Consider the following 72,089-nt stretch of genomic DNA (forward strand, 5'->3'; position numbering starts at 1 on the left):
AGAAGAACAATTGATCCAAAATACAATACCTAGTCCCATATTTGAATCAATATGTATTGATTAAATAAGAGCGAGAAAGGGAAATAAACCAATTCAACTCAACAATATGAAATAAATTCAATTTATATATTTGATCCAAAATGCAAATAATCCACAGAATTTGATAGGATTGCTCTATAAGGTGCATGAAAAGGTGCTTGCAGACGTGCTCAAGTGTAAATGTTCTGAGACAGAAAAAAGAATAGTCAATACCATGATTACAGAAAACACACACAAACCACAGCAAACACAGCAGCAGAATCAAGCTGCTGCAGTAAGCCTGTTCGAAATACTTAAAAAAATTGTTCGAGGTATTTCCATACACGAACAAACGGCAGATGAATCCGAGCACATCTGTCATAAGAACCATGACATTCAACCCAGGGTTTTACACATCTGCCGACAATTCGACCCGACTACAAAATGGGGTAAATTTAGACCTTGCCTGCGGGTCTTCATCGGGACGAGAAAAACAGGGAAAATGGGGGCAACCTATAAAAAGACAGCATATGTACAATATAAAAGAAGGGGAAAACTAAGGAATAAACTCCCTCTCTCTCTCTTGCTGAAAAGGACAAAGAGTCTGCCATCCACTGACCTTAAGTGGTGCATATGCTGGACTCAATAACGGGTTCCACAATTGGTAGTCACGGTTCAGGCCTCACTGGCTCCTAGTCCAGCAAAGCTGTATTATTTACAATTCTTGGTGCGAAGACAAAAACAACTCAGTCAGTCAGTCAAATCACTTTATTCGATCCTTATTCATAAAGATCATAAAAGATCAAATATACAAACAGAAAACGTTCATCATTATACAAAATATGATATTAAAATATCCTAAAAAAACATTAATTAAAAACAGATAATTCATTCAAGTTAGTATGAAATCTCCTAGTCTTTAAAGAAAGACATAGAAAAGACGCAACACAATAACAAACAAAGTGGTCAGACAGCATTTGTAAAAAGAACATCCCTGGGCGGCATTGCTTAAAATTGCATTTGCGCATGATTGGCAGAATAAATCTTTTGCGATGCTCCGAGTAAAACTTACAAAAGAAAAAAGAAAAAAATATGCAGGTTAGAGTGTGTAGACACACCATCACATGGGCAAGGCAGGAGCTCCTGTAATGAAAAAATTCCCGTAGGATGGGCCAACATGCAGGGGATAAGATTCAAACGGAACCTAGGTAGTATAAATCTGAGACGTTGGTTTGTCACGGACCCTAAGTATGAGGCTACCCCTTCGTCAGTGATCTGTCCCTCTAAATAGGATCTTACCATGTATTTATATTTTGGGCTGTTAATTTTATATCTTTCTTTTGCTCATTTACAATTGCCGCTATAAAGAAAGAAAGAACACTAATTGACTCACTGGGAAACACGAGGAAATGTCTCTGTGGTGGATAATGTAGCATGCACTACTTACCCCACTATAATGCAACCTTACACAAACGTGGGAGTTGAAGGACCCATATTTGAAAAAGTATAGTGGGTCCCTAAGAAGAAATCGAAGAAACACAGTCAGAAGCTATTCAAAACGGGAAACATCCATTACAACGCAGTCATTACAGCGCACTACCATTACAACGCAACCGTTAAAACGCAACTGCCTTTAAATCGCATGTCACTACAACGCATGCCATTACAACGCATACCATTACAACGCATGCCATTACAACGCATAATGAGGTAAGTAATGGAGATTTTTTTAGTTTTAGGGTGGGTATGGGTTTTGGGGTACATGGGCAGAGTAATTTTTACCCCTACACTATCCAACACTTTCCCTACTATTGCACTCACTGGAGTGGGAATAGTAATTTTTACCCCTACACTATCCAACACTTACCCTACTGTTGCACTCACTGGAGTGGGAATAGTAATTTTTACCCCTACACTATCCAACACTTACCCTACTGTTGCACTCACTGGAGTGGGAATAGTAATTTTTGCCCCTGCACTATCCAACACTTACCCTACTGTTGCACTCACTGGAGTGGGAATAGTAATTTTTACCCCTGCACTATCCAACACTTACCCTATTGTTGCCCTAAAAGTATTATGCATTGTAATGGTATGCATTGTAATAGTTTGCAGGGGTGCATGCTTTTACAACACGGTTTTTACATCGCAACTGTTGTTGTTGGCGAGGTGGGGCCTAGAGGCCCAGAGAGTGAGCAGTAGGCCTGCTCGCCTTAATATGCTTGAGAGCAGAACCATCTCTCTACCCGAACAGGTGAGTCCGATCAAGGGGCATGTCCATCAAGGAGGAGTGGACATCGGCCGAAAACCTAGTCGATTACAGTCATGCATCCTAACCCCTCGCACCCCGCTCCACCACCCCCGTTGCATAGCAGCCACCACTGACCCTGGGCATACCTGATGGGGATCTATCGCAGATATTTGTTTGCAAGAGTCTGTACAGGGCTCAAAACCTGTTATTTTAGGGTGCGACATCCCTTGCACACTGAAGAACTTTAGTTCAAAAATCGAGATAAATGGGGGCGTGGAATAAATACAGGAGAAACATTTGTGAACCACCTGAGATTGAAGTAGTGGAGGACTCAGACAAGGAAAATGAAGGAGAGTTGGAAATGTAAAATGAGGACACTCACCAGTTTCAAGAAATGTTTGCGAACTTATAATATCAAGTGCCACAATGTTAGTCAATGCGAAGGTGGTGATTATGGATATTTGCTAAATGATGTCTGCAATGTTTATACCTTGTGCAAGAAAATAATAAAGATCTTTAAAAAAAAAAAAAAAATCGAGATAAATGACCTGCAATGGAGGTGCTGAAAAAATAGAACTGACATTAGCGCATGGGAGTGGCACCTGTATGGGGCCTGCATGTCATTTCCAGAGTGAAACAGCGTCAGTGCTCAATTGCACGGCGCCGCGGTCCGCCGTGCAGAGGTACTGCTCAAACGTTTCTGGATCCAGTCTGAAGCCTTGGGAATATTCTAAAGGTGAGGAATCTGCAGCTAGAAGTCTCTATCAGCTTCATAATTCATCCCCAAAAAAATGCCCTTTTGAGTTTAGGGCTGCTTTGCTGACAGTTCAACAAACGAGCAAAGCAACATTGGAACCCAGTTCTGTAGTGAGGGTGTCTTGAGCCTTAATGCAAGCTAGAAAAGTGCCCAGTAGCAACACTTCTGTACAGAAACAGAGCTGTAATTTGAGTTCAAAAAGCCGCTTACACCCCTGAGCCCGGTGCCACTGCACCCTCTGCGCTATTGATAGCTCTGCAGTTGGCTGTCCCATAGAAGTCTACTCTCTGAACCATTATTTAAGCAGATGGTCTGCAATTTTAGAAAATAATCAAGTGGTCTGTTACATTTCCCCCACTAATGTGCAAGTTTAGGGTTGGAAGTGGAGCATTTTTTCCCTTCAAACAACTTAGAAATGAAGAGGCAGCAGAGTTTGAAGAAAGTCTCTAATCACAGCGTGAGCTGATCCTCTGTTCTCGGTGCATTGTGGCGTGTTATGACACTGAGATATTCTTCAACTGAATGAAAACTAATGAATAACTAACGCCCTGACAGCCCTCCCATTACCCACTGCTTAGGACAGGGGAGATGTGACAGATCAAGATGAATAAGGCACTAATAGCAGGTTTCTCTCTGCTTGGTTGGGTTCCTTTCCCTTTTTTTCAATCCCATTTCATGCACTCAGGGGAATCCAGGTTTAATTGACACTGCAGATGGGTTAATTTAAAGGGAGAGTTTTATGATGGGCTTCCAGTTCATTAAAAGAGAGAGAGGAATAAATGTTTTGTACAGGGCTTTTATCTTCTTTGTCATTGATTTAACTTTATAATTAATTCTTCTGTTCAGTGTAAATCTCAGAATGAACCTTGAGGCCAAATGTACGAACGTTTTTAGCAATTGCAAACACAAAATCTGCTTATTTTGCAGCCACTAAAAAGGGTTGTAGAATGTACAAAACCTTATTTTGCAAGATGGTACCCTCTTATCAACTCACAAACTAGGTTTTCCAAGTTTCAGTTAGGGGGCGTGCCAATGGCGTCCCTTCCTAATAGCAAGTCGCAGGGGATGTAAGATTGGTTTGCGTTTGTAAGCCAGTCGCAAATGGGAAGGGGTCCTACCCCTTTGTGATCAGCAGCGAAAATGTTTTTTAAGAGCAGGCAGTGGTCCCAGGGGCTCTTAAAAAAATGAAACTGAAACGTTTAATTTTTATTTTTTAAATACATCCTGTTTTGCTTTAGGGAAAAAGCAGTCACAGACATGGTGGTCTGTGTGATGCTCTACACGAGCGGGGTGTGTGTCTGATCAGGCATGGGGCCTCACTATTACCAGGCCATGCGGCGGGGGACACAGAACACATAATCTGACACTACAACCTGTATACTGGTCTGGGCCGGAAGGTCTCGAGCGACCTCCGCCCTTTAATTTATAGTCTCTCTGGCCACGCCTGGCCAGAGAGTGATACATTGTGTGTGTATACTTCCTGGGGTCATCAGCTCTCCCGACAACTAGACCGTTACATCCCATCCCAAATCAGTTCTTTTCTTTTCCGGCCCATCTGCGCACTCCATGCGAATTCTGTGAGCTGGCTGTTCGGTCGTGGGTTGGGACGCAGGTTGTATCTGTGTCGCACTGTGCTCATTCCCCTGGTCGGACTAACAGTTCCCGATTCGCCTGGTGACTCTGGCGCGTCAGTCTCTTCTTCTCCCCTTGTGGATTGGGAACCTTGTTGTGGATCTCCAGGGCAAGGTATACTGGAGTCATTTATGGCCATGTCGATACTTGGTGCCCGTCTTGACCTCTGACGTTCCTGTTCTGTTTCCGGAACTTCCTTGAACCAGGAGATGTTTCTGGTTACCACTTCTCCGTTCCGTTCCACCGTCACTGCTGTGCCTCTGACCTCCTGCACCAGCCATGACCCTTCTTCATAGGGTGTGCGGAATTTTCCCCCCTGTCTTCGGTTCCTTATTAGAACCCTACACCCTGGCCTCAGAGTCCGGCTCTTCGCTCTCCTCCGTTGGCTGGCTTTGTCATTGGTCATGGTTCTTTGGCGCTGGGTCGCTGACGCATCATACGGCTCTGGCTCCAAGCCGTCGGACACCGGAAAACTGTCTCGCCGAGGTCCGGCCAGCATTAGCGACCATGGGGTCCTCTGAGTCGTGCAGTGTGGTGTGCTACGATATTCACGCAGGAACTTCTGAAGTTCGATGTCCGGATCTGCTTGTTCCGCTACAGCTATGCGCAGAATTTTGTTGATGGTCCGCATAAACCGCTCCGCCTCGCCGTTAGCTTGAGGCCATTGGGGGGTTATGCGGTGATGTCTTATTCCGAGCCGAGATAGGAATTCTTTAAAATCACTCCCTTGGAAGGGGGGTCCATTATCTGTCTTGATGGATTGTGGCAACCCAAACAGTGCAAAGATTTTTAGAAGAGCTGGGGCTAGATGGTTGAACGTCGTGGATGGTAGTATTTCTACACACGGGTATTTCGAATAGCTATCCACCATCACTGCGGTGACTCTCCCATCCGGGAAGCTCCCAAAGTCTAGACTCACTCTCGCCCAGGGGGCTGGTGCAGGGTCCTCGGTGATTATTGGGGCTGGTGCTTCTGCATTTGCAGTCAGTTGGCATGCTCGGCAGTTTCTGACTGTCTTGTCCGCGGCCTCCTCGAGCCCGGGGAACCACAGTTTCTCCCGCAACCGGGACTTCATTCTTCCTGAGCCCTGTGACCTTCATGTGCCAGGATGGTGATTCGGTCTTGCAGGCTCTGCGGGATGACGATCCTTGACCCTCGTAGTAGGATGCCATTCTCTGCCGTGCTTAGTTCGTCTCGCACTCTCCATATTTTCCCAAGACGTGTCCTTTCTGCTTCATTCCATCCCGCGACGTTGTGAAGAAACCCATCCCATGATCCTGTCATTATTGCGTCCACTGTTCTTTTAAGGACCATGTCTGATGCCATGTGTGCGGTAACTTCTTCACAGGAAACCGCCTGAGGACAAGCCCACTGTGACACCATATTTACAAACTCTTCGGTTTTCCGTTCCTGTGTTGCATCTGCACCCTCCTGTTGAGTCGGGTGGCGAGACAGGAAGTCAGCTGGGTTTTTAGCGCCAGGGCGATAATCTAGTTCCATCTGGTACTGTTGAAGTTGTATTGCCCACCTTTCAATCCTTGGTGGGGGATGTGGCGCCGTCCCTCGGAACAGTGGTAGGAGTGGTTGGTGATCTGTCACCACTCGGAAAGGGTGTCCACTGACATATAAGTGGAAGTGGTTACACGCGAGAGCCTCTTGCTCAATTTGTGAGTACTTGGCTTCTGTCGCGGTGAGTGCTTTGCTGGCGAACGCTAACGGGACCCAGGTTCCTGGTTCCATCTCTTGGGTCAGCACTGCACCTAGCCCCACAGGACTGGCATCCACAATTAATTCTGTCTGCCGATTGGTGTCGAAATACGCCATCGTCGTACTGGCCAGCAAGGCTGTCTTGATTTTCTGAAAAGCCTCCTCTTCTTTCCTGGCCCATTGCCATCCAGCGTCTTTCTTTGTTAGCTGACGCAGAGGTTCGGCTATCGTCGCTAGATTCGGGATGAATCTCACACAGTACGTAGCCATGCCCATAAAACTCCGTACTTCTGAGGCGGTGCTTGGTGCTGGCGCTAGCTGAATTGCTTCCGACTTTTTCGGGTCTACCTTTACTCCCTCTGGACCAAACACATACCCGAAGAACTCAATGGACCGCTGAAAAAACTGGCACTTTTCTCTATGCAGTATCACCCCATGTTCGGCCAACCGTTTCAGTGTTGCCTTCAGTCGGCGGTGGTGTTCCTCCAGTGTCGCCGAGTGTATTAGAATGTCGTCACTTACATTCATGACTCCTTGCAATCCTGTTAGTACTTCCTTCACGGCATTCTGGAATATTTCCGCGGCGGAGGATATTCCAAAGTTCAATCACCTGTACCTCCGTAGGCCCAAGTGTGTTGAGAAGGTGGTTATATACCTACTGTCCTTATCTAGTTTCAACTGATGGTATCCAGCATTCAAGTCTAGCTTAGAAAACCATTGTGCGCCATTCAGATCAGCTAGCATATCATCAACTGTGGCCGTCAGGTGCCGTTCCCTCTTGATGGCTTGGTTTGGCATCCTCATATCAATGCACATGCGGATCTTCCCCGGTTGGCGAGGTTTCTCTGCGATCACCATTGGGGACACCCACGGGGTCGGTCCTGACACCTTCTCTATTACACCGTGTTGTTCGAGCTTGGCCAGTTCTTGCTCAACTAATGGTCGCAAATGGAAAGGTATCCTCCTGTGTCGTAGGGCTATCGGCTTTACGGCTGTGTCAATGTGTAACTTGATGGGAGGCCTCTTGAGAGTGCCTAATCCTTGAAACAGTTGTGGGAACTGCGTTAAGATGTCTTCTGTTTGTGTCGTATTCACGGCATTGGCGAAAGTGACTAAGGAAAGGTCTTCTGCCATGTGGCTTCCGAGCAGGATGTCAGCCTCTTTGTCTACCACATGGAACGTGGTGGTGACTTCTCGGTCTTCTGACTGCACAGTCACTGTCATTTTCCCTTTTAGTGGGAGCGGCACCTGGCTCCCATATGTAAGGATCTTTACTTTGGACGGTGTTAGCTGGGGTTTTGACTTGAGCGCCCGGTAGTGCTGAGATCCCATGACATTTACGGATGCCCCTGTGTCTATTAGGGCAGTGACTTGTGTCCCTGCGATCGTGATTTCACAGGTTGGTTGCGGGCGACGTCGTCTCTTTAGGTCGTTTCCAAATGATACGTAGTGACATTCTTCTTCCTCCTCAGACGAGGAGTTCTCCATGTATCGTTGATGCCCAGATCCGGAGTTTTGTGATAGCGCTTGCGCCGGTTCATCTAGTGACAACTGCTTCACTTGCCTGTATGGCGTCTTCCTTCCTGACGACCCTCTCGGCCGTGTCCCTCCTCTGCATACGCTTGCAAAGTGGTTGGGAGTGCCACATTTGGTGCACGTTTTCCCCCTCGCCGGACAGCTCTCTTGGGGGTGTTCTTCTTTGCCACAGTATCCGCACTGTGATCTCCGCAAAGTTCTGGTGGGCCATCTCCCCCGAGTTCCGCGCGGCATCGTGCGGAGTGCATCTGCTCTCTCCATTTTGACTGTCACCGTCTGTTCTGTGGCGGTGTGGAGAGCCGCCTCCATCGCGGACGTGCGAACATCAGATAGTTCGTGTGACCTGGCCAGAATGAGTATATCTTCTAATGAGATGCGAGGTTGGCGGAGGATGAGAGTTCTTAAGGTTTTGTTGCGACACCCCTGGATTAACTGAGCTCGGGCTTCCTTCACTGGGTCGTCCTCCGTACATGTGCTAGCCAATTCTCAAAGGCGGGCGTGGAAAGCATCCATCGATTCCCCTTCCCGCTGCCGTGCCTGTCGCAATTTAAACCTTTCATAATCCGGATTAAGTTGAGGATCAAAGTGCGCATTTAGCGCCCTAACAGCAGCGTCATAGTCTGTTGCTGGCCCAGTGTTCGGCAAATGTGCAAACAGTTTGTAGATTTCATCCCCTGCGAAATGTAATAGCAGCGACCTCTTGACTTTATCATCGGTTTCCCTCGTAGCTATAAAATAATTTTTAAGGCGACTTAGCCATACTTTCCACCTTGGGGACGCTGTCGCAGGGTCAATTAGCTCGCTAAAAGGTGGTAGCGCGCTTACTTGGGAGTGTGTTAGCGTCACAAGAGGCGCAGGGGCCACTGGTTGCCTGTTCGTTCCCGCCGCCTGATCCACCATGGTAGCTGGTCCCTAGTACGTCGCGCTAGGTCCAGCGCCTTAAATTTCCCCTCCCCGCAGCAGCGCAGCTAGGCACCTCCCTTCCGCGAGAGGAGCGAGATCCGACTTGTTAGGCCGCTGCGTGGGCATACAGCTCAACGTTGGTGGAGCGAACTACCATCGAATGCCACGCTCATGTGCTCAGGACTACTCATCAGGGGACGCACTGGGTGTGAGGGAGAGACGTGCTCTTTGCTTGTGCCAATGCTTGATGACCCCCACGAGCCTTCAGAGATGAACGCTCCAACGCGCTGCAGTTGTTGAGGCCACACGTGGGATGCACGAGGCGGCGATCATTACTTCAAGGCTTGGAAGTGGTGCGCATGGGGAGATGCAGCGGACGTGGTGACGTCGCTCCTTACCGGCCTGCAGCCGCCGGGCCAATACGCGCGCGACTTGCGCCACCTGTCGCCGACGGAGCACGGGATCACTTCCTGCACGCGCAGCCGTGCTCGAGCTCCGCGTCGTCAGTCGCAGGCTCCCAGGACTGCAGAGTCAGACCGGCCGATGAGCGGCCCAGGCACCGCCAGTGCACACGTGCCTCGACTCGGACGGTCATCCCCCAGGTGAGTCTCCAGCATTCGGAAACGCGCTGATTTGGGTGGATCCCACCCTCGTCGCCAGTGTGATGCTCTACACGAGCGGGGTGTGTGTCTGATCAGGCATGGGGCCTCACTATTACCAGGCCATGCGGTGGGGGACACAGAACAAATAATCTAACACTACAACCGGTATACTGGTCTGGGCCGGAAGGTCTCGAGCGACCTCCGCCCTTTTATTTATAGTCTCTCTGGCCACGCCTGGCCAGAGAGTGATACATTGTGTGTGTGTACTTCCTGGGGTCATCAGCTCTCCCGACAACTAGACCGTTACAGTCTGCTCACGACAGCAGGCCGCCATCCCTGTGAGTGCCGGCCATGCCCGATGGGTCAAAAAATGTGACCTGCCTCAGGAATATTAATGACTATATTGCGACTGATTTGGAAATCGTAAACAGTGTCTCAGACACTGTTGTACATCAGTGTTTGCAGCTTACAATTTGAGTCGCAAAAAAATGCGGATTACGAGTCGCAAACACTGAGTGTCGTACATCTGGCCTGTAAAGCTGAGAGGTGTAGTCTCAATTTGCTGAGTGTCCTCCTTCCGGTCCTAAGTGATCCCTTTCACCCTCCTAGAACCTCTCCTCGGTTTGAAAACCAATCTGCTGTCTCCTCTCATTTCAACCTGCAACTTTGCCCTACCACAGCCCTCCTTCCATCCTGCCCTCTCTTAAGCTAGACATTTCTCTCCTTTCCGATCCTTATTCTTCTCAGTCCAACAAACATTGTTGTTGATATAGAAACATTTCAGGCTTACCGGAAGTGACATCACAGATCTTTTGACCACCAATGCATTTCCAAGGATAACTCCTCAAAATTCTTCTTTTTTGCAGTTGGGGGGCTGGAGGAAGGTCACTTTCTTCATGACCCACTGGGCTGCTGTTAGCAAGGAAAATGCCAACACCAGCAAAGGGCACAGTCCTGGTAATGGTCACCACCTGTAACTACCCAATCTGCCCCCTTCTGCTACCCCACCTCTATTCTTACCCTTGCAAGCCACAGCCATCTGTTCAAACAAACCCACACAAAATGGATGCTCCCACCACTACCGTACCTGCTACCATCCCTGCACGCTTCATCTCTATGATTTATGAGACGTGCAGTCGCCTACTGGTTGCCAGCAGCCTGCTCGGCCACTCCACCTAAATCCATCTCTGTCAATCAAGGAAACTATTTCCTTTGTCAAATGCTCTTAGGTCCAGTGAGCCCCCTGGTTTGGGGGAGGTGAAACACAGTGTTCGGGTCTGCCGTGTGTTTTGATCTTCCTTACCCAGTCCTCCATCAGAAGATATTCCATGCTTTTCCTGTTTGGATGCAATATTTGGTTAGAAACCCATGGGATATTTATGTGCTATTTTATTAAATGACTTTAGTCTTAATGCCTAGAGATTTTCCAATAGGTGTGATCATGTCCAACTGCCTTATTAATGTCTCAGGAGATCATATTGCTGTCCTGTAACAACTCTTACACACATTCTATGCGGCTGTCCTGTAGAAATAATGCCACAGTGTGTTTCTTACTATTAATGTGATGATTTTTTAGTTTTTTTTAAGACCCTATAGGACTCTTCTAGGGATAATATTAATACTGTCAGCACCCTACAAAAAGTGCACAGAGTCGCTGGACTTCCTCGTCTGTGGGTCGCGGAAGATAGAACTGAGATGGTATAGTCTGTAAAAACGACCTGGTGTTGTGAGAAGCTGAGTCTAGCTCCTGGAAACAGGTGTTCCATGCTTCAGGGACTGTCCTGGAAACTAAAACTTGCCCTTGCAAAAATATTCAAACAACTAGAAGGGTGCCTGGGGGCAAGGTTGGTCATAGTAGCTCATCCAGCTTTCAAAGCAGTTGCCAAGCCTGCAACCAACTGGGAAAATACCAGTGCGGCAGAATGGCCAGTCCAGCCCTGCATGCTGTCACTGCCCCATGACATGTCTACCACAGAGTTGGCTCACAGCTTCCAGGCTCTCAGAATTTGTGTACCAGGTTCACTTTCTGGTAGCCCGATTGAGCTCTGTCTCACTATATATTCACCTGGTCTGTCTCTTCAGCTCCCACCCTCACACAGCTTAGCCAACGGCATGAGCAGCGTTCGCCTGCATTTGCTGACACAAAAATGAGGTGATGGATGGAGAGCTTGAATTAATGTCAGTCACTGGCAGTCGCTCAGCCCGCCGTCCAGTACATCATTTTTTGCCCACCCTGCCACTCTAGACAAAAGCCCACCTTATGCAAATTAGTACTGAACCTGCTTAACCTGGAAACAGTCCAACCCAGAAATGCCATGTGAGACCCCACCTCCAGAAGTTACTCCCCCACACCTGTTTCGACCTCCTCTTTAGGTCTCAGTAGTGAGGTATAGCTTGAGTCCTATGGCACAGTGAGCTTGAACCCATGTCTGGGCATAGCTGCTGCACTTAGGGCATAAACTGCAACAACAAGGTGATGGATGGAATGCTTGAGTTAATCTCAGTCACTGGTAAACACTCTGGACGCATTACAGTTCATTGTTTTTCACCCACCCTGCCACTCTCGACAAATGCTTGCCGTATGCAAATCAGTACTGATACTGCTCCTTATGGGATACAGTCCGTCCCAAATTGGCAGACGAGGCTCTGTATGCTAGTAATAAGACCCAGAAGAGCTGGATTTGGCTGGTAGAATGTACTTGTTACTTATAAATCCAAGGCTGGACATAGTTCAATCCAGTGGTATCCCTTTCCTTTTGGAATAATACAGAAATGTTGACAATCCTTTTCTATCCATCACCCAAAACATTCTCTGATCATCTCTGGGAATAACCTACTGCACCTCTCCCCACCATTGTGTAATGAGTTCTCGCTTATTCTGCTTACTTACTTCTTCCTAGTTCTCCTGTAGGCGTTTATCCCATATAAGACATGTTGATTCCTCCCACTTGAAGTATCCCATAAGAATTTGAAAGAGTGTTTTTTGATTGGTGACACTGAGAATCAAAGAAAGGAGATGAAAAAGATCCTCAATGCTGTGTTTGTCCTGCTACCATATAGAGAATGAAGTATGAAGGTAAGCCAAACCTACATGAAGATAGGCCTGATAGAGTGCGAATGGCTGCTTTCTTCTGTGCATTCGCCTTTACAAAGCAACTAGAATAACCATAAGGGAAATCCCTGGTGGGCTGGATGGAGGGCAGTGGTTTTCTTTCAGTGCTGGAAGAACTGAGGGATTCTGAGATCCGCTACCCCCAAAAGTAACTGAGATGTAGGGAGCGACAGCTTCCTTACAAGCACACACAGGATTTGCAGTGGCTTGGAAATAATACTTCTTGATGCTGTGCCGGATCATAAAGTATTGGAATAGTTCATTTTTATTTTTATCTACCCATAATCAATAGTGTTTTACACTAGAAAACAGTATGTTTAGAGGGTGATAGTCTCTATTTCATATTTGTGGACCTAAAATCCGCATTTGATCTGGTGCCGAGGGACAAACTGTGGACTATTTTAATGGACCTGGGTGCTCCAGCTTATCTTTGCCACCTGCTGGAACGACTTCATGAAGGCAATTTCGCTCAAATTAGGTTTGGTAAGCATGGAGAACTTGCTCCCCCAATACCCGTAGACAGGCGTGTTCATCGAGGCTGTGTCCTTGCTCCAACCCACGTGAATCTGTGGTACGTGCGCCTATTCTGTCCCGTTTGGACTACGCTGATGCGCTGTATGTGGGCATTCCAGCTTACTTCCTCAATAAACTTCAAGTGGTCCACAATGCGGCGGCCCGCCTTCTGGGTGGGATTCCGCCTAGGGAGAGTGTACGTGGCTATCTCCGATCCCTGCACTGGCTTCCGGTAGGGGCGCGAGTGGTGTTTAAATTTCTTACTATAGCCCATCGGGCACTGCATGGTCTAGGGCCGTGCTATTTGCAGAAACTATTCTCCTTTTATGTCCCAGGGACGTCTCTGCGCTCCTCGACCCTTAGGCTGGCGAAGGTCCCTTGTTTCCAGCGGCATCGCTTAGGGGGCGCCTCCTTGGCCGTTCTTGCGGCCCGTGCGTGGAATGCGCTTCCCCTGGCACTTCGTTGTGTGGAGGATCCTGTGGTTTTCAAAAAATTGTTAAAAACTCATCTTTTTATCTAAAGTCAGGTTATGTTTTTGTTTTCCCTATGCTCGCGCCGGGACACTCCTTGGAGTAGCTGTGCGCGTTAGAAATTCAAATAACATAACATAACACAGTTGAGGCTTTGATTGCAGGGAAGGATATAGATGCCCCTAAGCTGGCAAGCCGCAAAATACTGGCAATGATGTTTGCTGATGGCACTCTTTTGCTTTCAAAAACTCCTATGGGCCTACAGAGGGCCCTTGAGAACTTTTACGTTTTTTGTCAGAATAGGGGGCTCGAGATTAATTTACAGAAAGCCAAATACATGGTGTTTAATGTAGGTCATAGCACTCGGCCAAATCCTTGCTTAGAAGGCAGACCCCTCGAGAGGGTCTCCATATTTGAGTACTTTGGAATTACGCTTACGGAAAAAATGGACTGGGGTGCTCACATCAAGAAAGTCAGCCTGAAGTTGGCCCAGACAACGGGGGGCCTGTCAAAGGTATTTAGGAATTCCATCCATAAATCCGTTGGCTCGGTGGTCGAAATATATAAAGTACAAGCTAGGGGTGCTGCCCTATATGGGGCTGTAATCTGGGGTCATCGTCCAACTGGCAATATAGTAAAAACTGAAAACACCTTTGCCAGGCAGCTATTTGGCCTTCCCCCTAGCACCCCCCTTACACCACTTCGTCTGGACCTTGGGGTTAGACCAATTGCAGATGGTCTCAGACCCCTCTTACCCTCAGACCCCTCTTATTTTGGCGGCATCTGTGGGTTACCCCACAACTGGCTGAATACATGGAAGAACTGAGAGAGGTGCTGAGTTTACAAGGTGTGGGCAAACTACAGTGGTTGGCTTTCATCAGGGAGACATTTGTGGCCATGGGAAGGGGCAATTTGTGGCAATGTGCAGAAGAAACCTGTCCTACAATATCTAGGAAGGACCTGATAGGGAGCTACAGGGAGTATAACGTTGCCCAGCTTCAGGGGAGCCAAACAATTGGCCCGCTGACTACAGTGTTTCTAGAAATTAAAGAACAGTAAGGACTAGAACCTGTCCTGGATGATATCCAACCGGCCCTTGCAAAGAAGTTATACCTGCAGTTTAGGCATGGGGCACTCCCGTTGCATGGTTTTACAAACAAATAGGCGGACTCACATAATCTGGGTTGTACAGCCTGAAGCAATGCAGCGGAGATGGAATATCACATAATATTTTTCTGTCCAGGATATGAGAAGGCAAGACACCGATGGCTAATTCAGCTATGTAGAAACCTGGGAGCTAAGCACTGCATAGAGACTTTTACGATACTGAAATATGACATCCAATGTCTCAGTATCTTGTTTTGTATTCTCTATGTGGATCGCATGTAGAGCTCTCCTGAAGATTAGCCCATAGGCTTTGGTCAAAGACCCTATAACCTCTTTTAATTCAATCTGGCATATTTTTAACCTGTATAAAAATTTTATGATTCTTAATAAGTATTTTTTAATCATAATATGATGTATACTTGGTTTTATGAACATTTTATATCTGTGCAAACTTTTTCATGTGACCAGGAAATGATGGCCTTGATGTTAGCAACGTGAACCCTGGGTTTTGGAAAAAGGTGCACTTTTATGCAATTTGCATACATGAGATAGTGCTATGAGGCACTTGCACTTTCTGCAGGCCATCATAATGGAGAGCTACGGGGCTCGATTCCGTGCCTATTTGGACTGCTTTGTGCTCTTTTCATCTTATTACCGCTATTGTATTGCACATGTATCGCACACGCACTTTAAAGAGCCTTGTATTTGTAGGCCAATTCCAGGTCATTGGATGTGGGCATGTGATATTATAGATTGTTCAATGGAATTTTAATGTGATGCACAAGCACTTTTATGAGCAATTCCGGCCCACAATCAGATCGATTAATTTCCTTTTTTTTCTTCTTTTTTTTATCTTCCTTTTTAAATGTAATGTATTGCATTTGCATATGTACTTTTATGGTCAAACTGACTGAAATAAAGTTTTCTTGAATAGTGTTTTTAGCCAAATATTTTAGAATCCGCACTTTAAAATAAATCCTTTAGCCCCATTTTAATGTGAACTGGCAGGAATGGTGAATGAGGTGATGAACACTACATTAGAAAAGCCTCTGGCTCCTTCCTTGTGCTTGCTCTGTGCAATATTTGGTTTATAATGACAAATTGTGCAGGGTTTCTTTTTCCTCATAGTCTGACCCTGCTTCCCAGAGCACAATGCTGTGTTATGTTATGTTATTATCATTTATATCGCGCATGGCTACTCAAGAGTGTCGCGGCGCGGAAGCCAAATGTTGAACTGAGAGGAGCTGGGAAACACCTGCAGATTAAGTGAACGGCCAGGTTTTTAACAATTTCCTGAAAAGCCTAGGGTCAGGGTGTTCCCCAACGCATAGGGGAGGGAATTCCAGGCTTCGGCCGCTTTGAAAAAAGGGAGCTGCCCCTCACTCTTGCAAGACGAAATCGGGAGATCACTGCCAGACGCAGAGAGGCTGAGCGCAGCTTTCTCCGTGGCACGTAGAAACAAAAAAGATTCCTAAGATAAAGTGGGCTTGAACCATGAAGGGCTGCATGGGCCAGAGTGAGGGCCTTAAATTTGACTCGTTGAGCCACAGGAAGCCAGTGCAAGTCATACAAATGCGGCTTCACACTAGTCCTTCCGGGGATGTTAAGCAGAACTCTGGCCGCCGCATTTTGTATAACTTGCAGTTTCCTTAACTGGAACCCTGCCAGGCCTATGTACAGTGCATTGGCATAGTCCAGGCGTGAGAGAATCAAGGCATGGGTGACCATTTCCTTAGCTGCCCTGGGAAGCAGGGGCAGGAACTTCCTGAGAGTTTTCAATGTGCCAAAGCACTGCCCAGACGATTTCTTTATTTGTGTAGAGAACTGGAGGTTCTCATCGAACCAGGTGCCCAGGTTTTTAACTGACTGACCCATAGAGTTGGGTAGAGGGTAATCCATTGGCCAGAGAGCCTCCCTAAACTGCGGAGGAAAGGATCGATATAGAAGAACCTCCGACTTCTCCTCATTGCACTTAAGCTGAGCTGATGCCAGCCATTTAAAGACCGCCGTAAGATAGTCTTTGGCCTGGACAGGGGATATGTCTGCATTCCTCCAAGTGAAGAGGAGCTGAGTATCATCCGCATAAGTGATGACCTTAGCTCCCAGCTACTCTGCAAGATAGATCAGAGGGGTGACATATATATTAAGAAGAAGAGGGCCCAGGGTAGATTCCTGCGGCACTCCCGTAGTCACCGTTTGAGGATCCGAGGAGGAAAGAGGTAGCCATACTTGCTGCGATCTATCCTTTAGGAATGACTTAAGCCAATTCCATGCTAGACCAGAAACACCAACATTGGCGAGGTGGGCTAAAAATTGGGAGTGTAGTACCGTGTCAAATGCGCCCGAGAGGTCTGATAAAATCAGGGCCGCTCTGCCACCAGCATCCAAACACTCTCTAATTGCTTCCGACATTTCCACCAGTGCCGTCTCGGTAATGTACGTGGCCCTGAACCCTGATTGGGCTGAATGAAGCCAGCCGGATGTTTCTACAAAATTGGCAAGCTGTTTATAAACCGCTTTCTCGCGCACTTTTGCTATGGCAGGAAGAAGTGAGATGAGGCAGAAGCTAGCTGGGATGGAAGTGTCCAAGGATGGCTTTTTAAGTCAAGGAAGAAATTTGGCCTATGGAACAATGGTGGTGTGAAGAGACATGTTAATCAGGGTATTGACCTCAGGATTAACCACCTCCGCAACAGCGGCTAACAACCAGGCTGAACAAGGGTCCACCGGGGAACCCAATTTCAGCGATTTGAGGATAGTCAGCGAATCTTGAGGGGTGATAGGAAAGAATTCCGTCAAAGAGGGAGATACGCTGGATGTAAGTGCGTTGGATCCGGAAATAGTCAGGGGGGAAAACCCTGCTTGACCTACGGTTCCATGCCTGAGGCTGGCCTGTATCATCTGAATCTTGTCAATGAAGATCCTCGAAAGTTTCTCACACAATGTATCTGAGGTAGGAAGAGTGCTATGCAATATTTGGTTTATAATTAAAAATTGTGCAGGATTTCTTTTTCCTCATAGTCTGACCCTGCTTCCCAGAGCACAATGCTGTGTGAACAGGTAACCCCTGTTTCCTGGGATGAGCCCGTAGGTGCTTGCTCTGGGCTTTGTCAAAGTTCATCCATTCTGCATGATCTCGCATTACTCGGTTTACAGGGTGACCGCCGTGGATCGCATGGAGACCCGTGGGGATCGCTAAAGTCCTGCGAGTTGGAAACCCATCTACATGGTACCCACCATTCCAGTGCAGGATTCTTCCAGTTACTTACTGTTCTTCCAATGCAGACCTACAGATCATCAAAGTCCACCAAGACAAGGCTACAGATGAGGGCCCCGGGGAAAAGCAGTAGTTTGCAGGTCCATGGGAAAGTTCTGTGCAAACCAGATGACCTAGGTGAGTCCTTGGGGAAGGCGCTGAGGCTGCTTCTAGGATCCTCTGTTTTATAAGGGGAAGGGCTTCCTACTAGGATCCACCTATAGGCGAGCAGAAAGACAGTCATGCTAGGAGTCAAACTCAAAATCCTTTATTCGATCTTACTCATAAGATCATTAAAGTGTTTACAGTCACAGTTTATAAAAGACATACTAAAAATTATCATAAAGGTATAAAAATAATGCAAACATTCATTATATCATAAAATCTAATTCATCAATATGAATGCAATAAAAACATGATAAGCCCTCCTGCTATATCTTAAGGGCCCAACTGGAGTCCATTGTATCTCTCACTGGAACAGGCAGCACGAAGGAAGGTCTTCTTCCACCCTATATGAGCCAGGTAAAGCATCAGAAGGGCTGAAGACAGGGATGCTCTGCTGATGAGTCCTTTATAGGTCCCAGAGACTGGATCAATGGCGTCAGGAATTGGGCGGCCGTAGTATTCCGCAGAATTGAGATTAAAGAGAATCCAAAGGACGGAGAAGCCAGAACTTTCATCTAAGTTGAGACTACAGGAACTGTGGGAATTAACAGGCACATGCATCAAACGAAAAACCGGTTGCAAACGGGCAGATTCTCAGAATCTGCCCCTTTGCGACCGGTATTTTTGCATTTGGGATGCATCATCCCAAATGCAAAAATCGCAAATTAAGGAATCTCTAAATTGCGATTACTTAAATTGCGATTGCATTTAAGGAATCCCAAATTGAGATTCCTTAAATGCAGTGAATTAAAGTAAAAAAAATTGCGATTTCGCTAATAGGGGGAGCAAATTACCATGAAGTTGAACTTCATGGTAATTTGCAAAAACTTTGAAAAATGCACTTTTGTGCATTTTCCAAAGTTTCATGTTGTGCACACACATGCCCTTAGGGCATGTGTGTATGCAACATATGTGCACAGATCAATTTAAGGGGTGCAATAGGGTGTCATTTTGATACCCTTGCACCCTTGAAATTGCATGAGCTATTTGCGAGTACGTACTGGTATTCGCAAATTGCTCATGCAATCTCCAATTCATTCCTATGGGCCTGGAGGCCCATAGGAATGAATGGGAAGGCTTTCCTTAATTGCGACTCGCAATTTGCGACTCGCAATTAAGGAATGTGTAGGAATCGCTATTTTTATAGCGATTCCTACATGCATAGGCTTTTGCAATTCCTTAATTGCGATTCCTTAATAATCGCAATTAAGGAATCGCAAGAGCCTACGTTGATGCATGTGCCAGTAAGTGCAGTAACAGATAGCCGAACCCTTCGTTCCTGTGATATTTGAACACTTTCTTCCCCATGGTAATGGACTTAATTTTTTTTAAACTAGTAAGGGTTCTGCAAAGAGACTTAAAAAGACACAGTGAAAGAATGAGAGTGCCCCCCTGGGGGTTCAGGGAAATAAATCTGTTATACATCATTTGAATTAGTGAATAAGATATTAATTGAGGAAAACCTCGAATATAAGCGTACTCCTTCACATGATGTTAATGGAATTTTAATTTATGTTTGCTTGAACAAAATTAGCATATTCCGTGACTAATGCCTTTTTTCCATATTTAGCTATTATGTTTTGCACATGTTTAATCTTTGTAGTAATTAGTTTGTTAATTGATTGGTAAAGGTTTCTGTCCTATCTGTCTAACTTAATCTCGGAAAGTCATTTTTATTACTAATGTTGTAAGAAAGAAACACCCCTTTTAGGTCTGGGTACATCCACATATAACTCTTTCGCAAACGTTTCTACTGTTTATACAGAGAAAGGGTCAAGAGCTGAGCCCCAACTATTCATTGGTTCCCTTAAGTGTCCTTCACACATTGGTCAGCCCCCGTTTATCATTCATTGGTTGATTGTAGTTGGCAGTCATGCTGTATGAAGTTATTGCCCTTCAGCCCCATGACCATTGCCCTGAAGTTATGTTTGAATAATTCCTGGATTAAATTCAGGATGTGTGAAGCGTGGCAAATCACCTGTGAGAGCCTCAAGGCGCTGCATTGTAGGCACAGGGAGATTAAATGATTTGCCCAGAAGCACAGGAAGTTGACGCTGACGCTGAGACTCCAACCTGGTTTCCACCGGCTTCAAAGTCGGCAGCTCATGCTGCATTGCCACATCCTCGCCAAGTCAAGTTAAATTTATTTGTATTCGCCACATTTCTGTAGCATAAAAGATGAAAAAGGCACAGTATAAACAACCAGAATAAATACAAATCCATCGAAATACAATGATAGAACAATACATAATATAAAAGAAAAATCCCAATATTGCACATTTCCTTAATTTTAGTATATGCCACATAAAAGAGGCAACGGAGCAGCATATCAGAGGGCTGTGTAGTTCTTATAAAAATAATAGGGCAGGACTACATTGGCAAAATTAAAAATCTTTAAAAATCGTCAATAAAAACTTTCTTCTGGGCAATTGATAATGAGAGCAAAAGAGCAAAATATGTGAGGTTGACTGGACAGATTTCCCATTACAGGAAGAGGGCCTCAAACCCAACAAAGTGCAACATTTAGCAGGAAACCCCACCTGAAGGGGTAGAAGATTCAAAAGAAACCTAGGGGCATATTATCAACAAAGTGTAGAAGAGAGGTGTTAGCCGTCTTGGCTTTACGCCTCTCTTCGCCACTTCGGAAACGCTAGGCTGCACCATATTACCATGGATATGGTGCAGCCTAGCGTTTTCCCCTGCGCTGGCGATAAGTTTTAAACTTATCGCCAGCGCAGGCACCCTTGCACCAGAGTGGAAGGGTGTCTGTGAGCAGGAAAGGTTTGTTTATGTACAGGAAGGAGTTCCTTCCTGCACATAAACAAACATTAAATGCCATTTTGTAACTTATGTGTGTGCTGCTTCATCCAGCACACATGTAAGTTACAAATTGGCATTTTTTAAAAGAGGTTTCTTCATGTACAGGAAGGGACACCTTCCTGTACATAAAGGAACCTTGGCATTTTGCTTTTTCCATGTGTGCTGAAAAAGCAAAAACGAGGAGAAATGAAGCATTTCTCCTCGTTTCGCCACCTTGAGACCGGAATTTTTCTGGTCTTAAGTTCAGGGCTGCCACCTATTATCTCCAAGCTTGATAATAGGTGGCAGCGTCGAAGTTGAATGGGTGTTGCGGTGGAACGTCCACCTCAACACCCACTGCACGCCCCCTTTCACAATAAGTTTATCGTGAAAGGGGCCCTATTACCAAGGCAGCGTTAAGCCAATTAACGTGGGTTTAAGCCACGTTAATTGCCTTAAGGCTGCCTTGGTAATAGGGCGATGCAAATATCGCTGCATTATCAGCAAAAAAGTGGCGATAAGGGGCTTGATAATATGCCCCCAACTGTGAGCTTTTGATTGTCAGAACAATCTCTCATCGACGAGCCTTATATTAGAATAGTTGCTTTAAAATACTTTTATCAAAAAGGTGGCCAGACTCTGGGGTGGCAAATAAACCAAGTTGACCAATCGTCTCACAGGCAGCGTTCACATATTTAAACCACAAGATAGCTAGGGCAGATCGGAGTCAGAAATAATCCTTTATTACAAGCTTGTTAGGCGCGGTCTCCACAATAAGAGAGGGGATAGTTTATTTCTCTCCTCTAAAAAAGGGAAGCCCAATTCGGTGTGACAAATATCATTGGTGCAACTTCATGGGACCGCTAGTAGATTTTTCAAAAATCATTTTCTACTTGCCCCAGATACCTGCCCCATAGGTTGAAATTGCCACACATTTACTGGAATAAATCACAGAACTCTCTTTAAGTGGTTTTGAGCCCAACTTTTTACAGAAACATAATAGATTTCTCAAAGAGGGTTTTCTGTTTGATTACACTGGCTTCCAGTTATATTTATCATCAAATAGGATACCTAAATAAGAGATGGCAGTGGTCACTGATACCTTGGTATTATTAATAAAGTGGGAGAGTTTTTTAGGCAGTCTTGCCCCACAAATCATAATAAACGTTTAACTCTCATTTGCCTTCAAGTCTAGTTCATTCATAAAAACAATTAAATCATCAATTAAACATTGAAGCTCTCTCCCTGTTCTGGCCACTAAAACCGCATCATCTGCATATGATAGAATGGGGAGTAGACGAGCCCCAATATAGGGTATCTAATTTGGTCTCAACTTTAGGAGCTCCTTGACTTTGTTAATAAACAGAGAAAAAAAAACGGGGCCAGGACGCATCCTTGCGGATCTCCCCTTTTAATGCAAAAAGTGTCCGCGCATTCTCCATCTTTACTATAGCAAACACAGGCAGGAGTCTTATGAAGTTGCCTTATAAATTATATTATGCCCTGTTCCACGCCCAACTCACTCATAAGGGACCAAAATTTAGAGTGTGAAACACAGTCAAAGATTGCTGTGAGGTCGATAAAGGACAAATATAGAGATCCCCTTTTGACAGCAGTATTCTTGCCTAAGACTAAGGTTTAGGCATTGGTCTATGGTGCCCAGGCCATTCTTAAAGCCGCCTTGAGCATCAGTTAGAATGTCATGCTCGACCGCCCAATCCTACCGGCCATGTAACAGAATACGCCCCAACCGTAGCATCTAAGAGAGATATGGGTCTATAATTCTTTGGCTCAGCTTTATCCCCTTTTTAAAAGAGGCCCAAAGGTCCGGCCTGTCCATAAAGACGTGAAGGGGGACCCCGTCTGAGCATGGTGCCTTCCCCTTGTTACTTTCGGCCAATACCCTACAGATCTCAGCATACTCAAACACCAACGGTGAGCTGGTAACCTCATAATATTTCCTCAGTTGTCATCTAATTGGTCCTCCGAGGATTCCTGAGTGGTGTGAATATTGAAAAAGTGGTCTACCCACTTGTGTGCTGGAATATGAACATCTGCAGTGGGACCTGATGAATCACAAAAATAGGGGCCGTTAACTACCCGCCAAAAAGCTGCACTATCTTTTTGTGTACTGGCCTTAAGAAGAGCGTTCCAAGCATCCTCCTTACCTGCCTTTTCCTTACGGCCAAAGCTGATTTATAAAATGCATGTGCTTTCCTTATTAACTCCATGGATCGAGGTCTAACATATTGCAGTGCGAAGAGCTGTATGGACTTTAGTACAGGAGCTATCAAACCAACCACACAGCTTATGTGGGAGTGATCTATTAGAGCTAGTTAAAGTTTGCCCAATGTTTTCCGAAATTTCTATGAAAGCTAGCTTGATCTTATTGGCCTCTGCTTTTAAGTCAAGGCAGGAAGCCACCTCTAATTACTTTTGTTGCATAATAGTTGAAAATAGATGGGTGGGATTTACCTTGGCCCATTTGATAGTAAATCCTTTTTTTCAGGCTAGTATGGATTAATAACTGACTTCGGGACATATTTTGGCTAGGAGCCAAGGCCGCATGGTCGATGTGACAGGGAAAATTAGTCTCAAAATTACTAATAAAATTATTCAGAGTTTCAGAGACCAAAATATAATCATTAGTAGGTCTACACAGATTACCCACCTATGGGAGGTAGATTTTAGGATGTTGACCCCGTGTCATTGGTCATGATTAAATTATACTTGACTAAAACAACTTTCTGTATATTCCAATAGGAGTCATGTGTGAAGTGTGTCAGGCCCTCCTCTTCAGTAATAACAAATCCACATAATAGCTTGGCTGGCAGTTTACAGTGGTGGGCACTAAAATCCCCTACGCAAAACACTGGCAGAGGCTTAGGCTGTTCCTTAAGGATTGCTTGGATAGAATTGTCCAAGTTGACCACCACCTAATTTTTCTGAGAGTCCAAACAGTTGCTATAAAAATTGTCTAGAAGTGTATCCCATTCTCCCTGCCTAGCAAACGTGAGTAACTTCCCAGTGGATTGTGTTTATAATATATGTTGCGAGGCCCCCCTTGGCTCTTCCTGAACGAGAAGGCTGAGCCGGGGTACAGTACATAGAATAACCATCAATATGGCCACCCTTCAGTGCCCAAGTTTCTTGAAAACAGAGAATGTTAAATCTAAATATATATTCCCTCCACACAGCCATAGCTAGCTTTTGCTTCAGCCCCACCATGATAGAAGCCCAACCTCATTCAAGGCTCCCATAGTGATGATGTTTAACAGGGCTGATTAGCATAGGGGTTTTAGGTGGTAAAACAAAATTAGTCGAGGTTAGGGTATTAGGCACAGGATGAGGGGATGAGACAGAATCTACAAGCTCAGGGGCAGGGTTTTACTCTGCATCCTATTTAAGAAAAGTGAATCCTGATCATTTAGGTCACTCAAACAGCCAAACCCATTACCTCTCCTCTGACCATTATCGTTTTTCAAACAGGTTCTGGCGTTAGAACGGTAAGGGTGTTGATTCTCATAAGAGATGGCCATTGCAGGGGGTCTATAGAAATAACCTAAAGGGACAATAGTGATGGACTTAAAGAGATTATGGGTAGTAGGAAATATGTAAAGAATGAGATTTTTAATGTGGGGTGCCCTCTTTTTTTGCTCCATTGCCCTTGTGGAGCCAAGGCATCAGAAGCAGCAGGAGCGCAGCAGGGTCCTCCACGATATAGGCCCTGCACAATAGTCCAATGCTGTCTGCATCCAGGATGATGATGTGGCCTTTTAAGCCATCCCCATCCCTGAGACTGGTATCTTGAGATGGTAATGCACCACCCTACCTAGTGCCAGAGCTAGCCACCACCTCTCGATCAAATGGTCATTGGCCTCTCTGAGAGTCTCTCCACCTCCTGGACTCTGAAGCAGTGACCAGAATTTCAAAATCATGACAAGCTGTCACAAACATAAACAATGAGCCACAACCTGGCAGCTGTCACAGACAAGGGAAGAAACGCCAGTGGAAGGCACAGCAATGGAACTCGGGTTAGATACAACAGTGGTAGATGTTTCAATTTGTATGTACTTTGCTACATTTCAGGAAGTTTTTCACTCCCCTCTAGCCAGTGCTTGGGACCAAAGTATTCTTCCGAGCCTACTGCCAGGATGCTGTCTGCTGGGGTTGCCAAATACCAAAGATAAATAGTTTTGCATACACCTCATGTCTCTTTCCTCCACCACGCTGCACTTCCTGTCTCTTCACCCTAAGGAAATCCTTGGGGGCCAACTACCCCTCCTGTTACCGCCAATAAGTCCCACACAGCAGGATTGCTAAGAGATCTTCGGAGGCCATGCCCCCTTTCTCCACCACTCTGGAAATACACCTCCTGGTGCACTACTGGTTGGGGGATGAAGTCCACTTTACTCCTGAGGGTCCTTGGGGGCAATGAAGCCCTCCTGGTACCTCCTGTAAGTCCTACACAGCGGTATTCTGAGAGCTGATCAGAGGCCATGGCCCCTTTCTCCACCACTCTGAAAACATGACTACTACTTGAAAAACCATAGAAATTCACTGAAAAAAACAAAGGTTAGAAGGACATTATAGTTAGGACTTCACATTTAAAAAACCATAGAAATTCACTGAAAAAAACAAAGGTTAGAAGGACATTATAGTTAGGACTTCACATTTAAAAAACCTTAGAAATTCACTGAAAAAACCAAAGGTTACAGGGATGTTATATTTAGGAATTAGCATTTTAAAAAACCTAGAAATTCACTGAAAAAACCAAAGGTTAGAAGGACATTATAGTTAGGGCTTCGCATTTAAAAAACCTTAGAAATTCAATGAAAAAAACCAAAGGTTACAGGGATGTTATAGTTCGGCTCAGATTTCATTCATACAAAAACAGGGAAATTCAGCTCTTATAGTTAGTCAGCTAACTATAACTTGGGCCCCTGCAATGCACTGCTACTGACCTCACATATTACATCACTTATGACATGGTCAGTGACATCACTGATGACATTTCAAATGACATCACTGATGGCATCATTCACAGAATTTCTGACGTACCCACTCACACCCCCATATAACTTTTCATACACCCACTCCAACTTCCACACTACCATTCTCAAACCCATTCCCACACCCATACCAGTACTTACACACCCACTCACTGATTCATAGGTCTACACACACATCCACTCTCTCACCCATACAGCCAGTCATACCCCCACTCACTCACTAATACAGACTCTGACATATCCAGTAATATACCCATAGCCACTCAAACACTGACAGTAACCCATAGGACTACTCACACACCTACTACATCACCTATAGAGTGAATCACACAGCCACTTACTCACCCATACAGTTAAACACACAGCCACTCACTTACTCATACAACACATATTCACTCACCTATACAGTCACTGACACAAGCATTCACTCACCCATACAGCCACTCTCACAATCACTCACTCACCCATAAAGCCACTCTTATACTCCAACACTCACCTATACTGCCTTTCACATATGCAGTTACTCATCTATATACCTCTGACACATCCACTCAATCACAGACACAGCCATACACACACCCAGTCACCCATACAGACCCTTACACATGCACTCACTAACCCATACACCCACTGATTCACCCACTCACTCATCCATACAGGCAGTCACACACACATTCACCCACCCACATAGAACTCAGACACCCATATAGGTACTCAGACAACCAATCACTCACCCATACAGCCACTCACGTATCCACTCACACACCCATACAGCCACTTAGACACCAACTGACACACTGATACAGACATTCACACAACCAGTCACTCACCCATACATTCACTGAGACATGTAATCTCTCACTTATACAGTCAGTTATTGTTAGAAATGGGATTTTCGGAAGGTTAGGCCATGTGTCAAAGCCAGGCAGAAACCACCACTCTAGTCAGGATGAGGGAGTTACACTCCTAAAATAACCCCTGCTCACCCCCTTGGTAGCTTGGCACGAGCAGTCAGGCTTATCTTAGAGGCAGTGTGTAAAGCATTTGCACATAACCAACAGTGATATAGTGTAAGCACTACAAAAGGACACCACATCAATTTAGAAAAATAGCCAATATTTTTATATACTTTAAGACAAGACCAAAAACGATAAAAATCCACAATACAGTAACAAAAAATCTACAGTTGTCAAAATAAGCTTTAAAAACAGTTCCTTGATGTCGATAGCTCCGTCCAGGCTATCACGGCGTCGTAAGCAAACAAATCCAAACAGTTCTGGCTGACCGTGGAGTCGCGGGCCAGCTACGGTGTCGGGAAGACCCGCAAACAGTGCCTTTCAGAAATGCAGAGCGCCGGCGACCTCTTAGTTGAGTTTCCGAAAACACGGCGTCCGCAGGCGTCGGTTCCGGAGGTCGGTGCAGGAGTCGTTGGGGACCTTGAAGTCACACGCCTTGCAGTTCGATCTCCTCTCTGTTGGGATCAGGAGCGCTGGTGTCGGCAGGCGTCGGGTAGTGCGGTGCGAAGTGCAGCGGTGCGGCGTGCGGTGCCCTCAGGTCGTGGTGCGAGCAGCGGCTTGGTGGCGGCGTCAGATGGTGTCGTCTGTGAGACCAGGGTCACAGTGCGAGAGGAAGGCGGTGCTCATCACAGTGCTAGCAGGTCACGGTGCAAGCAGCAGCGTTGTTGTTGCTGAAGTGCTGTCGTCGGCTGAAGGACTGGAGTCGAGGCCACCGGCATCGGTAGACCAAGGCTGTGGTGCAGGAAGAGGGCGGTGCATCATGTAACTTTACAAGCGGTGCCCTCGAACCACGGTGCGAGCAGCAGCGTCAATTTTGGCGCGGAGCGTCATCGTCGGGGATACCAAGGCGTTGTCGCAAAGCGAGGCGGTGCGGAGTGATGTGCCCACAGGTCGCGGTGCGAGCAGCGGCTCGGTGGCGGTATCAGCAGGCAGCGTCGGTGAGACCAAGGTTGCGGTGCGGCGGTGCCCTCTGGGGTGCCGTCAGGACACGGAGTCAGCAGCGGCATCTGTTGCAGCACAAAACACACAGTCCCCAGTGCTGCGGGAAGAAGGGCTTCAAGTCTTTGTTGTTCCTGAGAGTTCTTGAACAGGGGGCAAGCTCTACCTCAAGCCCATGGAGAAACTCACAAAGTAGATTGCAGAAAGTTCAGTCCAGTCCTTTCACTTCCCAAGACAGAAGCAGCCACTGCAGGCCAACACAGCAAAGGGGTAGGTCCTCCTCACAGCTTCTCCAGCTCTTCTTCTTGGCAGTCTTCTTGATCCAAAAGAGTTCTAAAGTTCAGGGGTTTTGGCCCCAATATTTATATCCCAAAATCCTTTGATCTCTTAGGCAGAGAGTGTCTGTGCCCAGCCAGAACCAGTTCTGCCTTCTCTGGTGTGATTTCCTGGCAGGAGGTGGAGACGGCATTGTCAGAGGCAAACCAGGCCCTTTGAGGTGTAAGGAAATCTCCTCCCTCTTCCCCCCATCGCAGTCCAGGTCTATTCAGCCCTTTCCTGACCCACCTAGACTATCTGGAGCCACTCCTGCTCCCCCAGTCTTCTGTCATCCAAAACCCAGACAGGCAATCCACATTCCAGCAGAGGCACACGGGATGACTGAGCAAGAAAATACCTACTTTCTAAAAGTGGTATTTTCAAACACAGAATGTAAAAATCATCTTCACTAAAAGATGCATCTTTAGATTTTGAGTTCAGGCATACGAAATGTTATTTTCCTACCTAGTTCCCAGGGCCAGTTATGTTTATAAAATGTTATAAACACACTTCTCATTCTGTCCTATGGGGAACAGGTAGCCTTACAATAGTAAAAAACGAAATGGTCTGTAATTCACTATCAGGACATGCCACACACACCAGGGCATGTCCTACCTTTCACATACACTGCATCCTGCCCACAGGGGTACCTTGGGCCTTCCTTAGGGGTGCCTGACATGTAAGAAAAGGGAAGGTTAGGGACTGGCAAGTGTGTGCACTGGCCAAGTCGACATGGCAGTTACCAACTGCGTGCAGACTCTGCAATGGCAGGTCTAAGTTACCTTTTTAAGGCTACTCACGTGGGTGGCACAATCAGTGCTGCAAGCCCACTAGTAGCATTTAATTTACAGGCCCTGCCACACTCAGTGCACTTTACTAGGGACTAACAAGTAAATCAAATATCCAATCATGGAAACACCAATCCATAACACAATTTACACAGAGAGCATATGCACTTTAGCACTGATTAGCAGTGGTTAAGTGCCCAGAGTCCTAAAACCAACACAAACAGGTCAGGAAAAAATAGGAGGAAGAAGCAAAAAGTTTGGGGATAATCCTGCAAAAAGGGCCATTTCCAACAGTTATGCACCACCTGAATCATCCATACAGGCACTCATACACCCACTGATTCACCAATACACCTTGGTATATATATATTTAACACTCATAAACATTTTTAAAACAATCACAGTCACTGGATGATGTCATTCGTAATGTCATCAGTTATGTAATTTGAGATGTCATGAGTGATGTCACTGACCATGTCATGAGTGATGTAATATGTGAGGTCATAAGCAGTGCATTGCTGGGCCACAAGTTATAGTTAGCTCACTAACTATAACGGCTGAATTATATATATAAATATATATATCTATATAAACTTGTTCTATAGACTTGGAGTTAACCCCTTCGATGCGAGTGACAGAGCGGTTCCGTCATGCGCGTCGGTTGCGCTGTGCGCATGACGGAACCGCTCCGTCATGACCCCGCCCGCGTACGGAACCTTCAGCACGGCGCGGTAATCCGCTGAAGGGGTTAAGCAGTTCAGGATAGCAAATATATTCTTATTTGCATATACTTACCTTCACATTATTTTGTCAGTCAATATTTTGGCAAGTTTCTATGTTTGTCCTTCATATTACAATATACAACCTAAATCCAAATGGACCACAGATGTTCAGGCACCCATGTGTGCACACTCACAGTGGGTAATCATGTTCACATACGAACACAGAGCTCCTTTTCCCATTGTGATGAACAGTGGAAGCAGCTGCCACACTCTTACCCTCATTGGACATACAATGGACACACATGTTCCTCAGCATCAGCAGTTACCTAATCCAGGTGGACTTTGCTGGAGTTCTTTTCATGTTCCTGTGCCAAGCCTCCACCACTGATGGAGTCACTGGCATTGTTTTTGTTGCCAATGTCGTTGATGGAGGTACTTTGCAGGCAACTTTGTATTTATTTAGTGGTCTTATGGCTGAGGTTGAGGTTGTTGGCAATACCGATGGCTCTCAGGTGGTTCTGGGATGGGAAAGGGGTGACCACAGGGCATAATGGAGGGTAGCGGGATATTCTCAGAATCTGGTGCATAGGTACTTGGCTTGTGTTTGGCCATCTCTCTATGTGAATTTGCTCATCCTTCTTTGAAAGTGAGGAAACTCCTGATGACAAGGTCCTGTCCACGAAGACTTAAACCTTTGACAGTAGATACTATGACATATGGGTCCGGGAACTGCAGAGTTTTGGAGGGTGGCTTGAGGAGTCCTTGTGAGTAGAGCTGCCTTATTTCATAGAGCTTCATTGTGGGAAGGCCAGAATGATGGTTCAGACGAAGAAGCAGGATACTGCCCTTCGCTTCTTTGGACACTTTTCCTTATTAGTGATCTGTATCCACCAAAGGATCTTTTCGAGAGAATATTCCCTCACTATAGTGTATTTTCTTATTGGCTGAGTCACTGAGGATGTGTCTCCATCAAAAGACACAACATTAATGTTTAGAGTAATTGTTAATTATCCTTCTCTAACTAATAACGAGGCACATTATGCCACATCTAATGATGAACCATTGTGTTTGTTGCCACTTTACCATGATCAAGTGCCACTCAAAAGAAAAAAAGGACCACATTGGATTATTTAACAGCTCTTATCCGAGAGGCACTCCCACCCCTCACAATCCTGGTCCCACTTGTGGAAAAGATTTGGAGCATAAACAAGAAGATTTTGAGGTCTTGAGTGGTGAATCAAAGATACAGGAACTTTTAATGTCTTCCAGTCCTAGATTTACACCCACAAGTTGTTCACATTTTTCTGTGACTGATGACAGAACATAATGCAGTTGAACACTCTAAAAATACAGTGGATCCAAAATCGTGGGAGCAAAACCATACCCTAAAATTTGGACACCCTAAAATTTACCTCAGTTGGTTCTCCTACAGTTTACTGGATCAGAGACCGTGTTAATACTCAATTTCATAAGGCAATGTGTCCCCACGGTAAGGTACCTTCCCAGCCAGCAATTAGCAGAGTAAAACAGTTGGGGCCTGCTCAATAATTGGATTCTCAATCAATTAAATGATTTATTACAGAAATTCAAAATAAGCTGTACAAAGTAAATGCTATGAAGGCTCTGAAATGCAAAGTTATACAAATTATGTAAAATCAAGAAATATTCCAAGTCTTAATGAGTAGGAAAAATCATGAGAAAATCAGACCGCAACCCTAGCAAAGTAGGACAGTCTTCTCTAAAATGTGGCTCACCACCAGATCAAGGTGTTCTTATACACAATTCTTGCATAGTAAATTAGAAAAACTGCAAAATCATTGTGGTGTGAGCAAAAGTATCAGTTCTTTAACAAATGAGAACAAAAATGAATGAACGTCATTACCTTAAAACAGAAACACCATCACAATCCTAGAAAGCGTATTCAGCACCCTCAATGCTGATGTCATCGGGAGATGTTCGAACAAATTTGATACCTTTAGACAAGAAGACTTTCTCCCGATGAATTAACCCAGTGAAGAACCAAAGCAGAGAGATGCTTGTTGCATGTTCAACGCTAGTAAGGCAACTACTGCAGAGGAAATAAACCATCATGTCATCAGCTTAACTGTGTGCTCTGTGAACTCTTCCAGAAGAGAATGGGGGCAAAGGGGGAAGCAGGAGTGAGAAACAAAGATGGCATCCATCTTGTTCAAAATGGAGATTTCTAGAAATCTGTGATCTAACTAAAGCATATCATTAACTTCACTTCTATACATCTTATGAAATGTGTTTCAACTGCAATTATTTTAATTCAGTCAATATATGTTGGATCATGTATAAACTGGCATATTACATGTCATTATTGGTGAACAAAATATAAACTTGAAAAACAATCCCACAGAATCATCTGATGCTCAAGAGCTAATTACAATTTAAGCTTTTTCTTAGCTCCTAAAATTATGTGTTCCCGCAAATGGATGAGGAAATTATGATACCCCCTGTATTAAATATACTTCAACCTGATATTTATGAACCTCCATTTTCAGCTAAGATAATTGCTATTTAAATTGCTTTATCATCTTTGAAAAAACGCTTAGCAAAACAGGTAACCACCAAATATCACTTGTTAGATGTCTTAAACTCCATTCTTAAAGTCTTAAAAATCAATCTGATCAAATCAGTCAAGTAGACAGACAATTATATGTGTCCCATTCTGCTCATCAGGGCTTCAAGTGGGATGGAAAAACTTGGGAGGGGCTCTCTAAGGGACGTAGCCGATGTAATTAAGGGTGTGGCTTTAAAATACATAAGCTAAAAATCTGTGCTTAGCATAGTGTGCTGCCGGACTGGTATTTTGCTGCTTCTGTCAGTGTATCTAAATATATAATACAACATTGAAATGCTCACTCTCTAAAATGCCCGTCTGGCAACAAGCTCTGCGTTTTTAAATGCCAAAAATATAGCTCTCCATCTTTTAAATGGCCAAAATAAATGAATACCATTCCGTAGTCCAACATACAGCTTGGAGATGCGCCATGAAAGGCTGCCTTGGGATGTAATAATATCACCTGAATGTTTCTTTTTTAAATCATTAGGAACAAGATGTATGTTGACTTACCTAAAGAAAATGGAAATTATCATTTTCGTGCATGTAATTGTATTCTTCCATTTTGATGGTCACAAATACTCACAAATATTTCTCGGTCTGCTATTTTTTTTTTATTTGTACCACGCACGTGGAACCTTTTTCAGTTTCCTTCTCTAACCACGTACATTAGTTTTAGCATTTCAACGAGCAAAAATGATTTCATAGGGCATTTTCTTTCTAGTTGAAGTAACCATGTTGCGTCTTTGTAAAAACGTAATTTTTTATGTCATTGAAATGTGTATAATTATGAAAACGCACTCTAAATAAAACTCTGATCACTATATCAACACATATTTTGAAGCGTTTCCTGTTTTCTATTTTCATGTTGATACCAGGAGGCAGCGGGCAATTAATCAATCAATCAATCAATCAGGGTAATTGTAAGCGCGCTAATCACCCATAAGGGTCTCAAGGCGCGGGGGGATCCGCAGGTCTGTTAGCCGAAGAACCAGGTCTTGAGGGTCTTCCTGAAGGTGTTCAGGGCGGGGGCGCATTTGATGTTTGTCGGTAGCTCGTTCCAGGTCTTGGCCATGATGTGAGAGAAGGATCTTCCACCTGCTCTGGCTCTGTGGATGCGCGGGGTTTTGGCTAGTGCGAGGTAGGCAGAACGGGGGTTTCTTTTGGGTGCGTGGAAGTTGATTCTGTCGTTGAGGTATTAGGGTCCATTGTTGTGTAGGCATTTGTAGGCGTGGGTGAGGATCTTGAAGGTGATTATTTTCTCCACGGGGAGCCAGTGGAGTTTTCGCAGGTGTTGGCTGATTTGTTCATGTCTGGGTATGCCGAGGACGAGTCTGTCGGCGGTGTTCTGTATAGTCTGGAGTTTACGGAGTAGGGATTTGTTGATACCGGCGTAGAGTGCCTTTCCATAGTCCAGTCTGCTGGTGATGAGTGCGTGAGTGACTGTCTTCCTTGACTCCGGGGGGATCCATTTGAAGGTCTTGTGAAGTATGTGGAGGGTATTGAAGCAGCTGAATGTGACGGCGTTGACCTGGCGGTTCATGTGGAGTGAAAAGTTTAGTATGATGCTGAGGTTTTTGGTGTGGTCTGAGGGGGTAGGTGGGCTTCCGAGGGCTGTCGCCACCAGGTGTTGTCTCATGCCGAAGGGGTGTTTCCCAGGATGAGGACTTCTGTCTCATCAGTGTTGAATTTAAGGCAGCTGTTGGTCATCCAGAATGTGACATCTTGCATTCCTTTCTGGAAGTTGAGTTTGGCGGTGGTGGGGTCTCGGGTGAAGGAGAGGATGAGCTGTGTGACGTCGGTGTAGGATACGATGTTGAGGCCGTGCTGTCGGACGATGGTTGCTAGGGGGGCCATGTAGATGTTGAAGAGGGTCGGACTCAGAGATGACCCCTGTGGGACTCCGCAGGTGATTTCCGTGGGGTGGGAGAGAAAAGGTGGGAATCTGATTCTCTGCTTCTTCCGGTGAGGAACGATTGGATCCAGCCCAGGGCTGTTCCTTGTATGCCGGCGTCGTGCAGTCTGGTGACTAGTGTGCAGTGAGAGACGGTGTCAAAGGCTGCTGACAGGTCGAGTAGGATGAGGGCTGCAGAGTGGCCTTGATCTAGGTGGGTGCGGATATCGTCTGTGGCGGCGAGTAGGGCTGTCTCAGTGCTGTGATTGCTTCGGAATCCAGATTGGGACGGGTCGAGGATGGTGTTCTCTTCGATGAAACTTGTCAGTTCCTTGTTGACCGTTTTCTCTGCTACTTTGGCTGGAAAGGCGAGAAATGAGATGGGACGGTAATTCTTAAGGTCGGTGGGGTTCGCTGTGGGCTTCTTGAGCAGGGGCCTGACTTCTGTGCATTTCCAGTCATCTGGGAAGGTGCCTCTTTTGATGGTGATGTTGATGGTGTGTTGTAGTTCAGGTGCGATGGAGGCTGTGGCTCTGTGGTAGATGTGAGGAGGACAGGGGTCAGTGGGGGCCCCCGAGTGGATGCCTTTCATGGTCGAGGTGGTATCTTCGGTCGTGATCGGTGTCCAGTTGGAGATGGTGGGTTGGCTGAAACCCCCGGGGGCGGGGATGGCAATGGCATCTGAAGGATGGTCGACAAAGTTGTCATAGAGGGCATTGATCTTGAGGTGGAAGTTGGTTCCAAGTTTGTCGCAGAGGTCTTGGGACAGGGTGATGTCTGCGGTTTCGCTGTGTGGGTTGGTGAATTCTTGAATGACACTGAAGAGTTCTTTGGCGTTGGTGGAGTTGGCAAGGATTCTGTTGTAGTTGACGTTCCTCTTGGTGGTTCTGATTTGGTTGTGGCAGTTAGCCATGGCGTCTTTGTAGGTGGAGTTGTTTTCGGTTGTGCTGGTGTTTCTCTAGTTCTTCTCCAGGCATCTGCAGGTGCGTCTGGCTTCTTGGAGAGTGGTAGTGTACCAGGCGGATTTCCTGGGGCGTGGTTTGTCAGGGTTGCGTAGTGGGGCGAGCTCATCCGCACAGCTGGAGATCCAGGTGTGGAGTTCTCTGGCTGCGTCATTTGCGTGAGATGCCCAGGTGTGGTTGTTTCAGGTGAGGGTGGAGTTGAGTTGTTCATCGGTAACCTTGCTCCAGTTTCTCCGTGGTAGGCGTGGGGCTGGTTTGGGTGTCATGTGCTTTTCGACTATGAAGTGTACGCAGTGATGGTTGTGTTGTGTGGCTAATGTGAATGCTGTTTCCTGAGGCGAAGATGTGGTTGAGGGTGTGTACGGCTCTATGGGTTGGAGTGGTGACGAGTTATTTGAGTCCGATGTTGGGGAGGCTGTCCCAGAGGGTGTTGGAGTTGGGGTCGCTGGGGTTGTCGAGGTGGAAGTTCAGGTCTCCAATGAGTATGTAGTTTGCTGATGCGTTGGTGTGGCGTGCGATGAAGTCGGTGATGGTGGCAGCAAAGGGTGTCCGGCGGCCAGGGGGTCTGTAGATGAGTGTTCCGCGGAAGCTGGTATGAATCTGGAAATGCAGCTGTTCTACTACGGAGGAGGTTTCGCTGGAGGTGGTGAGTCGGAGGGTGTTTTTGTGGGCAATGGCGAGGCCTCCTCCTGGGTGGTTGAGCGGTCCTTCCTCTGGATCTTGTACCCGTCTGGGATGGCGGTGTTGATGTCAGGGCGGAGGCGGCGTTGGTCCAGGTCTCTGTGAAGAAGACGATGTCAGGCGAGAGAGAGTCGAGTAGGTTCCAGATTTCCATGGTGTGTTTGTGTACGGAGCGCACGTTGAGGAGGATGCTTCTGAGGGTATTGTCAGTGCTGGTTTTGGGGGGTAGGGGTGGTGGTGAAAGTCCGGCGGCATTGGAGGCAGGAGAACTGGCCGTGGGTCATGTTTGGTGAGGCCTGTTGGCAGTCTCTGGGTCTTATGGTGTTGAGTGCGAGGAGGGTGGTGGATTCGTAGAGGTGGGGGGTTGTAGATCCAAGGGTACTGGCGCTGGTCGTGGTCGGGTTGCGGATGGCCGCAGACGGGCTTGCCTTAGGCATGCCTTTGGCGCGCCAGCAGCGCGACCGGCGCAGCGTCCGCCATTAAGTAGGGGAGGGACGAGCAGCTGGGAGGCGGGATCGGAACAGACAGGGCCGACGGGGGCGCTGCAGGGGCAGCAGCATCAGGAAAAGGAAGCGGGAGAAACGGCGAGAAGGGAACAACAGGAAATTAAAATACACAATACAATACCAGGAGATAAGAGAAACGTAGGGGGGTGGGGCCGCAGGGGCAGCAGCAGCAGGAAAGGAAGGAAGCGGGAGAAACGGCGAGAAGGGCACAACAGGAAGATTAAAAAATACAAAATACACAATACAATACCAGGAGATAAGAGAAACACGAGACAATATCAGCAATTACCACATGACGAAAACCAGAGTTGCAAGCCCCGGGGGGGGGGGTGGAGTCAGGCAGAGGCACAGGAAACTGGCAGGCTGCAGTCTGGAACACCTCCCAGGAGGAGGAGTGGCGGTGAAATAGGTGCAGAGCTGCTGGGGAGAGAGTATGCCTTTGACCAAGGGTCAGAGGTCTTACTGCGAGTAAGACCTCTGACCCTTGGTCAAAGGCATCCCGCCATTAAGTAGGAGAGGGATGACCAGCTGGGAGGCGGAATCGGAACAGACAGGGGGGCGCCGCAGGGGCAGCAGCAGCAGAAAAAGGAAGCGGTAGAAACGGCGAGAAGGGCACAACAGGAAATTAAAATACACAATACAATACCAGGAGAGGCATACCTTAAGATGGGCACTCTCTGCTCTTTATATTTAGAAACCTGAGGGTGAGGGAAAAAAAGGAGAGCCCGATAGGGATCTGTCTCAGCACTTGCTTTTTAGAACTGGAGGTGCTGAGCACCAGCAGGACCTGGCCCACTGCTCCTCATACCGAATACTACCCTGTGAAAATCAAAGAACAAAATCAGAATCCAGATTGTTTTTATTTTTTTAATAGGCCAAAAGTTTATTTAGCAGAACTAATGGTGAAAAAGGAAATGCAATGTGTGCATCCTGTTCGTCCAAGATCCATCCATGCCCTTCTCCATACATTCCTTTATCCATTCCATTACCCACCCATTCATTCATCCATTCACCCACGCACTCGCTCACCTATTGCTTCACTCACTCATTAACCCATTCATGCAGCAATTGAAATATTTTACATTGACAAACTCATCCAACCTTACATCGACACACACACACAACTCTCCAGTTAATGAAGAAGCTCATTCACTTAAAGCCAGGCATATTGGATTTTTCAGTGTTTTTTTAATTGCTTCTTTTCACTAGTAACATATAAGGAGGTCACTGAGAAGCAATGCAATATTCATCGTACCATAACTGATGAAATTATGTAGACATCTGAGACCATCTGAATGATTAGTATATTCCAAAATAACTGCAGCATAAAGAGTACTGCCACGGAGCTTCATAAGGAACAAAAAGCTGTGCGTCGTGGGATGCAGTGCATTCCATCCCTGTCCTAAATCTGATTAAGTGGAGGTAGACAAGAATCCTTTCAATATTCATCTCTACTTGAAATCTAAAGACTATCCCCTATGTCGGTTCTGAAATATAGCACAATTGTCAATGGTGGGTTTCTAGCCAATCAGTGCCCTTCTTTTAGTTTCAGACAAACCAATGAAATGGTGCATTAGAACACATTAGCCTATAGCATCTTTTCCTTCATCAACAATCACAGTGAAGTTTGCTAAACTCCAGTGTCACATTGTTTAGTGACCTGGAGGCCACAGGGCCTCATGCTGCTCAGGCCTCATGCAGGAGCAGTGACCTTAAGGTCATTAAAAGATGACTTTATGAGTTGTTCTGATGCCAGAACAAACTTCCGTAATGCCAAGACTGACGTAGCTGACTGGATGAGGGACAGTTGCCTCAAAATCAACTCCGACAAAACAGAGGTTCTGATCTTTGGGAAGAACACCTCCACATGGGACCACAGCAGGTGGCCGGAAGAACTCGGTCTCTAACCCACACCGACCGACCATGCACGCAACCTCCCCATAATCCTTGACAGCCAACTGACCATCGAACATCAAGTCAACGCAGTTGCCTCCTCCGGCTTCCAGATCCTTCACATGCTCCGCAGATTCTTCAGATGGATCCCAGTACACCAGAAAGACTGCCACGCAATTCCTTGTTATCATATGCCGTGACTACGACAACGCTCGCTACACTGGAATACCCACCTAGCTCCTCCAAAGACTCCAGACCATAAAGAACGCTGCATCTTCCAAAATAAGCCCACATCTCTCCTCACCTCAGAAACCTCCACAGGGTCCCTATCAAGGAAAGATGCCAGCTCAAGATTTTCACACATGCCTACAAAGCTCTCCACAAGCAAGGAGCATCCTATATCAACCACCGGCTGAACTTCCGTCGACCCTCGAGACACCTGCCCTCCACCTCACTTGCCCTCGCTGACATCCCCCCACGTTCATCGCTGCCACAGTGGGGGGCGCTCCTTCTCCTACATTGCCTCTAAGATCTGGACTGACCTCCACCTTCTAATGGCACGCAGCCTGGGGGTCTTCAGAAAGTGACTCAAGACCTGGCTCTTCGGCGCAGATGCAGCAACCTCAGTGCCAAGATACCCTTAGGGGTGATAGTGTTGCACTATATATATACTGATTGATTGATTGATAGACTCTCCAAAAACAATTTACACTTTCAAAAAATTATCTCCCAAAACTCATGATGTGCACCAGCTGCGTACAACATTCCATGCACAGCTATCAACATAATGGCAGCACAGATTGCAATGCAGCATGAACACAGCAACTCTTCTAAAGCCACAGATGTGTATATTGGTGCACAGGTGTGCCCGCACAAGCTTTTGGATGGTGTGGGCACCTCGGCGCGATACATGTTGGAAAGTGTGCGATTGGGATGTAGGAGGCCCCTTATGTTGCTACATAGAATGTGGGCACATGTACTTCAAACATTTGTGGGCCATGTATGTGCATAAGAGTACGTAAAGCCACTGAACATGTCAACCTGGAGTAAGAGGTAATGTGTGGTACAGGCTGAAGAATGCACACACATGCACAGTCAATTTACAGTGCACTGTGTAGTGACGGAGCCACCCGGCCCGTCCACGCACGGTGCACGCATCCACGCACCCCCGAGGGCGGGCACGCCCGAGGGGATAAATAAAGGTGGTCAAGGCCGCTCGGGGTCTTTGGCCAGTTAACAAGAAATAGCACGTGTGGTCTCCTTTATGTTTGGCAAGCGTGCGGCCTCGCCCACGTGTAGAACCTCCCCAGCCACGAACATTACACTGGCGACGAGGCGGGTTTGCCCCACACCTCGACACCGCTCACCGGGTGCTGTCTGGAGCCTGCGTTGCCGTAGAGGAGGTGGCGTCCTCAGCGCTGCTGTAGCGGAGCGGGTGCCCACCCCGCGTACCGTCCTTCGCGCCGCCGCTCCAGGCCCGGAGTGCGCTGCATCTGGCGTGTCATCGCCGAGGAGGAGGAGGCGGATCCTCGGCACAGGGAGCAGCATTGGAGGTGAGGCCGAACCTGTGCGCGTGTGGTGGTGCGCGCCGCCTCTACCCAGCACTGCAATCCCTGACGCCGCGTGAGTCATCGCGCTGCTGTTGCCCGGCCGCGCTCCCACTGTCACGTGGTCGAGCCGGCGGGCAAAGTCCTGCTTCACTCCCTGGGCACCCCCTGCTGTGTCTCCTCGTTAAGGGAACAGAGTGCAGTGATACAGCCTATGCTGAGGAGAGTTACATGGAGTTGTGTGCCCCTCCCTGAAGACAGGAAGCTCTGAGACTGCCTTGCTATGTGTGTCCCTCCCTGAAGACAGGAAGCTCTGAGACTGCCTTGCTAATGCCAAGGGGGGGAAGAAGGTGCCCCAAGCATTGCCTGCAGCTGCCAAAAGTCACACTGACACTGGGGGAAAGGACATCAGCCACAGGACTACACCCAGCAAGAGCTGCACTAACGCACACCCTGCTTCCAGAAAGAGCACAGAACACGGAAAGTGCATCTCCAAGCCTGCGCCCACCCTGCGTTGCCTGCGCCCACCCTGCATTCCTACACGGCCACCAAGCTTGGACACGCACGAGGTGTCAGATAGCTATTAGAAATTAGCAACCCGGGCACCATTGGCAGCAATGTTCCCCAGGTGGGACCACCCCCCCAACGAGCTGCTCCACAAGCTCCCGCCCCAACGGGACATGGCACAGCCGCCCCACTGCCACCATTTAGCGAACTCACAGACCCTTCCACCGCTGCAGCGCGTTGGCGCTCCTGGATTGGTCGGCTGGACCATTACTTCGTCGGAGTTCGGGAGACGGACGGACGAGTGAAGAGATCACTCCTGATGTGCTACGGAGGAGCGGAGCTATACGACCTCTTCGAAACCTTGCCAGGCAGAGGGGACAATGACGATTACGCTGGGGCTGTCGCGGCCCTCAACTGTCATTTAGATCCACAGATTAATCCAGACTTCGAGTGGTTTAAGCTCAGGCAGGCGTGTTAAGGAGAGACCGAGACCATCGACATGTTCTACGCTCGCCTGCGGAAGCTCGCAACCACATGCACTCTCCCCGACAGAGGGCGGAGATTCGAGCCCAGCTTATTCAAGGCTGCCGGTCGGTCCAGTTACGACGCCTCATATTGCGACAGCCGGGCATCACCCTCGACGAAATCCTAGTACTCGCCAGGGCACATGAGCTGTCCAATGCGCGGGCGGACGAAATGGAAGCGGCCCTCAACCGGCCTACCGTGGCTCAGCGGGCACCCACCATCAAAGAAGAACGGCTAGATGCGATCCAAAGACGACCGCCCCAATCACGAGGGACCACGAAGACTCCGCAAAAGATCACGTGCGGCAACTGCGGTCTAGAACATCATCCCGGAGCGAAATGCTTCACCAGAGGAAAAACGTGCTCGCAATGTGGGAGACTTAACCATTTCGCGAAAGTCTGCAGGAGTGGTAGAGGGCGAGGCGCCACCTCAGGTCCGCGGGGAGTCACATCGAGGGTACGCCAGCTAACGCTGGAAGACAAAAAAGACCAAGTGGAAGATGCCCAGCAAGGGTTCGACTTCGGGACGGAGGAAGATGACGTATTCTTCGTGTCGTTCGTTGGCAGAGAAGGGGCCAGGCGTCGACCACCACCCATGTGCGACATCACCGTGGCAGGATCCCCAGTGAGCGCCCTAATCGATACTGGAGCGTCAGTCAACGTGATGGACAATGACCAGTACGAGAAATTGTCGCCGCGCCCAGTGCTTCTGCCATCCAAAGCGCGTATATACACATACGACAGAGATGAACCACTTCCCCTCCGGGGAGTCATGGAGGTCAAGGTCACCAGTGACGGCCGGAGCGTAGACACGAAATTCCATGTCACGGAAGGGAGGCGGGGCACGCTACTCAGCTGCCCCACGGCGGAAGATCTGGAGCTCGTGTTTTTCGCCAACCAGGTACACGACCTGCACGCCCGAGAAATATTAAAAGACTTCCCCATGCTATTCAAAGGCCTAGGATGTCTGAAAGGAAAGATGTTCAAGCTGCACGTGGACCCGACGGTCCGGCCCATGGCGCTCCGACATCGGAGGGTGCGGTTCCACCTGCGACCACAGGTGGAGGAAGAGCTAAAGAAGCTGGAAGACCTGGGGGTGATAGAAAAGGTGTCAGGGCCCACCCCGTGGGTGTCTCCCCTCGTCGTGGCCCCAAAACCCAAACAACCAGGGGCCATTCGGTTATGCGTTGACATGTGCTTACCGAATAAAACCGTGAAGAGGGAGCGTCATCTCACGCCAACGATGGATGACATAGTCGCGGATCTCAACGGTGCAAGGTGGTTCACCAAGTTGAACCTCAACGTGGGGTATCACCAGCTGGAACTCCACCCCGACAGCTGAAACATTACCACTCACGTTGGATTGCGCCGCTACAGAAGAATGAGTTTCGGCGTCTCGTCGGCTGCGGAGGTATTCCAGAATGCGATACGGGAGACGCTCTCAGGTCTGCAGGGCGTGATAAATTTAAGTGACGACATCCTGGTATTCTCCAAGACCCTAGAGGAACACCATAAGCACCTCCGAGATACCCTGCAGCGGCTCGTGGACAACGGGCTCACCTTACATTGATCAAAGTGCAAATTTTATCAGGAGTCCGTGGACTTCTTTGGATATATATTCTCTAGAGATGGGCTGCGCGTGGACCCAAAGAAGCCGAAGCCATTCGATCCGCCCCAAGGCCTACATCAGCCACCGAGGTTAGGAGCTTCCTGGGCATGGCCACATACTGTGGCCGATTCATTCCCAATCTTGCATCCCTATCCGAGCCACTCCGTGTCCTCACAAAGTCATGCCAGCCATGGGCCTGGTCTGCCAAAGAAGACCTGGCGTTTCAAGCAATCAAGGATGCTCTCATCGACGACCGGGTTATGGCATACTTTCGACCAAACCGACGCACGGAGGTAGTAGTGGACGCCAGCCTCGTAGGGCTAGGAGCGGTCTTGATGCAGGAAACCGAGTCAAAAGAGTGGGTCCCCACCGCATATGCCAGCCGGGCGCTGACAGCCACGGAGATGAGGTATGCACAGATAGAGCGGGAAGCCCTAGCCATCAAATGGGCATGCCAGCATTTCCACTTGTACCTGTACGGGCACGACTTTCGGGTGATCACCGATTACAAGCCCCTAGTCCCGCTCTTCGCTGGCACCACTCAGCTCGCCCCACCACGGATCGTGAGGTGGGCCTTGCAACTACAGACGTACTGGTTCGATGTTGTATTCAGACCAGGGGCCAACAATCCGGCCGACTTTTTGTCAAGACACCCTGGCCCACCACAGACGATGCACACCCCGGCGGACGACGAATACACGGAGGAGTTCGTCCGCATGAACTCCGTAGATGCATGCCCGGCAGCGCTCACGCTCGAGGAGGTTGGGAAAGCGACGGAGTCCGACGAGTGCTTAGCCAAAGTCAAGAGCACACTGGTCGAGAGAAATTGGAAGCATTTTCTGGATGGAGTCAGCGCACTCACGGCGGAGGAACAGGTGTTTCGACAACAAGTGTGGAGGGCACAAAGCGAACTCAGTGAAGGTCCTCAGGGGGTAATCCTGAGGGGCGCCTCCCTCGTGATCCCCAGGAGTCTGCAGGGTGAAGTAGTCCGACTAGCGCATCAAGGCCATCAAGGGGTATCTAAAACCAAGGCCAGACTCAGGAGCAAAGTCTGGTTTCCAGGGATGGACGCTATGGTGGAGGAAGTCGTACGCAACTGTCACTTCTGCCGCATCACAGGCGGGAAGCCAGCACCACCCCCGGTAATCACCGAAGACCCGTGCTGCGAGCCATGGTAAAAAATAAGCATAGACTTTGGGTCATTCCCGGATGGACAGAACACACTGGTGCTGATCGATACCCACTCCAAGTTTCCGGGGGTAGAGATAGTGCCGTTGACGGCGTTCCCCCATGTGAAAACAGCGCTGGACCGCACATTCGCCATGCTGGGTTTGCTGGAAGAGGTCATGTCGGACAATGGTCCACCATTCCAAGGCAGAGACTTCCAGGAGTACTTGGCCTCCCGGGGCATCCGGCACCGGAAGATCACCCCGCAGTGGCCCCAGGCGAACGGAGAAGTGGAGTGATTCATGTGCACCCTGACCTGAGCCCTCAGAATTGGAGTGGAAAAGGGCGATGATGCCGAGCAGTGTCTGTTGCAGTTCCTCTGCGCGTATCGCCAAACTCCGCACTGTACCACCCGCTGTGCACCAGCGCATCTGCTGTTTCGACGGGGCCCAAGAGACAGTGTGCCCACGGACCGATCATGGAATCCTCCCGAGCTGGATCAAGGTGCCGCACAGGCACGGAGGAGGAGATCCAATGACAAAGCGAGTCAAACGCGAAGAGCGCAGTCCCGAGGTATTCAGGTTGGAGACAAAGTCGTAGTGAAAGACCGCCACCCCAGCTGGAAGTATCGCACTCCGTTTGAACCTGAAGTATGGGAGGTGGTCAACACACAAGGAACCATGGTTTCGGCCATGCGAGGAACCCGGGTAGCCACAAGAAATGTTTTGTGGTTCAAGCTAGTCCCCAGGGACGGAACAGAAGCTGAGCAACCGTTGGGAGACCTGGACAGTGGGGAAGAAAAAAGTGGGGAAGAAACTAGTCTCACTGAAGAGTCGAGAAATCAGTCGGAGTTGAGACAACCACAACTCAATAATGGACCAAGGACAGCGGAGGACACAAGGGATACAGAAGAGGCTGTCCCTGCACCGGAAAGAGAAGGCGGAGGGTCAGAATCAGGAAACAACTCCCGGAGCCAGAAGTATGGTCTCCGGCCGAACCCGTCTCCCAGTCAGAGACTCAAGGACTTTGCGTGGTGTGCCCAGAAAGACTGGTCCGTCCCTCCTGTGAAAGGTTGCTGTATCTAAAACAATGGAGGGATGTAGTGACGGAGCCACCCGGCCCGTCCACGCATGGTGCACGCATCCACGCACCCCCGAGGGCGGGCACGCCCGAGGGGATAAATAAAGGTGGTCAAGGCCGCTCTGGGTCTTTGGCCAGTTAACAAGAAATAGCACGTGTGGTCTCCTTTATGTTTGGCAAGCGTGCGGCCTCGCCCACGTGTAGAACCCCCCCAGCCATGAACATTACACACCGGAGAGTACTGCTTGTCCATTAGCTGCACCCGTCACACCTCGCTGGGGTGCACTGTGTCTGCACATCCATGTTTAACAGTTAACACACAATACCTGACGCCGGGTGAGCACACAGGGGACATGCCTAATAATCCAGTAACGTCCAGTATTTTTACTGATTTACGTCACTTCACCTCACGAATGATTTCCTGCAAAGTGGCATGTTATTGGCAAACTCCCTGTCTACGCAGAATCGTAATTTCCACTTACCCCTCGCCCCTAGTTCGAGGCTTCCCTTGTTATTTTTTTTATTTTTTTATTTATTAGACGTCTTTGTTTTTCTAATTTTCTTGCTGTATTATCGTTGAATTGTTCTATGTATTCAGTCAGATATGTTCTCGTCGTTTCTTTCCTGTAAAGCGCACTGATACCTCTCCGTTAAGAGCGGAGCTATAAGTATTCATAAGCATGTAAATGTGGTGGGAGTAAGTGAGGCACATACATGTAAGCAGCATCCAGGGCCAATCAACGTGCCCCTATCACGGCGTGGATCAGAGGCGCAACTAGAGCCAAATTTCGGGGGGGCTACTAAAAATGGGGGGGGGGGGTAATTCTTCCAGCAATAGGCAGAGTGGAGATAGAGGGGTGAAAAAACAGCAAAGCCTCGTTAACGGGTAAATGGTCTTTTAAAGACCTGTGAAGCACCCGGGTGCGGCTGCGATAAGCTCAAAAACTTTCTGGGGTTTATCTACAAGACCCTTGCGCCACTTTTGCGTCAATTTTTTCGTGTTAAAAATGACGCAAAAGTAGCGCAAGGGCCTTGTAAATCTGCCCCTCTGTGTGTGTGCCCGGAAGCTGTCTCAGCCGGGGCTGACACGCACGACATTGGGGGGGGGGGGGGGGGGGGGGCTTACTGAAGCCCTTTGAGCTCACGTTGCGCTCCTGGCGTGGATATGCAGATTACCGGCAGTGACATGGATGCATGTGCAGCACTGTCAGTCTGAAGGGTCCTGCTAACGTGCTCGCTGTTGACATTCATTCGGGGCACAGAGAGTGGGTGCCACAAGATGTGTCACGTGACTGCATGACTCACAAGCTTCCACCGCCTTGCACTCACTCACGCACCTCTCACCTTTCATTAAATTGTCAGCAGCATCCTAATCGTCATCACGTCTTATGCTCGGGCTGGGGTCGGCAGGTGAAGGGGAGATGCGCAATTTAAATAGCTGGAAACTGATTGTGAGTCACAAGGCATTGTTTCCAGTGACAGCATTGTACGTTTGGAGCCGCCCACACTGATTAAAGCGAGCTGCCGTCATAAACATATCTTACTGCCTACTTGTTCACACAGCAGCTCACGCCATTGGTTACCTCCACTCAGTGGCGGCTGGTGTCTCCCGAAAACGGTGAGGCATTCATAGGATACATTTTTGTTGTCACAAGGCCATTAGAAGCATAATGCGGCTGCTACAAGTCGATCTGACAGTATGTGAGCACTTTACATGAGCACCAATTTAGCCTTAGACCCTGACGTAGCGGGATCTACCGGCCATTAAACGCCCTCTCCTGCGTTAAAGGCCCGAGTTGAAGGCAAGAGCCTTTAACATGGGAGCAGGCCTTTACTGGCCGGTAGATCCCGCTATGGAGGGCTCAAAGGCTATTAGGACATTCCGCCTCTAGAGGTCAGAACATTCTAATTTAACTGAAATTCCCTCAGGCTCTGCTGGGGCCTTTGTTCACAGCAAGAGCTGTGAACAAACATTGGAATGTTGGAGCTTTGGGCTTCTATCAGCCATTAGAAGCCCGGAGCACTCCATTGTTTTCAATGGCGCTCCCAACAGTCCAATGCTCTAATTATATTTACATTACACAGGACTCAAATAATAAAAAATAATAACCTTACCTTATCTTCTTTTTTCTCCGCAGGCCGACTCTGTCAAATCCACCGCACTGTCTCCTGCACTGTAGAGCTGTGCATGCCGGGCTGGGAAGAAACTGGCACCACGGCTAATGAAAGCAGTGCTCTCATGCTGTTTATATTCGTAAACAGCTAAGGGTCAGATGTACAACTGTTTTTTGTGGTCAAAACGGAAATCGGCCAGTTTGCGACCTCAAAATAGGTCTGCCCTATTTACAAAGCCTATTTTGCGAGTGGCTAACCTATTACCGACTCACAAAATAGGGTTAGCTACTCACTATTAGAAAGGGGCGTGCCAAGGGCGTCCCTTCCCTAATAGCGACTCGCACTTCAATGTAAAATTGTTTTGCTTGAAAAAGAAGTCACAGACATGGTGGTCTGCTGACCCCAGCATGCCACCATCCCTGGGAAGGCTAGCCATTCCCAATGGGGTTGCAAATTGTACCTGCCTCATGAATATTAATGAGGCAGGCAATTTGCAACCCCAATCGGAAACACGAACAGTGTCTGAGACACTGTTGTAAATTCCAATTTGCGAGTCGCACATTTTGTGTCACAAAACAACGCAATTTGCAACTCGCAAATTGGAAGGGTCATACATCTGGCCCCAAGAGCACTGCGAGGATTGGCTGGGACAGACAAACACAGCGCTCCATCCGAGACTGATGCACTGCGTGTCTGGTTCCCTATCCCCCTGACAGCAGTGACTGGGAAAGCCTGAACTGTGCATGTCACACTCATCCCTAAGCCTCACAGGCTCCTCCTCACTCTGAGGCTCCATCAATGGCCCTGTTCAATTTGGTTCGTCTTGGCAGGGCCGAACTGGCTGTAGTGAGCACTTGGCTTTTCCTCGGTGGGCCGCGAGGGTGGGGGATGGTTTTGAGCCCCTTGGGGGTCATTTTTGTTATCGGAAGCCAGCAATATCGGCCCCCGGTAACAAAATTTACCAAAGCTGGCCCTAGCAACCAGCCCAGGGGGCCAGCCGAGCAGTTTTCCAGGCCGGTTTCAGTTTCCAGTCCAGCCCTGTCCAAGTTTGCCCAAATGTGTACGGGGATGTGGCTTCACTCTCAGTTCCCCGAATCCCTGGTTAACCCTTGTTGGACTTGGCCCTTTTTGCAGGGTCATCCCTAAACTTTTTGCCTTCCTCCTGTATTTTTTCTGACTTAGTGTTGGCTGTTTTATGACTCTGGGCACCTTACCACTGCTGACCAGTGCTAAGGTGCAAATGCTCTCCCTATGGTAAAATGTTGATGTTGATTGGTGTCCATGTTTGGCTTATTTGGTTTACTATCAGCCCCTAGTAAAGTGCACCAGGAGTGCCAGGGCTTGTAAATACAAATGCTGCTGGTGGGCTTGCAGCACTGGTTGTGCCACCCACAGAAGCGGCCTAGTAAAATGCGTCTAGGGTCTGCCATTGCAGAACCTGCGTGCAGTCTGGGACTGTCACGCTGACTGCGCAAGTGCACCTACTTGCCAGTCCCCAAACCTTCACTTAACTACATATTAGTCACCCCTCTGGTAGGCCCAAGGGCAGGGTGCATTGTAGGTATAAGGTAGGACATGCCCTGATGTGTGTGGCATGTCCTAATAGTGAATTACAGCCATTTTCGTTTTTCACTATTGAAGGCTACCTGCTCTACATAGGCCAGAATGGGCTGCTGGAATTACTACACGCTGTAATCCCAGTGGACTCATAGAGCATGGTAGAAAGTTATATTTAGTATGCCTGAACTCAGAATAATAAAATACTTCTTTTAGTAAAGTTTATTTTAATATCCTGTGTTTGTAAATACTACTTTTAGAAAGTTAGTATTTACTGACCTGGCCATTTCAGTCCGCCTCTGCTGTGTGTGTGTGTTCTGCCTAGTAACAGGGAATAGCAGGGCTGGGGAATTCCAGGAGACAGGCTGGCTGCCAGGTGGTGGGTAGAGAGATTACACCAGGATGGGTGGGAGGAGTACACCTTTGACTCTGAATAGACCTGTGCTCTGCCACCACAATGCCGGCTCCGCCCCCTGTGGAGCGGCTGATGTCTCTGCCCTGCTGCTGAAAGGAAAGAGCAGAGTCACCACAACAAAGTGCTCCAAAACTGGACTGAGCCAGGCCCAGGCCCCCTGGCGACAAAGAACAAAAGAATTGTGCTATAAAAGAAGGAGCCCTGCTCCAAAGAAATTAGATCCTGTTTGCGCCAAGACGAACCTCTGCCTGAAGGAGAAGGACCTGGAGAAGCTGAAGGAGGAATACTGTCTCTCTGCCTGAGAGACTGGCCTGCAGTGGGTGCCTGTCTGCTGGAAGGAGAGGAAAAGACTAAAGAAAAAGACTTTGATTCAACTTGTGCTTTTTAAACAATCTCCAAGGGCTTGCTTGTGAACTTACCCTCTGATCTGCGCCCCAGGAACAGTGGGCGCTACCTTTCCCCCAGAGGAGGAGAAGCTGCTGGAAGCAATCCTGTGACGCTGACCCCCAAAGAACCAGTGTGCCCCTCTCTCTTTCCAAGCACCACGACATCTGCCACCTGGGGCTACCTCGAGCACCGCAAGGACCTGTCCACCCGGTCTGAGCACCGCAAGTAACTGCCCCTCCGAGCCGTAGCTCGCAACGCGAAGAAAAAGAACCTGGCCGTCTAAGCACCGAGCCTCTGCGACCCTGCGCCGCCGAGATCACCGCGAGGACCTACGACGCACTGGTGATCCCCTGGAAAGCCGACTGCGCTGCAACGTGCTGGGAATTGCCCCCGAGCTGCCCTCCCTTCCTCTGAGCCCTGTCGTGTGGCTGGGACCATCCTCAAGTGTGCCACGAAGCACCGCCGCCCTCTGACTGCGAGGGACGACAACGCGACGTGGGACACCTCTTTGTGGACCCCCGAGGCTGCAGTGAACATTCCCCTTCAAAAACCAAGGTATTGTGACTTGTGCGCCTTGGTACGACCCGTACTTGCCTTTGTACGAGCCGTACCTGCTTTGCCGTCCATGTACGGTGCGTCCCGGCATCTGTACGGTCCGTACAGCATCAAAAGCATTGCCGGCGCTCATGCGGGAAGCGTGAGGTTTGGCACGAGACGTCCCGAACGTGTACGACGCGTACCAACGAGGGTACGGTCCGTACGGTTCACGGCCAGCATACGCGTCTTCACGCGAGAAGCGTGAGACACGGCACGACGCACCCAGATAGCGGTACGAAGCGTACCTGAGGCGTTACGAAGCGCACAACACCCCAAGGAGGCTCATTTTGAATAGAAAAGTGCCATTTTAAGAACTGTGTACCGCCTAAAAGCATTGAAAGTAACTGGAACCTTATTTAAAGAGAGAAGACTGTATTTGATGCCTGCATAAGAGTTTTATATAAAGAACTTTATTTTCCTAAATACAGCCTGGTGTCTCTGTGTGGTGGGTTGGTGGTTATTGTGTGGGACAACTTGAATGCTTAACCTAATGCTCTCTGGAATCTAGCCTGACTGCTCGTGCCACGTTACCTAGAGGGTGAGCAGGGGTTATTTTTAAAGAGGTAATCCTACGCCCTGACTTAGAGGAAAGGGTCCCCGCTTGTCGCAAGTGCATACCTGCGCCAACCAGAGACCCCGGATTCTAACATTGGTGGCAGCGGTGAGGATTTACGGATTTGCGTTCTTGGTGTCTGCGCAGTGATTACTAACCATTGCACGGTGAAGACAGTCCAGTAGCTTGAACCACAGAACTTTTTAATTTTAATTGCGCTTGCCAAGAAAGAAGATCCCTTGTGTTTGGAGTCATGCCTGGCCTAAACAGTATAGAGAAAACCACGTCTGAAGCCGCTGAGGCTGGAGAGGTTGAATGGGATGAGTCAAAACTGGACAGCTACAAGAGAACTGAACTCAAGTACTTCTGCAGGAAGCTCAAGGTTCCACATGCAGGATGCAAGAGCAGATCAGAGCTCTACAAGGCGCTGAAAGCCTGGATTGAATCAAGGGGTGCAACTGAGGAAGTTACACCGTTGAAACCAGCGGGAAGCGTTTGCAGTTTTGGCAGAGGCCTGTCGCCAGATGAGCTGCCAGACAGACAGGCCACCAGGGATCATGAGATAACATTGGCAAAGCTGGAATTAAAAAGCCAAATGGAGCTAGAAAGCAAGAAGCTGGCTCTGGAAGAAAAGAAAAGGGCGCTTGAAGAAAGAAAGATTCAGATGGAGCATGACTTCATAATGAAGAAATATGATATGGAGCTCGAGAGGCTTGAGGCCAGGAGTGTCTCAGCCCAGCAACCAGAAAGGTGCGTAGCTCAGAGATTGAGCTTTTCTGAGTGGGAGGAGGAATCCAGCTCAGATGGTGGCAGCAATATTGAATTTTATAGTGCTGAGAGAGTAGTACGCACACCCAGAGATGTGGCGCCTGACTTGAGGGAGGGGGTTAACATACACCAGGAGGTTCAAGGGGAAGAGGTAGCTCCAGTAGTGCGCAGTATCCCTGAAGGGAATAGGGTAACTGGCGCAGGGGTTCATGGTCCTAGTGGCGGGAGGGACACTCTACTGACTCTAGATGAGAGGTGCAGGGAGAGGGGTTCCCCCAAAATTGAAGTCCTGGTATGGGAGTGTGAAGACCGCCCAGAAGAGTGTGGGTTGTGTGACAGGGACAGTCAGATACTGTCTTGCCAGTCTCAGGAGAGTGGTGTGAGCAGGGGTTATTTTTAAAGAGGTAATCCTACGCCCTGACTTAGAGGAAAGGGTCCCCGCTTGTCGCAAGTGCATACCTGCGCCAACCAGAGACCCCGGATTCTAACAACCCTCTTGTGGGCCCCAGCACGATAAGCACCTGTTTATTGAACATGGTGTCCAGGCTCACCTTTGGTGGCTTCCTAGGTCTTGACTCACACATGACATCATTAAACGAGAATAACTTCTCACCATCCACAAATGCAGTAATGCCTCCGGATCTAACCCTTTCCTTCCTCTCTCAAGTGCTATACGTTCCACCAGCTCCCTCCTGCATTGCTGCCTCCAGTAAGATGGTTTCCAAGACAAAGACCAAGTCAACGGAGCATGGAGAGTGGCTAAGGCTTCGACGGTCATCTTCCCACCCAAGCCTTCTTTAGCTCCATCACATAATCTGAAGCAAGTCTCAGGGTACATGGAGTGTGCTGTAGAAGAAGACTACACACAAGCAGACTGCAAGACTTTCCCCCATGGGTAAAACTGGTGGCCCAGTACAGGTTGAATAATCAACTGAACTAGTCTGCAAAAATCCCTGAGTGATGTAAGTGTTTATGTGCACGGTACAGGGCAGAGGACTTGACTTCTGTTGGGCCAAATCAGCTTTTCATACTTTCAAGACAGTGAAGTGGTTACCAATCCACTGGATGATGAAAAATCTAGTTTTCAAACCAGGAAACACTTCAGTTCATGGTGTGCATTGCATGAAAAGTCACTGTTTGTGTCAACTATAGTGGGCCAGGAACCACAGACACAGTAACAGCAGAATAGAAGTGTTGAAGTTGGCGCAGGGAGCTTGCGAAGTGGGCAGAGAGCGAAGGGAACTGCAGACTACGCCTGGCCAGGCGCAATGGGAGTGAGAAGTCAATGGAAATGGCTCGGGCGAGGGTGGCGCTCGTGGAACTGGTTAAGCATCCGATTGAAGAAGGGGAGGGAGGGCTCCATGAGTTGGAGGGTGCACAGGCTGATTGAAGTAGCTGACATCTGATGGAGATGGGGCACGATGGGACCGGAGAGGCCCTGGCAAGGACCCTCCCCCGGTGTTTTTGGGTCACTATAGGCTAAGATTTGCGAGACAGGGATTGGGGTGTGAGGTGCAAATGGTCTAGGCGACTGCCTGGGTATTTTAATGGTCAGCGGCATGCCTGCGGGGGTGGGGGGGGGGGGAACTTGTTGGGGTGTTTGACGACTGGGGGGCGTGATGGATATTGGGAGTTTCCTCCTTGAATATGACTATTGGACTGTAACATGTGTGAAGGAGAGCCGAGCTGTATGCTGAATTGGTCACGTGGAGGAGTGGGGGGCCAGTAGAATGCCCCTGAGGGCTCCTGGATGGGACTCTTTGATTGCATCCGGTTCTGGAAGGGCCTTAGGTATACTAATGTCTGTACTTGTAATACATATTGCCCTCTCAACTGCTTCTCTGTACTGTCCATGGGGCTGTTCATATGGCTTCTTATGAAAACCAATAAAAATCTGTTTGGAAAAAAAAAAGAAATAGAAGTGTTGAAGTTTCTGCTACTTTCACCACTGCTCTCCCGAAAAGACTGATTGGTATAGCTGTGTTCCCTGTGACCCTTTTCCTTATTGCCCTTACATTTTCCTATTAAGATAGCCACTTACATTGTATGCAACACACTACACCGTAGGCTTTGAGTATGTGTTGTATCTGTGTTTTCAACTTGAAAGGAGGGGTAAACTGGTGAACAGAGGGAGGGTCTGCCACTTCCTGTGATTAAAGAGAGAAAGGGAAGAATGTGTGTGATTAAAAAGAGGAAGAGAGAAAAGATGGAAGTTAAACTCTTTGACACTACTTGTGACCCTGTGTCACCCAGTTGCTCTCCCCCCTCCCGCGCTCTTTCGTTGTGCCTCAATAATTTTGTGTTAAGGCTTCTCAGTGTAGACTTCTGTCCCAGCACACTTCATGCATGGCTGGTGTGACCTGGCCTAAAACCCAGTAATTGCAGTGGGGTCTTCTCTAGGTTAGCAGAACTTGCACCCTTTATGCAACAGGTGAGAGGCAGTGTGCCCCCTAGCAGTCTTTATCAGCAGCCTCAGAGTATGGTGCAATGTGTTCTCCTCACCCACTTTCTGGTCCATTACCAAGTTATGACTCTTCATGGCAAAAGTATCTCTCTTGCTAGAAGAGCAAGCAAACCAGGGGAGAGGGCAGGAAAGGACAGGCTGACCAGACACTGGAAATGTTTTTAACAAGTTTTAAATCTTAGGATAAATGAAATACTAATCATCCTGATGTGCTTAAACCCAGATGTTTACAAGATATAAACTAATTGCAACAGGTCCTGTCTCCCAAAGTGGGAATGACCCTTAGAATCTGGGATCTACTCAGGAAAGATTTCTCTGTGGATAATGGTGAGGGATCCATTCTGCTGATAGATACAGAGCACTGGTGTTTCAGAGTCGTCTCTGGACACCAAGAGACAGGGAGCTGCACATCGGTGACATTCAGAAGTTGTGGTAGGCGGGATTTTGTGGGAACAACTCTAAAGGAAGAGAAGACTGGACAGACATCTAGGGCCCGATTCACAGATCTAACTTAAGACAAAATCCTAAACTTACTACTTTTGGTATTCACAGAAGGCATTTAGTAGTAGTAAAGTTAGGATTTTTTCTTAAGTTTGACTTAAGACAAACTTAAGACAGACTTAAGACAAAATCCTAACTTTACTACTACTAAATGCCTTCTGTGAATACCAAAAGTAGAACGTTTTGGATTTTGTCTTAAGTTAGTTCTGTGAATCGGGCCCCTAGTGAAGAAACGAACCTTCCCCGCATGGTGCCTGGTACCTGAAAGAAATGCAAATGTGTGCAATTGGTTATTCAGCAAATCTAAAGGCTGCCTGGGAGCCAGTGTGGTCTAATATAGATAGATTCATTGGAGCTTCGTGGTGGCAAAGATGTTTTCTCTTTAAGAGCAGTTTAAGAGTTGCAGCAGCTGAGTTCTGGAGCATGTCCTTTTAATGGAAACTCAAAAACAGGTTTGGAACTGGATAGTCTACATGTATCTTTCTGAAAATAAATATTTTGAAAGCACGTATTTCTTCATAAGCATAAACCTTTGATACATTTTGCGACAGCCTGTATTATTTTGTGGGTTATAAAGTTTTAAACGAATTCCGTAGTCACAGTGCTTTTTAGGTCTCGCCTACGCAGCGCGCGTACGAAAGAGACCTATAGCCCTCGATTCCCTTTTTGAGGCGAAAACGTGCACACGTTGCATTGCTTTGAATGGCAACTCGTGCACGTTTGGCGATTACCTTGCGGGAGCGAGCGCCACCACCTGGTAGCAATTATCGCGCTTGCTCCCGAAGGTAAACACTGCCTGCTCTCGGCCGCAATCCCCCCCACCCCCTACTTGTTTAACTTTGAGTGCGAGGCACGTGCGCAGCCAATGCTTGTTTTTCTCTTTTCTCTGAAATGCCTTTGAAAGAGATCAGCTCACCCCCTGCACCGAGGCACACAGCGTCACCACTGCACTGAGGGCTCAACGGAGCTTATCCTTTAAATAGAGGAATAGGGAGCCGTGCAGCTCACACCCCGCACCAACGGCGCAGGGGAGTCGTGCAGCTTACTCTCTGCACCAGCGGCGCATGGGAGCCAAGAAGCTCATCCCGGGTGCAGGGGAGCCGTGCAGTTTACTCTCTGCACCAACGGCGCATGGGAGCCAAGAAGCTCATCCCGGGTGCAGGGGAGCCATGCAGCCTGCCCCCTGCACCGAGGGAGTCTTGCAGCTCACCCCCTGCACCGAGGCACACAGTGTCACCACTGCACTGAGGGCTCAATGGAGCTTATCCTTTAAACAGAGGAATCGGGAGCTGTGCAGCTCACACTCCGTACCAACGGCGCAGGGGAGTCGTGCAGCTTACTCTCTACACCAGCGGCGCATGGGAGCCAAGAAGCTCATCCCGGGTGCAGGGGAGCCGTGCAGTTTACTCTCTGCACCAACGGCACATGGGAGCCAAGAAGCTCATCCCGGGTGCAGGGGAGCCGAGCAGCTCGCACCCTGCACCAAGGGAGTCTTGCAGCTCACCCCCTGCACCAAGGCACACAGTGTCACCACTGCACTGAGGGCTCAACGGAGCTTATCCTTTAAACAGAGGAACGGGGAGCCGTGTAGCTCACACCCAGCACCAACGGCGCAGGGGAGTCGTGCAGCTTACTCTCTGCACCAGCGGCGCATGGAAGCCATGAAGCTCATCCCGGGTGCAGGGGAGCCGAGCAGCTCGCACCCTGCACCAAGGGAGTCTTGCAGCTCACCCCCTGCACCGAGGCACACAGTGTCACCACTGCACTGAGGGCTCAACGGAGCTTATCCTTTAAACAGAGGAACGGGGAGCCGTGCAGCTCACACCCCGCACCAACGGCGCAGGGGAGTCGTGCAGCTTACTCTCTGCACCAGCGGCGCATGGAAGCCATGAAGCTCATCCCGGGTGCAGGGGAGCCGTTCAGCTCACACCCTGCACCAGGGGCACAGGGGAGCCAAGAAGCTAATCCTGGGTGCAGGGGAGCCGTGCAGCTCACCCCCTGCAGAGGTGTGAGGAACCTCGTGGGGTACAAAATATTTCAAATAAGATTCTCAATCTAAGGCAGGGCATACCAGGGCCCAGGCACCGCTACAAAACGGCCCCACCCCTTCAACCCATAACGCTCCCTGGAGTGCATTCCCCAAGGTGGTGGCTGTTTAGACATGTCGGTGTCCACCCGGTGCAAACCCTCATAAAGCCCAGGCCAGGTCAACCTCTTGAAGCTGTGAGAGGGACCCGCAGCAAGAGACGCGTCATACAGCTTCCTCTGAGCGCTGCTGTATGCTTGTAAAGACACAGCCCCTGGGCGCTATCCAATGCTTTTAGACACTATTTTACAGCAAAAAAAGACCCCACATGTTTGTCTCTAAAAAACATCTGCACTTTTAAATTATTAGCCGCAAAATGTATACTACTATTCCCTAGCCACGTCCCTCTCGCCAATTCTCCGCCTCTAGATGCTGTTTGCCTCTCTCCCCTGGCCCTCACACCTGCCCTCTACGCTATATATATGCTGCCTTTACCGCTACCTTCAATGATGTGGCGTTATAGCCAGATCTGCCAATTTTGGCAATGAGAAACAAGCTCGAGTCCCGGCGCGTGCTCACCATCTTGTGATTCTGGGCAAATCACTTAACCTTTCTGAGCTAAAACAAAATGAATCTTACTTACCTTGTGTAATGTAACTAGTGGTCATGTAATGCGTTGCAATGCGCTTCATAGAACTGCAAAAAGAAAGAAAATAACTCTTGGTTTTATTCCCAGCCTCTGTGGGCCACCCCTAACTTTAACAGCGGGGGGGGGGGGGGGGGGATTAGGCTGCCGTGCACAAACGCGGCTCTCTAAACTCGCGTGTAAAGGAAGTAGGCGGCAAACATGCACGTCTCCCGCCACCTGCACGTGCATTGTAATCAAACGCTGCTGTGAAGTTCTAAGCAAGAGTGTAACCGGGGGCTGTTATCCGAGTTGTATTTGCAGGAGGGTCAGGCTATAATTCTTCACCTCCTACTATGCTATGCACCAGGACTAAATTGGGTAAGAGGTGGTCTCAAAACACCAGTACATGCAGTTGAATGTCCAACGCAGTGGTGAGAAGTCATTATGGGACTGTTGGCTCAATTCATCTGTTTTCAGTGCAGAATCAAATGAAGCCGGGGACAGAGCTCCTACTGTAATCCACGACGCCAAAAAACACAGTGCTCTGAACTGTCAACTGCATTGTTTGTGCTGCGACGTTCTAACCAATCAGCTGTGCACCGCCGACCATGCACAGGAACCGCTCCTGTGCTAGGGTTATCGGAGGCCCATGCTAAATGATATTTTGCTGTTTGGGCACTCCTTCTAATCTTGCAACACGGACAATAGTATCCATCTGGTGAGTTTATGATAGCGCCATAAGGCAGCTGCCTACAATGGCCCTAATTTAGGGCCATATCAGCAACAACCGGCGATAATTATCGTTAAGCGCACTTAGCACTAGGATAATTATCGCAGGCTAGCGTGGATTTATATCGCTGAGATAGCGTGCTCTTAGCAACGCTTATCTCAAAACCGATAAAAATCCTAGCGCTAACTGCCTAACGTGAGATTATCGCTGGAAACCCAGCGATAAACCCACGAAGTTTGGCATTAGCTTGCTGATAGGGCCTCACATACTTAGGCATGATATCCACCTTCCATAGGATATCATGGCTAAGTCAGTTTCAAAGCAGGCGTAAGGAAAGTAGCGATAACAGAGGTTATCGCTACTTTTCCTGTCGTTATGCTGCTTTGCGTGAGGCTTGATAATAGGAGAAATGTCGCTTAGCGACATTTCTCCCGTTATCCTGGGGAGGAACGCCCACTTTGCATCTCATTAGAGATGCAAAGATGGGCGTTAGGAATTCAGGCGCTAAGTGGAGAAGTGTGGCTCAATGATTAGAACGGCAGACCCTGATGCAAAGGTCTAGCCCGGGACCAGGGTACAATTCCCCGCCTCGTCGGTCTTGGGCTCAAAAATTCCATGGACTTGATAATTCTCGCCTCGGTGCCATTCCAATCATGGAGTCCCACTCTGCAACTCTGGGCAATAGCTTGCTTAATCTCCACAACGGCCCCCACAACGCTAAGGATGCCTGGCCTCCACCTTGGGGGTGCCCAGGAGTGGACGCCTCACAGGGAAAGCCAGGATGGGTTCCACAGCGGTATTCGTACAAGCGCCTTGAGACCCTTCCGGGTGAGTAGTGCGCTATACAAGTATCAATTTACATTTAATTTACAAGGCAAGGTGTCACGCGATAGCATGACCTTGCTGATATAGCGATAAAATTATCGCCGCTTTTCGGCCGAAAACGGCCGCAAAAGCAGTGATTATTTTATATTGCCCCCTTGTAGATATGCCCCTGAGCACCGGCCATGGGCAGCAATCACAAACCATTCACCAGTTCTTTACCTCCCCCTCGACACCCCCCACCCCTCCCCACACACACACACCCTTTCGGACATGTACATGTTTATTTAACTAGCGCGGCAAGCCTCAGTTGGATTACTGAAGGTCAAGTTTTAAATTATTTTAAATCATTGAAATAGCTTGATACTTACTGTTTAATTCGCTTTTTTAAGAACATATTTATATTTATTTTTTTACTGAATGTTCTATGTATGTATGTATTTTATCTGCACTTTTATGGTCTCCGACCGAAATAAAGTTATCAATGAAATGATTACTGGCAGCTGGGGTGCCTTTCATCTGTTAGTTGCTTGTTTACGAGATGCAGAGGAGCGCCTGCAAGCCAAGAAAGCCGTTAAGCCTCGCCCGAACTTACAGAACAAGGAAACATTACCCTATAACTGATGCAGCTCGTGCACACATGCATCCGTATATACATTATTTGAAAGGTTGTTTCTGTAATATTAGGGACTCCACAGTGCGCCCACTCGTGGGCCATCGCTTGATCTAAACAGATCTTCAGAGCACATGCTCTCGGGTGGGGGGGCTTTTTATGGGGTCTGAGGGTGCACAACACACCAGACCATGCAAAAAACATTGCCATTTACAATACCAACACCTTTAAACTTTGCAAATGCGAGACCTATTGCATTGCAAATGCTTGTTGTAACAGGCTGCGACCTCGAGGCGTTATGAAAAACCTCTTACTATTCTCCATTGCACCAAAAAAGGTTTCATATCTGGAATGCTGCTGTTATACACAGACATCCACAATGTTTACATTCACCAACTGAACGTTTCCGCCCCAAACACAATGCAGTTCCCATAGATCCTTTCATCTTGCAGTACATTTTCATTCAAGGTGTGTGCGTTATGATTTATGTGCAGTTAGCAGGAGATGAAAGTCAACAAAGTCATTACAAAGTCTGGTGTTTATTTTACCACATCTCTGTCCTGTCCCTACACCTTCTGACCCCCCCCCCCCACAAACTCAGGACCACAGTTCCCATACTTGTATTTTTACACTTGAAACTCCAGTACACCAGCCCTTCCTCACCTTACACCAGCCCTTCCTCACCTGGGGGTCCTGAATGGTGGTTGCCATCCTGATGCACTGAGGTTGCTGTGGGAGATAAAAGCATAACTCCCACGAGTTCTCTTACCCACAAAACAAACATAAAAACACACACGTACACTCCCCCACCCCTGAGGACGCCTCACTCCCTTGGCATAGGACTGTGAACTCTGCTGCTGTAATAGCCTGGGTGTTAGGAGGCATACCACATGCTGTGACCCCCCAAAAGACCATTGTCATTCTGTAGGTGACAGTGGGCCATCCCAGAGAGTATGCGGAGGAGGTTGGACGAGAATGCTGCTGCAGCCTGCCACACCACTAATAATAAAAAAACATAAAAAAGAATAAGAGCGAACACTGGCACACGCCTACATTAGGGTGGCCATCTGGTATGGGTGCAAAATAAGGACGGTGAGTGTAAAAATGTAGGACACAAATTCGGGACAACAGGTATGCGTGGCAGACACATCAGTGGATGTCATACAATAGTGTATAAATAAATAGGCAAAGAACATAAGTTCAAGTCACTTCTCCCGCCCTGTCACTTTCTCCTGCCCGTCACTTCTCCTATCCCGTCACCGCTCCTTTGTCATTTCCCCTGTCCCGTCACTGCTCCTGCCCGTTCACTGCTCCTTCCCGTTCACTGCTCCTTCCCGTTCACTGCTCCTTCCCGTTCACTGGTCCTGCCTGTTCACTGCTCCTATCCATTCACCGCTCCTCATGCCTAATCACTGCTCCTGCCCCGTCACTTCTCCTGCCCAATCACTGCTCCTGCCCCATCACCGCTCCTGCCCCATCACCGCTCCTGCCCGTTCACTGCTCCTGCCCTTTCACTGGTCCTGCCTGTTCACTGCTCCTATCCATTCACCGCTCCTCATGCCCAATCACTGCTCCTGCCCCGTCACTTCTCCTGCCCAATCACTGCTCCTGCCCCATCACCGCTCCTGCCCCATCACCGCTCCTGCCCGTTCACTGCTCCTGCCCTTTCACTGCTCCTGTCCAGTCAGTGCTCCTGCTCATGCTCGATCAGTGGTCCTGCCTCGTCACTTCCCCTGCCCCTCACTTACCCTGCACCTCACTTTTCCTGCCCCCTCACTTCTCCTACCCTGTCACTTCTGCTGCCTCCTCACTCCTACTGCCCCGTTCACCGCTCCTGTCCATTCACCGCTCCTGTCCAATCACCGCTCCTGTCCGTTCACTGCTCCAGTCCGTTCACTGCTCCTGCCCGGTCACTGCTCCTGCTCATGCCTAATCACCTCTCCTGCCCTGTCACGTCCCCTGCCCCATCACATCTCCATCCCTGTCGCCTCTCCTTCCCTCTCGCTTCTCCTGCCCCATCACTTCTCCTGCCCCATCACTTCTCCTGCCCCGTCACTTCTCATGCCCTGTCACTTCTCCTGCCCAGTCACTTCTCCTGCCCCGTCACTTCTCCTGCCCGTCACTTCTCCTGCCCCGTTCACTGCTCCTGTCCTTTCACAGCTCCTGCCCGGTTACCGCTCCTTCTCATGCCTAATCACCGCTCCTGCCCTGTCACTTCTCCTGCTTCGTCACTTCTCCTGCTTTGTCACTTTTCATGCTTCGTCACTTCTCCTGCCCCGTCACCTCTCCTGCCCTGTCACCTCTCCTGCCCCGTCACTTCTCCTGCCCCGTCACTTTTCCTCCCCCGGCACTTTTCCTGCCCGTCATGTCACCTGCCCGTCACTTCTCCTGCCAATCACTTCTCCTGCCCGTCACCTCTCCTGCCCTGTCACCTCTCCTTTACTGTTGCCTCTCCTGTCCCATCACTGCTCCTGCCCCATCACTTTTCCTGCCCCATCACTTTTTCTGCCACGTCAGGGCTCCTGCCCGTTCACTGCTCCTATCCGTTCACTGCTCCTGTCCGTTCACTGCTCCTGCACGGTTACCGCTCCTGCCCTGTCACTTCTCCTGCCCGGTCACCTCTCCTGCCCCATCACCTCTCCTTTCCTGTTGCCTCTCCTGTCGCGTCACTGCTCCTGCCCGGTCACCTCTCCTGCCCTGTCACTTCTCCTGCCCCGTCACTTCTCCTGCCCGGTCACCTCTCCTGCCCCATCACCTCTCCTTTCCTGTCGTCTCTTCTGTCCCGTCACTGCTCCTGCCCTGCTCACTCTGTGTACAACATTGACAAATTACACAAGGGGGCAAGTTCCCCACAGTACTCTGTTTGGGGAAAGCTCCTCTGTAATCACTAACTACGATCTCACAGGCACATGATATGCTAAAGGCAGACGGGCGCGTTGTCATTCGAAAGGGGATAATTAGCCTCAGTCGGAATGACAATGGGCCGGCCCACATTCTGTGAGAGCTCAGGGAGGGGCTGCTGCAGGGCCAGCCCACAGTCTGTGAGAGCTCAGGGAGGGGCTGCTGCAGCCTCTGGAGTTCAACAGAGAAGTGCGAGCTGGCCCCTGAGAACTTTTAATCTCTTGGGGCTTCTCGCAGGGAACGCTGTAATTAATGTCCAAAATTACGGACAAAAGGCATCCGTAAAAGGAATGATTACGGACAATGAACATCACACCAAAATGACGGACGGTCGGTGAAATTTACGGATGGTTGGTCACCCTAGCCTACTTAAAAAAGCATCCCAAAGCTGGTCCTCAGGCACCGGCCCATAGCTCGGTGCCCGAGTGCCCGCTATCCCAACCCAACCCTGAGACTTGCATATGTTCATCGGCAGTGGCGTAACGCAGGCCCCTGCGGTGCATGGGCGGCCCAAGCTCCAGGGGCCCCCCTCAGCACAGTACTCTGGCCAGAGAGCTCCTGATTGAGTCTGGAAGGGCCCCCTCAAGATTCGTTACACCAGTGGTCTTCGGCACCTTTTTCTGTGAGTGACCGCATTTTACCTGTTCATGTGTACATTGCTTCCTGAAAAGAAGTGCACTTCCGTGCTTGGGATCCTGGGTCAATGTCTGTTTAAGTGTACTTTTAATGTTTTTTTATTGAGGCAATGTGTTTTTTTTTGCCCGAGGCACTAATCGGAGGCAGCTCACACACCGCTGCAACAGGCTAATTGTCGCCAGCAGCTACAAAGATGCGCTTGTTGGGCCACTCATTTGTTCTGCAAAACACCTAATAGTAATTGCAGTCTGAATTCCCTATTTACTGTCATAGAAGGAGAAGCAGCAGTGAGACCTAGCCTTCTTCCGTCTTACATGTGACTTTAGTTAACTTTTATCACCAAGTGTTTCCTCTTGTGACAAATTTCAGGTGTGAGAATTCTTCGGGTTTCCCTCTAAAAACCTCCTTCCCTAAGTTTTGACATTTTGGGAAGTGTTAACTCATTTTTAGGTCTTGCCCGAAGCAGCGCTTGCGATGTTGCTTGTGAGATATTTTTTTTAAATGATAGAGGTTTAGGTCCCGCCCATTGCTCACCATTAGTTGGTTTCATCTTCATTCCTATTTCTGTGCTTTTGTTTGGTTAGTGTGTCCTGGTTTTATTTCCTCTTTGTGTGTTTGACCCTCCCGGTGTATATGGCCAAAGTACTGCTTTTGTTCCCATTGAGTGTGCTTCCGCTGCTCGCGCTTTGAAGGCTGCCCTAGGTTTTTAGGTCTCGCTGAGCCCAGCGCATGCGCTGGCTCGGAGAGACATTTTGGAGGTGAGTTTTCAAAGTGCTGCTGGCTGGCCTAGCGCTTGCGTTCACGCGAGCGTACACGCGAGCGTACACGTGCGAACCGCTAGCCTTCAGCAGCACTTTGAAAACTCGTGCTTTAGCGCGTCATCGCAATCATTTTCGCTTTCTGAGCGATTGCGATGACTTTCGCTATTACGGCCGCGCGGCGTTACTTTTATTGCCGCGCGGCCAATGCTTGTTGTTTTCGTGGCCTCGACAAGATAATTTAGCAGAACAAACATTGCTACACAAAAAAACACATACATCAACATTTTCAAGACCTGTTGAAAACTGAAATTAGAAGCAGGGCTTCCTGCCCCGCCTTCCCCTTCGGTGCTAAGGCCGTTGTCTAATGTTATCGAAGCTGCTTCTTAGTCGAGTCCTTTTCCTCTCAAGTGAACCGCACGCGCTCCTCCTCACGAGGCTGCGGTTTTTCTCAGTATTCAGAGGGAGAAATGGTGTCTTGTTTTGCCGAGCTGTAAAAGCATGTGTGGGTAAAGAGGCCTCCACCCCAGCTTGTCCCATCCGTCAGGTGAGGGTAGGATTCTGACTCCCCATCCCCCCCCCAATTCCTGGTGAGGTTATGAATAATTTCAGACATAATAATGCAGCGCTTCTACCGTTTCTAACCGCTGTAAATAACAGGTGTTACTTTTTACTTATTTTCATGGTACTCATTTTACCGACCTCGGAAGGTTGTAAGGCTTAGTTGCCAGAAGACGTGGCCTACAGACCAGCACGTTTAATTAGTGAGCATTCAACTCAGTAAACCACCCTCAATCCGAGTGCCCATGTAATTCCGATAGGGGCAGCAGCAGAATTTATCTGTCTGATCTGGAATTACAACACTTGCAACCCAGGAGATTTTCATCTGGAGACTTCACCTGCGAAGTTTCTGCGAGAAAAATCGGGAATTACCAGGGGAGCTGGGTGCAGAATTATCAATTGCCTTGGTAATCCCTCTTTTTTAAAGATAGCCTCACAATACACTCTGTAATCCCGGTTCTCTATTCCCAACCTCAAAGTTACAGATACCCACAGTATCAGTAACTCAAGTGGTGTGGGGATTATGGGGCAAAAAGGGCACTCGTCATGAGGTCGCCGTGAGTAAGTCTGAGTGTGTTTGAAGCACGGCGGACAAGACCTGACATAATGGAAGCCTTGACGCTGCTCTCCGCCCAGTTACCGCATCATACTTGAGTTAAAATTTGACCGTTTTCCCCAGGACCAACGCTGACAACACATAACTGATAGGTTATGGTGTAGAGGTAACATGTTTTGATACGTTTACAGAATATTTAATGGTGGTCTGTTGCACAGATGCAACTTGGAAGAGAATGGTATTATTTGTCTCTGTTGGGTTTGAATCCCTGCCCTGAGGGACCGAACCTCGTGTGAAATTGGTATCCTTACCATTTAGTGTCCCAGTTAATATGCTAATATGTGGCTTGGTTATGAGGAATTTAGGGTGCACTACGCATTCCCTTTTTTGTTTACAAGGGAATATTGTCCGTGCCCTGGTTTGTTGTCATGAAGCAGCGGTGTCCGCATAGACTTTTATGAATTAATAGTCCTGACCAGACATTTTTTCAGTCTCTGCAAGGAGTGCAGCCTACTGGGCCCCTCGGGTAAAGGTTCTACTTCGGTGTGGCACCCAGACACTTGCACTGACAGTCAGAGTACATGTTATGTGTGTGTGTACTTTGTGCATGTGTGGTACATACATTACAGTGGTATGTGCCCAGACCAAGCAGGAACCACCACACTAGTCAAGCTAAGCTAGATACACAGTAAGATAACCTGTGCTCACTCTCTGGTACTTTAGCACAGAGCAATCAGGCTTATCTTCAAGGGCAATGTGTAAAGCATTTGTGCAACACACGCAACACGCACACACACGTGCACACACACACACACACATAGACAGAGTAATACATCATGAAAAGACTCACAGAGGTTTAAAATATAGACTATATTTCTATGAATAAAACAAGGCCAAAACTACAAAAATCTAATAAGTAGAGCCAGAGGTATGAATTTTTTAAGAATAAACCAAAAACAGTGCTTAGAAGTCAATAGTGCTAAATGGTTACTTTAGGTCGCGCTAGACCTAGGGTAAATCTAAAGTTCAGGCCGACTGCTATAGAGCGCAGTTCGGATACAGTTTCAAACAGGTTTTGCTGAAGTTTTACCTTCTCAAGCTAAGCCAAGATCCCCGTTCATGGGGAGACGGTCGCCAGGAGCAAGTAGAGTGTCTCTAGCGATGATCCTGCGGGCGGAAAGAGTTGGCTGCGATTCTCAGATGGCAGATGGGGACTCACGATTGCGGGTGGCAATGCTTGCTATGCGAGGAGATGATGATGCTGCGGCTTGCACTAGTGTAAACGGACTCATTTGTGGTTGGGAAGAGTCAAAAAGCTTGATTTCAGGGGCCCAAAAACACTTCCAAGAGCCCAAGATTGCTGGGTCGCATTTTGGGGGTCAGGAGAGAGTTGAGGATGGGTCCATGAGCTGTAGGTGATGAAGACAGCTGCAGAACCCACTTTTGAGGCCCTGAGCTTGGAGGGGGCACCTCATACGGAAGGCAGAGTCCAGCAGTACCAGTAGAATTGTAGGAAGTCTTTTGTGTCCCTGAGACTTCAGAAACAAGCATTGGCATAACCAATAGGTCTTGCTTTTGGGACCTTATAAGTAGTTAGTTATGCAGCACAATATCCTTGGTGCAACAATATCAACCGTTGCATGGCTAAGCACTTATAAGGTCCCAAAGGCGAGACCTATTGGTTATGCCAATGCTTGTTTCTTTTGGAGGAAACACTCAATTATATTGCATCTGTTTAAGGCCATCTGTTGCCGCCCGCTCCCTCTCCTACTTCAAGCACGCTTCATTGTTGCCGAGAAAGTTTGCATTCAGAATACTCATGCTTATTATAGTTTTCTGAATTTTGTTGTTTTTGTTGTCTGACAGACATGTCCTTCAATGTTGCACCCTCCTGCCCACCCTTCTTCTCTCGATCTGTGCTATCTTTGCCACTCCCCTTGTGGCTTTTAATCCCTCTCTCTCCATATTTCCGTCACTGTTACTGCTTTAAACACACTACTCCATAGTTGAGAACGTTTCTTTTTGTTGTGCGCACCTCACGTACACTTTTCTGAGTTTTGGTGTTTTTGTTGTTTTACAGACTTTATATTCTTTCATGTTGTTCTCTCTCCCTCAGTTGCCTGTATTGTTATTGCGTCCTCCCTCCCACTGTCGCGTCCCTGTGGCTTTTGACCCCTCTCTCTGTAACCATACCATTCCATTCCATTCTACACAGTAATAGGCAATACCATGAAGACTGTCAATGAATAGTATGGTATTATATATACCATACAATTCATTGACAGTCTTCCCATTCCATTCCATATTCATACAATAACAATAATATAAAATGACATACCATACCATACTATACAATGACAGGCCATGCCATACAGTGCCATACAATGACAGGTCAGACCATACCATACTATACGATGATGGACCATACCATACCATAACATAGCATACCATACTATACAATGACAAGCTATGCTATACCATACTATACAATGAGATTCCATACCATACGTACAATGGCTGGCCATGACATACCATAGCATACCTTACAATGACAGGCCATACCATACATACGATGACAAGCCATAACGTATCATAGCACACCACACAATGACAAGCCATACCATACTATAAAATGACAAGCCATGCCATACCACGACAGGCCATAACATAACATCTACACTACACAATGACAAGCCATACCATACAATGCTATATAATGACAAGCTATGTTATACCATACTATACAATGACATTCCATACCATACCATACATACAATGACAGGCCATAACCTATCTTAGCATACCGTACACTGACAGGCCATACCATAACAGGCCATAACATAGCATCCATACTTCACAATGACAGACCATACCATACCATACTATATAATGACAGGCAATACCATTTCATAAAATGTCAGTCCACCCCATACAATAGGTCTCACCTGAGACAGTGCATGCACTGTTGCTTGCTAGACATTTTGTTCGCTTGAACAGGGCTTAGAGCCCGCCCATTGCTCATCATTGGTTGGCTTCATCTTCACTCAGCGGCGGTGCGTCCATTGGGGCGCAGGGGCGGAGCCCCACTTAACGCACGCGGTGAGCTTGCAGCAAATCCAGCAATTAATATTTATTTATTCAACTCTTACTGTGTAGGGGCCGCCGGCCGGGAGTCGGGACATGAAGGGGGAGGGGCCGGGGGGCGAGCACTAGAAGGTTGAGTGACAGTCTGTTCAGTTGTTTCAGTTTCACCCTGCACTAACAGCGGCTCGTAATTTATTTGCGCATGCTCGAGTTTGGCTCTCGACAAGCACGAGCATGCGCATTCGCCGCACTGTCTGCCAGCCAGCTAGGCACTTCTATGTACTGAGAGGGAGGGGGCCGAGAGGCCGAGGGTTGCCTCATGCAGCAGCCCCGTCTCTCGATATGAGCGAGCCCTATCCGTGCTCTTTAGCCAATCCAGGGCAGGCGCTGCTAATGCAGCGTCTCTGGATTGGCTGAGAGCCTGAGACAGTCTCAGACCCCGCGCGGCAGCCTACGAAGAAACTGCATTGGGTGCCGCGCAACTAAGGCCAATCACTGTGGCTTATGTCTGAACACATTGACAGTGATTGGACATGAGGTGCGCAGCGCACTCTCTGCAGTCTGTCGCGTCATCACGCACAGTGCCACTGTCTGCATACACACCTCGTGGCGGCGGTGTATATACAGTGTGTGTCAGCTCTCCCGGACCCGTCGTGTGACTCGTGTCGTCGACTTGTGTGGTGGTGACTGACGTGACTGCCAGTGCCATCGTGTTTGTTCGTTGTCCACAGCAATTCTTGTGTTGTCCCTGACTCCCGTGAGACTACGTCGGTCTACGGTTGTCCATTGGTGAGTACTGTGTATGAACATCTTTGGAGTAAAACGCAGAGAGGAAGGCAGCTGCTTCCCCTGCCCTTCACTCTGCTGTAAAACAGACTGCTATCTTGTCACTGAAGAGTTCAAAGTTCCAAAGGGGAACATCTCTGACCGTCGAGTGCAGATCCAGAAAATGTGCAAGGTGTGCAGAACTAGGAAGCGTGCAACACTGATCGAGGGCTCAGCGAGGTCAGATTAAGAGTTCCAGAATTTGCCTGTCTTGATAATATATGCCCCGTAGTGTGCCCCAGATTTTGTAGCCGTCATGCTGTTGTGTTGTATCTTGGTTCACGTGCTTTAATCCTAGACGCCCCCGTAGCCCGCACCCGTCTAGCTCGAAGTCGGCCGGCCCTACACACGTCTGACCTCCACTATTGGCTGACGTGACTGCCACTTCAAATAAGTGTTAAATTATTAACGTTCTAACGACACTCGGAATGAGAATACACGCGCGCGCAAGTCTGTGACGCTAGTGCATTCCACATTCCAACCATCAACCCTATAATAAAGCAGTGCAATGTCACATATAAACACAATCGAAATATCAAAATAGCACACATAAGCCAAATGAAAACATGGCAACTACGACTAAGTTGCGACTTTTGGGCCCCCTCAGCACAGTACTTGGCCCGGAGAGCTCCTTAATGGGTCCAGAGAGGACCCCTCCGGGTACCTTGCAGGGAGGCCCCCTCAACTTTTGTTACGCCAGTCGGTATACTGGAGGCTTCCCATCTGTTCACTAGAGAACATTTCATAATCAGGAGATCATATGTTTGAACAGGGGCAGGGCCGATTCAGCTTTCCAGAGATTCCAATCAGCATGCGCATTAGAACTAAGACCTGGTAGTAACAATACCCCCGGAATCGGTAATGCCTGGTGCGGAATTAACTTCCGGGAATACAGGCCTCCTTGTCATAGGCCCTGTCCCATGTGATGTATTTTATATAAATGATACATCAAATCAGGAAGCCTAAAGCGCATTGGCCATAGACGCGTTTGTTGTGAAGATTCATTAAATATTATGTTAATTGCATGAAATGTTACATTTGAAATCAGGAGTCATGACCATCATGCGTTTACGAACTGTCTCGTGCCTATGCATGATCTTGTGCAAAAGCTTCTTTTTTTTACAGTTTTATATAGCGCATATTCAACCCAAAGGTATTTGGAGTCTTTACATGAGCACCAGTTACATTTACAAAAGGGTATATTCATTTTTCAGACACAGGAGATTAAGTGATTGCCTAGAATCACAAGATGTTGAACCAACACCGAGACTCGAACCTTTTTTCCCAGTTGCAAACCCTGCTATGCTGGCCAATATGCCTTGTTCTCTTTAGGTATATAACCAGAGGTCGAAGAGGGTGGGATCGGAGGGGCACGCTATGCACCATACTTAGTAAGTTGACAGAAAACAGTTCCCCTACTTTATATTAAATGCAACCGTCCTGGGACGGTTGATTCAGACATTTAAGATGCCTGATTTGAAGTGGAGGGGAGAGAGGCACATGTGCTGTGAATCCCAGGGACGGAACAAGGAACAGACCTTCTTGTCAGGGTGTCTGCTCCCTGAAACAAATGTAAATGCTTTCTTTTGGTTAATCTTTTTATGTAAAGGCTCCTTGGAAGCCCGTACTGGTTTTATTGATGAAGTCACTTAAAGAGTATTCTTTTTCGGCGATATTGAAGGTGATCAGATGAGCTGTAGACTGCTTCTTTTAATAGACAGTTATAAAACTGTTTGCATTAGGTACAGTATACACATTACTTAGATATTTTGGAAGCTCGTTTTTTTAAATCTAAAACTACATATTTGTGTGCACTTTGTGGCAGCCTATTTTATACTGTCAATAATGCAAATTTAAAATAATGAGGTACGTATTCAAAGTGCAGTGGCGTAATGAAACTAGAGGTGGGTCCCCCTGCAAAGTACATGGCGGAGGCCCCCACACTTCGCACCCTCAGGATGTCTCAGACCACAATTCTGAACAGTGCTTGAGGGGGTCCCCTGGAGCATCGTGGGGGCTGCGGGTGCTATTGTTATGCCAATGTCAGGGTGCTTTTTTCACAGGCCGAGACCACGTAACATTAAAAAAAACACTTTTGCCCACACCAGAATTCAATCCTGTGCCTCTCTGGTTAAACACACAGATATGTGCAGGTATTGCATTAACCAGTAAAGGTTTCACAACGTAAAACAGTGCACCTCTCGCAGATCAGTTTAACTTGCAAAAGGTGTGCGGTATTTTACACCAGTTACTTGAAGGTTTCTTTGCATCGCCCTTGGTATAAAAACATGACCCAAGTGTGCTCTTATATTAAACTTTATAGCAGAACAAATCTCTATCACCTCTCCGCCTTGCATTTCCTTTTGCTACCTCAGTATCAGTGACTCGCATCAGATATTATTATTTTTTAAAGTTAAAAGGGTTTTATTAGAGAAAATATCTCAAAATCAAACAGCACAGAATAAATGCCACGAAGGTCCAAATGCAAAGTTAAACAGAATAGTAAAAAATCTGAAATCATTCTAAACCTAAATGAAGTGTTTTCCTTATTAAGAAGGTATCCTAAAATTGACCCAAGTTTTCCACATCAGCCAACCCAGTTCTGCGGATTGCAGTTAACACAGAGAGGTCGTCCGTGTATGCTATAACTTTTGTTTCACAGCTGTTAACTCTCGCTAGCTTAATGATCTGGCTCCTTGATAGTTGATTCACCAGTGGGTCAATATGAAGGGCAAACAAGATGGGGGAGCTGAAGTTGTGTCTTTTAGATTTAGAGGGAGTTTGTCCTATCCGTTGGAACTCAGAAAGCTTCTGCAGTTTTCGCCATTAACATTCCTGTTGATTTCAAGAACTGTGTGGGTTGAAAAACATTTTTTAAGGAATAATGCTCATGTTTTTGTAGCTGCTGTTTCAAATATAGATGCACGTCCACCACGTTAAAGCCACTTGGCTTTTCTTCCTTTAGTCTGTTCAGTTCTCTGCTCTAAATCCGACATCAACGTACTCTGTTACTCAAAGAAAGAAATTGTCAAGTACCAGGAAGAAGCTTAACACATCCATCACATATTTTAATAAATTGTTTCTATTTTTATTTTCAGCACCTTCTAAAGCTTGACAACCATTACCAAATTTTTGGTCATATTTCCGGCGAAGTACAAGACCTCCTTTGCTGCTCTTTCACCCCGGCTACGACCCAGCAAACACCAGAGTTAAAGGTAAAGAAACTGATGCTATTTTTTTTTTAGATTGGAGTTAGGGCTATGTATGTGGTCACTGTACATGGTGGTTGGGGTAGGCACACATTCTGAACACCTGTGATTTGGGCAATAACGGTTGTTAACAGCACTATCTATCCCTTGCCTTGTTCAAGGCCCTCAAGCAGTGTCTGTTTCAGTGCCTTCAGCAACCACTATGGCACACAGAGGCAGCAGGCAGTAAGGCTGTATTTTTAGCAGTCATGTTGTGCAAAGGGGAGCTGTTGGAGATTTATTGCGATACTGCACAAGATATATGTATTTATACTGAAATTTGATATTATTGCACCGCACCTTATATGTTATACTTTGATTATTGACAGGTTTCTTTAATATATATTGGTAAGGCCAGCATCGGCATCATGAATACAGTACAAGAGCTGATTACAAGGTCATTCCAGGCACGGCCACTTGAAGAGAAAATACATTTAAAGCAATTGGGACCTCATCGGCCTGACCTAAAACTACAGCAAACTTCCCAGGACAGAGGAAAAATGTCCACACGTTCATTCTCAAACGCCTGGTACACAAAAGCTGATTGGCTTACAGGGTGCCCTTTAAGAAATTCTCTGTTCTGCTTCCCCTGCTTGCTGTTTGGTGGTGAGTTTTCTTGGACAAATCAAGGAGTAACAGACTTGAAGCATTTGTCTGAAAAAATAAAGAAGCATGCACGCACAAGAAAGCATATGGAAAACCTGACGAGACTGGGAATGTTGGGGGAAGATGCACCGATTGAGGAGCAGATAAGTGATGCATACCGCAAA

This window comes from Triturus cristatus, chromosome 10, assembly GCF_964204655.1.
Source record: "Triturus cristatus chromosome 10, aTriCri1.1, whole genome shotgun sequence".
NCBI classification, from domain to species: domain Eukaryota; kingdom Metazoa; phylum Chordata; class Amphibia; order Caudata; family Salamandridae; genus Triturus; species Triturus cristatus.